General features: G+C 37.7%; 1 protein-coding gene across 1 annotated transcript; it reads right to left on the reverse strand.

The window, feature by feature from the left end:
• Window positions 1-3,163: 3,163 nt before the first annotated feature.
• Window positions 3,164-47,877, reverse strand: SLC5A12 (solute carrier family 5 member 12). The gene is made up of 15 exons (XM_007108524.2): window positions 47,539-47,877; window positions 40,715-40,780; window positions 39,449-39,500; window positions 36,760-36,827; window positions 32,726-32,880; window positions 32,465-32,605; window positions 27,278-27,407; window positions 25,783-25,871; window positions 21,015-21,127; window positions 16,509-16,576; window positions 11,401-11,487; window positions 8,737-8,903; window positions 7,788-7,891; window positions 4,683-4,810; window positions 3,164-3,316 (listed from the first exon to the last, which is right to left on the reverse strand). Exons 1-15 carry the CDS (start codon window positions 47,875-47,877, stop codon window positions 3,164-3,166), a joined length of 1,860 nt encoding a protein of 619 aa, XP_007108586.1.
• Window positions 47,878-72,089: the final 24,212 nt, after the last annotated feature.

Consider the following 72,089-nt stretch of genomic DNA (forward strand, 5'->3'; position numbering starts at 1 on the left):
CTTAAAATGAATACTGGAATGGATACCTTTTTCTTCATATACTGCAGACTAACAAGAGTTGAGTGTTCCATGCGGGTCAGTCACTGTGCTAACTACTTTAGAGGATTACCTCTGTAAATCCTCACAACAATCCTATTAAGTAGGGACAATTTTTGCTCCTTTTAATTTGTGAATAAACTAAAGTTCAAAAAGCCTTGCCCAAGATTACCAAGATAATTTTTGTTAGAGCTTACATTTGAACCTGAAGCCGTTTGACTCCAATCCCTCACCTCAGTCAATAAGCTGTACTCCTTGCTCCAAGTGGTGCAAAGAGAATGTCAGTCATCAAAACGAATTCATTCCAAATGAGTGAAAGAGGCATTGAGGCCATTCTGTTCCATTTTTACCCATATCTGTGAGTATGTTTAATAGATAGAGACTGGCATCAAGTTTGGCACATTTTAGGCCATCCTCGGAGCTCTTCATTCATTGCCCCCCTTATTGAAAATATCCCTGTTCACTCTGTGACAAAACCAACCACAAATTTAACCCATTTTTATGGCTTTGAACTTAGCTCTGTACAGACTTTGTACTGCACCTGAGGCCTTGACACAACTCTGAGCTACATCCCTAGGGAGGAGTGAGGGAGGAGAGGTGTGCTATGACTGACTGGGCAAATCTGTTGACTCTGCCCTTGTAGTTCCCGTCTGCTTCACTACACAGCAAATGTAGTTTCTACGCACTCTGGAAGATGGTTCCCCTGTGGATCCCCATCTGCTCTCTAGCTAAAATGTTAGATTTTGCATCTGTTCAATCAGGAAGAATCAAGCAGGATACCTATACTGACCTCTAAAAGCTCTGAAATGTGACCTCAGAATGCCATAGGTTCCATCACATGATATTTTTATAATAATATAGTACTCTTTTCCATGTGCAAGTCATTTTATGCTTTGATAACACTCCAGGTGAAAGAATTAGTGACTGAAAAAGAAAAAGGATCCAAAAAACTTTCTGGGAAAGTACTGAGTTAGTGAAATATCTGTAGGATAATTTGTGAGTAAAATATGTGAGAGAATTTGTGAGTAAAATGAAAAACTCTATGGTACATTTTGGTTTTGTGGAATTCCAAGTGAAAGTTGTATGCCAAATTTCATATAAATATGGCTACTATATATATATATAAATTTCATATATATTGCTACTATATATATAGTGCATATGCATATATACATATATATGGTATATATATATATAGCTACTGTTAATCTAACTCTTATCCTCAGGGTTTTTTTTTTCCTTCTCTATCATATTGACTAAGCCAATGAGGTTTGGCCCAGATTTCAACACTCACCTAATGTATTTCTTAAATTCTAATTGATAAAAATGTCCTAATTACTAAATCTTTTGGAAAGTAATTGCACTTCTCAATTTGCAAATACTTAGATCAATACCTTCATTAACTTGCTGGACCTCAAAAACGTTTTTAGAAATTCTTTTCCTTCTCATTTTCAGATATTTTCCCCAGTGTACTCCCTTTTCACTTCTTTCCTCCTATTTCAAAATGTATTTTTCTCATTTCTCTTGTAAACCACAGCCCAATTTTCTCTTCGTCTCCTATTATTTCCCCTCCTCTTTGAGACTGGAGAAGAGAAGGCAAGCAATGGACTGTGGCTTATAAACTCCAGCTATTTTTTTAATTCCTCTATTGATTGTTTTTCCCCTCTTTCTAGCTTCTCTCCGTATTAATAAACACCAGTTTCATAAAATTTTTCCCCTATCTCATTCTTCTTTTAAAGTTTTCTCCTCCTGGGTAACATTTAAACCACCCAGCCTTTGGGACTCCTTATCCCTGCCTATTTGGACCATTTCTTCTTACTTTGCTGACACATATTCTTTCTAGGCCTCTTGATCTTATCTGGCCACCAAAATAAATATCTGGCACCTGCGCTAATATACCTGACACTGAGACATTGGTTTGTTTCCTACTATCTTTCCTCTGATCTAGCCCAAATGGCACTGGTTCTTTTTTACCCTTTAGGGATTTTATTTCTTTGCTTCTTTCAAAAAGCTTTCACTGCCTCTCCATTTATTAATTCACTTCTTGATCTGTGGTCCCCTCTTACTCCAGAACTTTAACAATTATTTTCTAGAGTTCAACTACTAAGATCTTTACTTCTGTCACCTTAGCCTGATGGAATGCATTGAGCTTTCAGGTGTGAGCTGAACAAAAAGAGTAGAAATCCTGTGGACAAAGCCTTTGGCACCAAAGAAGACCCTAGGGCTACTGAAATCCCCTGTGGGCTGGTAAGCTATCTATCTGCAAGGTTCTTTTACACAATATTGTCCTAACAGCTTCCTATAGGATGTGCCTTTCCTCTTTACCCTGCCCTGGAGAAAGACTCCAGACTTCTTACTGAGCACAGACTGAATTTTTCATTGTAAGGTGATAGAAGGGAAGAAGAAATACTACACTAAAAACACAAAGGGAGCAGAGTATTTAGTTATAATTACTCCTACTTACCAAACATACCAGCCTCTCCTTTGCTGAGCAAAATTAATTTCAAGGCTTGGTCAGGACAGCTGTAATCACAAGAATGACTGGAAGAGGACTTAAAGGTGTGTGGGTGGGTTAGGGGGAGGGATCAAAAGCAGTTAAGTGTTCTAACTGCACCCGCAGGATGCAGGGATGTGACATGAGTTCACATATATGTGAAGGGGGGTGCTGGGGTGGATGCCATTCCCTTGTCTTATCAGCAGTAGCTGAGAAGCATTTAATATGTATCTCCCCTCCTGCAAACTCCAACATATTTGATGGTTAAAAAAAACTACAGAAAAACCCAACAAACAAACAAAATCCCTGAAGTTTATTATAACACAAAGCAAGGAGACTGATTCTTGCACTATGATGAAATCAAGCCCTAGTTTATTCAAAAAGGAAGTTGCCGGGGCACTTAACGCTTGGCTGTTTTTTCTCACCTGAAAGTGGGGTCTTCCAAAGAATAACCTTCAGAATATTCTGGGGAACAGTCATGTTATTTGTGGTCTTAAATAAGTGTAAATTCATATTAGACATCCCTGTCTTCTAGCAGGGGCAAGTACAGAAGTCTACTAACCAATGGGCGAGAAGTATGTGGGCTGTGTGATGTGTGTGTGTGTGTGTGTGTGTGTGTGTGTGTGTGTTGCCTTAGAAATGGGTAATCTTCTCTAAAGCCATGTTGTCATAGTTTTTGTCCTTGGGCTCATAGCCTGGAACATGGACCAGGCTTTCTCGCCTGAGGCCGTTTCGTAAGACAGATTCATCCCCTTGTTTCCAGGTACTGCCATTCTCAAGGTTTTCCTGAGGAAAACGGAAAGACACATATCAGTGGGATAGTCTTAATGTATTCCAAATCAAACTGAGGGAATCTTGCTTAGGCCTCTCCCTTTGGAAAAAAATGATAGATAAATATGAAAATAACTAAATGATAGATAAGCATGAAATAAATAATCCTCATGGCAAAACTATGAAACTCAGCTTTACTTCACATACACGTTATTATGGTGTTTTGGGGAAGGAAAGCAAATGACATTTTAGGAGTTGTGATAAGGGCGAAGAGTCTCACTCCTAAAGTACTGAAAGAGTAAAATATCTGAGTCTGAAAGAACAATAATAAGTCCTCACTAAAAAAGAAAGAAAATGTCTGCCTGTAATCAGGCTGAGAGGACAGAAACAGATAAGACCTGTTGCACCTCCAACAGGAAACAGTGCTTCTCCCAAGGTCTTGGAATTACCGGATGCCGTAATAACTCATTGAGTGATTGCTGCTCTTTAACCAGTGCTGCCCCAGGTGGCTTTATCTTCATTCCCACTTCTCTGACTTAGACCCTTCTCAGAATCTTTCAGTGGGAACCCGAACCTTACCCTCTTGTTGAGGGTGGCACTCCCTGGTTCCCCTGGGGTAGCCCTGTCCCCTTGCTGTATGAATCAAGTCAATAAGTCCAATTTGGTCTGATCACAGGCTGTTCCTGGTGGTCTTGGGCTGATATGACCTTAATCGTACTCAGACCGTGTCTCTAGACCTTAATAGCACTGGAACAATGTCCCTAGCCCTGTGTGGCCTAAACACAATTCTCAGCAGGATAAGGGGAGAGCTGGGAGGTTATGTGTATCCTGTCACTTCTCTACCTAAGAAGTTCCACCAATAAATCTTACTTTATATTTACACCTCATGGCACACTGGAGATGTTCATGTGTAGATCACGGTGCATGGTTTCCCCCCAGTTCACAGATAAAGCTGAAGTTCCAAAGAGGTTAAATAACTCACCCAAGGAAAATTAGACATGGAACCAGGATTAAACCGAGGGCTGACTCTAAAGCCCATGCTTTTCACCATTATACTAGATGTGCCCCCTCTTTTCTTCCTTTTCTATTATTAATTTTTAAAAATTTTCCTAGAATTTACCCTCACAGGGATTAAAGGGAATTTTGGAACTTGATCAGTTGCAATGACAATTCAGCCCAAAGGCACATTTACCTATCAACATAATTTACGTGCTTAAAAACTAGTTAGCTGAGGTAACTGAAGTGGAAACCCAGATTCTTTCAGGTTCTCATATCCACTGCCTTCCCTCCTTGCACCCAGCCTTGCAGATGGTTTAAATGGGCAGAAAGGGAATCCTTTTGAGCCAATTCACATTGTTCAGAAGCTCAAACATCAGCTCACCTGCTCTGTTCCACTGTCATGCTGAACACCACAAGAGCACAGTGTTTTGTATTTCTTGGACCAAAAGCAAAATAAATTGCAAACTGGTCTAATTAGCAGCGGTTGAATATCCTTGCCCTTTTGGTGACCTATTAACAAAAGGAAAAATGGGTAAGTTGTTGCATGCTTCCAGGAGTTTCTTTGATGATTGAAGCATTGTCCACTTGAGAAGCAGGTCACTTCTTAGCAAAAGGGTGAAAAGAGGCCTGATTGGTTAAAATACAGAAATTGGTAACTGCTCAAAAAAGTGAGAGTTTGCTTTTAAACGTCCACAAACTGTCAAGTCAGGCAAACTCACGGCTATAAACAAATAGAAACAACATATTTATTTTAAAATATTTATTCTGAAAAACCCTCCTAGTACCCTTTGTAGGCCAGCAGAGGAGATTGCAGGAATTATATAATTTCTTCCTTTAGGAAAGCTCTCAATTTTCCACCAAATCAGATCTATTAGAGGTCATCAGAATCAATATTAGTGAAATTAGGAAGATTATTTTTACAGTTTTTTCTTCCTTTCACGCCAGCATCCTGAACAAGGAATACCTTCATGTTCCCTCCAGCTACTCTGGACTTCCCTGTCATCTCCTTCCTTATCATTAAAACATACCTGTTCAATGTCCTATTCCTTCAACCCTGTTGTGGAACCAGAGTCTCTGGCCAGCAGAGCTTAAAATATTTACTGTCTAGCCTTTAACGTAAAAAGTTTACTAACCTCTGTGTTGGATCTATGATCTTGTCAGAGAAATGTTATAGATTACATTCTAAATTGTCAGGAATCATATATATGTGTACGGTAAACATATGGCCAGAGGGTCTTTTTTGCAATTACTCAACTTTACCTTTGTAGAGTGAAATCAGCCAGAGACAATAGTATATGAATGGGCATGACTGTGTTTCTATAAAACTTTATTTATAAAAAGAAGTAATGGGCCAGATGTGTTCTTAGTTTACTGACCCCCGACCTAAGAGATAAACTTAATGAATTGATAACTAAAGGTTTTATATCTGAGACCTGTAGCTGTACGATACATGAAGAAACAAATTGGGAAGGTTCACACAAGTACAAACTGTTGTGCAGTGGAAACCAGACTAGAATAAACCCACACAGTGTCCTCAGAGTGGGAGGTTTGGCCACCTGATAAACTGATGAAGATATTTGTTCTTGATTTAGGAAATGGTATTTTCATTTCACAAGGTTAACGAGATAAAGGAAAACAACTCTTAACTGCCCAGTAGAATTTTACCAGTAATAACAAAAACTTTAAAGTATATCTTGGGCCAAGATCACCTTTTAATAGCTGATGCAGAGAATCATTAATGATATAAACTATCTGGAGGTACTAATCAAAATAGACATAATTCTATTTTATGAGTAACATAAATAGCATATATTTGAAGTGCTAGATCATCTAGAAGAAGCAGAATTGAAATTATCACCTATTAAGACCAAGCAAGACAAATAGCAAGAACAAGACAATATATGACACACGATGAGCAGGCCCACAAAAGGCCTCTGGCTTCCCCACTGACCCTGTCCTGCAAACAGTTAACATTTTAAGACATTTTTAAAGATTCACTGGGTGTTATAGAAAGTTTATGAAAGCCCCTTTGTGACCAGACCTGAAGGTGTTCAGATAGAACTAGGGCCTCATTTGGAAGATAGGTACCAGGAGGCAAGGATCAAAACTATTTTCAAAGATTTGGTCAAGTGTCATAATTACCCTCTGATAAAGTGCTTCCTTTTGGTGTTAAGGATATTTCCCTAAGATTTTGGATATTTGTAGAAAAATAAAACACAAGGGTTGATACAAGTACAGTTGTTTGTGCTCAAGATGGAAAAGAAGTTTCCATCTAAATACAACATAATGGCTGCTGCATCAACACAAGAACATGTCAATTCCAACAAGCATCTAGGAAAATACCTAGAATTTATGATGCCCACAATACCTGCTTTGGAACCGGCAGCTAAAACTTTAGCTGTCTTCTAAAGGTGACTGACCACTCAACAGATAAGTCTAGGTGTATCCTACTAGGATCAAGGAAGCCTCCATGGTTGTTGGGGCACTGAGGCAAAAATCTAAGCACCATAAATAGACCACCTTTCATTTGAGCCCATTTTCCATAAAGAAAAATATTTGGGGAGTTGTTACTACATGAATGGCTGGGGTTACAAAATTTATGTTCTATTCCTTATCATAGCCAAGATTGGCTTAAATTTAAATGAAGAGCTGGTGATCTCTTGCCCAGAGTAATAAGGCATTGGAGCTTGCACATAGTGTTTCTAGTCACCAGGAATACTGCCATTCAGATTTTGTGTTAAGTAGGAATCTTGACTTCCCGTATAGCCTGTGACTATATAATGGTAGTGGAAAACTAGAATATCTTAATATTTGATTCAGCTAAACTGCATACTCCAAGGAGGCAGAGTAGATTACAGTGGGCCTATTTCATGCCATCCTCCCCCACCAATCCTTCATGATCTTTGGCATAAAAAGGACACCGAACCATCAGACGGACTATGGCTCAAGGTACAGGAAAGTCAACACTGGTGCCAGAAATGGCGTAGAGTGAAGCTGCTCACTGCAGAGCTCCTGGGCCTAGAGGAGTGGCCTCCGAAGGACACCATATGCAAAAGCAACAGTAAGACTCTCCTCTGCTTATCTAGTAGGTTAATAAAGGCTGACCCATGAGATAGTAAGGCATTTATGAGGAAAAAACTGAGATGAAGGGGAGAAGAACCACTCTTAATATTTAATTTTCTTACTGATATATTGCAAAGGATTTTTCCTACTCAGGCCCCTGAGGGCCATGTGTCTAAACATCTTTTTTTAATAATATATGGGGGCTATTTAAGAATACACTATACATATTAGTAATCACATGTACAATAATCAGGGGGATGCTTTTACATGTCAGTTTGGAGAAAGTAGATAATATCTCTTTGGGAAAAAGGGCTTTTTGTGGTGGACCCAAATTCAGACCCATAAGACAGCTGCCTAGTCCAGAAGTGTGTGAGACCAGCCCACGTCTTCCTAGGTCCCCAGAAGAGGAAGGCATGTAACCGACCTGTCGCAAAGCTGATGATTACTCCAGCAGCCATGCATCCCAGGCAGCCTACTGCACTGTAGTATAGGTAGGAGAGCGCATACCAGGTCTCAGCGATGGCAGGTCTGCAGAGAACAATGGCACATCATCAGTTCCGTGTGTGTGAAGTCATGATGCACAGTGACTTACAGGACAGCCGAGGGTTCATTTTAGGGACTGGCATCTCTCAAAACCCCCAAAGCTTAACTTTTTGTCACTTGATTATTTTTTTTTAAAAAACGACTGTAGACTAGTTGTACTTTATATTCCACTCAACCCAATCCATCTGTGAATTACAAGTCTTGCTACTGAACCACAATTGCAATGAGGGCTATGCCTTCCATTTCTTTTGCATTATTTATTCTTCAGACTTTTACAAGGCCCAGATTTAGTGCCAGAAATTGTGACAGACACTGGAGATTAAAGATGAGTAGGCCACGAAGTCTACATGTAGGAGATGGCAATCATAAAATAGGCTAGAACACCATGGTGGGAGAGGAACAAAGGATTTGGAAAATATTCAGAAAAAGTGTCAAACCCAGGCTGATATGTGAGATGATGCCTCAGCTTATTTTTTTTTAATGGTTAGTTTTAATCAATCAAAGAAGGCAGTTAGGGCTAGGATTTAGCATTCCAAGAAAAGAGGATAGAATAAGCACAGGCAGTAAGGAAGAAACAACATAGTGGACCTGAGAACTCAGACCTCCAATGAGCCCTCTTGCCAAGTTCACTCTCAGGCATCAGGATGCAGAGGGATGGATATTTACAGAAAGCTGGAGCCCCCAGACACTCTTCAATGCTGGGTACCACCCAGAGCGATTCTCATAGGGGAGCAAGATGGTCTCCTCAGACTTAGCACAGAAGAATGCACTTTTCTCTAACCTGGTGACCCTCTCTCTGGGACTTGATGCTATACTGAAGGTCAGCATACCTGCTGGACAGCAGTGGAGGCACTGATTCTGTCACATTTGATGGGACACACTGGTCAGTTGATAAAGGCAAAGGCCAGGTCTTGGAGGTTGGTGCAGGGTAAATTAAGGCCCCAATGGCCACCCAAAATGACAAGATGATCCCAGTCAGAAGGCCTCCTAAGGCACCCTTAATGAAGAAAAAAAAAGAAAAAAAAGTAATGAGAGATTTGACAAAGCCATTGAAAGAATAATGAGATGAGGAGTCTTGTGTCTCAGGAATTCTGGTTTTCTACCCCAGATCTTGGCCATATGTGCTAGAAACAGCCCACTTACAATGCTCGCCTTCAACCCCCACAATGTAGCTTTACTTAGGAATAAATGGTTCCTTAAATGAAGACATTGGAGGGTTTTACTGTGGTCATTATATGTAAAATTTCTAGCAGGAATTTTTTTTCTCCTTTTTGGTTCTTCCTCATCACTTAAACATCTGCTGAACCTCAGTTTCCAGTAGAAGAGTTTCAGAAATTCAGGAAAACCTCAGAAAATGGAGATGCTGGGGTCATTTTTCACTGACAGCCATTATAAGCTACTATATAGAAACTTTTACCCTCATAGCTCTTCCCAAGTAATTCTGCTCAAGTCCTCTGACTCCCAAGTTTGGAGTTTTTAGTTTGAGTCTAACTACTAGCAAGTATATTTACTAGTCCTGTCATTTAAGGGTCATACTTCTTGATAAAAAGTTAAAAGTCAATGAGTCATTTCTCCTGTAAAGGAAACAGAACAATCGAGCAGGGATCAGGACAACTGGAAACGAAAATTGGATGCTGTTGGTCTCTGCCAGATAGCTGAGCCTTCTCTGTGACAGAAAACAACTTGTTGGTTTCTCTATTTATTCAGAAAAAAAGACTCCTCAATTATAGCACCAGAATGTTCTGTTCATTATAGTTTGGGGGAAACTAAAGCAATGTGTATGATTTGAATACCTGGACCCTTGGTCTAGACCAGCAGTCTGCAACCTTCTTAACAGCCAGCTAAGGAGTATTTTAGGTTTTGTGGGCCATTCAGTGTCTGTCACAACTACCCAATACTGCCATCACAGCACAGAAACAGCCATAGACAGTATATATACATAGGAGAGTGGCTGTGTTCCAGTAACACTACTTGTGGTCACTGAAAGGTGAATTTCACATAATATATATGTGTCATGAAGTATTATTTTTCTTTTGATTTTTGACAACCATTTAAAAATGACTAAACCATTTTTATTTTGCAGGTCATCCAAAAACTGGAGATCAGCTAGATTTAGCTTGAGGGATATAGTGTGCTGGCCCCTGGCCTACCAGTAAAGGGTGAATGGACTTCAGTAGGAGAGTCAGCCCTCACTGATTTATAGTAGCTGCCTGGAGAGCCGTGCTGAGAAGGATTCTGAGGTTGCATCCACATTCTGTGGAAAGAGAGCCATGATTGATTAGTAGGATCAGCCATGGCTAACGACAAGGGGAGAGGTAACCCCAATTGGTATTACTTACTTTCCTCTATCTAGAACAAGGTGGTTTCCTGGATTAAATAGCAGGACTGTAACTTGCTAACATAGATAAATTAATGTTTAGAATGCACTAAGTTGTTATGTTGCTAGTTATTCGTTTTTTTTTTGTAGCTAGGAAATTACCTTTCCTTATATTATCGCCGCAAGAATAAAACTATCCCTGTCAACCTCAGTCTCCGAAAAGTTGATTAAAACAAAGTTTCTCCTAATAAGACTTCAAGGAAGCACTGCAAATTCCCAAATGTTTCACATCTATCCACTCTCTTTACCTATCTACACAAGATTTATCTAGAATAGAGGTCAATAAGGGTCAGGTAGCCACAGAGACATAAATAGGTATACCATGTGGCTTGGGCTTTATCAAGACTCCTATAGTATATTTTAAAATATGAAAAACTAACTAAATAAATAAAAATATGCATACAGTCAGGTTTCCTAGAGTCTAAAGACTTTCTAAAAAGATTTGCATGTAAGTGGATGAATGGCAATAAATGACAAATGGCAATTTTGCTAGATTGAAAAAATTATATTTTAAATATTTAAAAATATTACTACAGTACTATTTTTCCAAATAAATGTTCCTTTTGATTTATGTTTACTACACAGTCATCCAACCAACGTTTACTTAAAGGCAAACCACTAGCTTGTCAGCCAACAACACCAAGAAGATTCGGCTGTCAGAATATACCAGGCTGGTCTCCTCTCCCCTTCTTAAATTAGTTAATTAATTAAATTACTTATAATTTTGGGTAGCTAAATATAGAAAAGAAAATTTACGTTTTTAAAGTTTTCAAAATCATCTTTTAACTAAGCTATGTCTGATCTCAGTATCTATTTTATATTTCATTTTGTGGGCTCTTAATTTAGAGAAGACAATTTAAACCCTAAAGAATCAGGTTTGATGACATGACATATGGTATTTCAAGACCACTACTTTCTTGGCTTTCTGCTCCTAATACAGCTTCACTGAAGTCAGAGATTGGAAGGCTGGGGTTCTATTTAGTTCTGCTGTAGAAGGAAGCCCCCATTTTTTTCTGGCAAAGACAAATAGCATTTCCAAGGAGGACTGAGAGAAGGGAGAAAATGTCTGGGGCCCACTCTCAGCTGGGGAGTGTGAAGAGGGGTGTGAGAGACTTACCTTCCAGTTCACAAAAGGGAACAGGATTCCCAGAGAGAACAAGCCCAGCATCGGTCCTCCACACATGCCGTGGATGCTGAGGGCAGCCTGTGGATCAAAGCAGATCAGATCAACACTACACTCCCCTGAATCTGTGGCCCACCTAGGATTACCCCCTTTCTTGGACCTGAGATAAATTACAGTCCTAGTCCTGACTGTGCCACTCATTAATCATGTGCTTTCTGGAAATCATTTATCCATTCTGGGCTCATTAATAAGCACTGTGTATGTAAAACACCAAAAACGCCTACAAACATACGTGTGTGAGAGTGTGCACGTGTGTGTAAACAAACAGAGGCAATTTGGATTTGGTAGAATAAGTTTTCCCTCAAGCTGGAACTTATTGATTTGTTTATATTTTCTATCTTATCAAAAGCTTTTTAAATAATGTACCTAATAAATACATCTATAACTTACGTTGAATATCTCAGGTAGTTGATCCGGCTGTTCTAATTTAGTTTGAATAATTCTATAATTTTAATAATAACAATTGACTGTTACCCCACTCCTGTTATCCCACCAGAATACCTCAAGGATGTTGAAGCATTAAGTTGGGACATGATGGGCTGGACATTGGACATTCCATATCCTATATCCCATTTTTATGGGTCTATCTCCTTTGGATATAGAGAGAGTTTGGCAAATGCATTTCTATATCTCTTAACCTCTAAGTTATTGAACCCGGCGAACTGGTTAGGGGCTTTAATTAAGCTAGTTTTCTATCATCCTATAGCCTTGGGCCATGGCCTTGCAGAAGTCTTGAACATACACAGGCACTGACATGCCTGCAAGGAAGCATGTACACACATATGTGTGTGCGCGTGCGCGCAAACACACACACACACACACACACACACACACACACACACACACACACACACAAAGCTACTCTGCAATGTAGCCCCGTCTAGTTCTATCAATACAACTGCAGGGCTCTTAGATAAAGTGGCTGTGATAAGGAAGGATGCTCTAAAGATTTTATACATATTTCCTATTCGTCAGGCACACCTACGTGTCCTATGTGTCAGATAATAAAGATGAAATACCCTGGCACTCTAAATAAATGACTTCATTTCATCCCCACAATTACCCTGCTTAGTTGGTAGCACTAACTGGATTTTATAGATGAGAAATTTGGACTGAGAGAAAATATATTAAAAGTATACTCTCAGTTAGAATGTAGCAGAGATGAGATTTAAGAGTTTTAATCCAGGGTTGTCTGGCTCTGAAACCCACATTTTCTCTCCTAAGAGAAGTCCCACCTAAAAAAAATAAATAAATAAAAAATAAAGTCAAGAGCACAGACCACCATCATGGTCTCCTTTTTCTGTTTAAGGGGAAAAAATTCTTGAAAGAGTCCATCACTAAGAGAATATTGAGATTCAAATTTTGGCCCTGCCACACATAACACATAATTTGGTGAACCTTCAGTTATTAACTCAGATTCATTTTACTTCAGAGAGTCTTCTTTCTCTATAAAAAATAGAAATAGGACTAAGGGGCCTTCAAGTCCACTCCAGCTGCAATATAAATTCATTTATCCAGAAAAATGAGCTACAATGCACTGTTATGATTGTTTTTCCAGGATAATTTTTAGAGAAGTCAATGATACAGATTGATCTTTGACAAGATGGAGGCAAATAAGTTTAAAGTAGATACTTTTCCCTAACGTCAATACTTAATATTCTTGACATATTCTCTGCTGATTGATAGTATTAATTCATAGTTGCTGTGGTTGCTGAATTTGGAAGTTAATTTATTAGCTATTATATGGGAGAATCAATAAGTTAGGAAAAATGTTTATTTCCTCCTGTGGGAGAGAAAATGAACAATCTCTTACAAAGTCCTTAGCCAATATGCCCCAGGGGGGAAAAAGTCTTCACATGCTAGAAAGAGAAATAAATCAAAGAGTTTCTGGATTTGAAAAATATGTATTTCTGTAATGTACAAAACTAACCTCAATTTCTTATCTTTCTTTTTTTGTTGTCATTAAGCGTGTTTAATTGGAGGAAGACAGAGCTCATCTGACAACCTCCACCTCAGTGGCCAAATCTCACCTAAGCCCCTCCTGCCAGGAAAGGACAATGGCTCAGAAAGTGTGTTCTAGGACTGAGGTTGCCTTGCTGTGTCTTAGCTTTCTCAGATGTCAAGTGGGAATCAAAATACCTGCTTCCTGGGTTGTTTTTGTGTGCATGTATGAGAGTATTCAATGTGGAATCCAAAAGAAGCCTCTGAATAGTGCCTGGGCACTCTGGAGCACACGATAATTGGTCCCCCAAATATTATCTACTATTATAATCTTACCATTATCCTCTTACCTACCCTGTTAGTGAGCTCTCTGATTCTTGAGGTGGGCCATTTGATGGTTGGACTGTTTTGAGAGCTAGAAAGTACTTTTTTTATACTTAAAAAGAAGGAAGGAAGGAAGGAAGGAAGGAAGGAAAGAAGGAAGGAAAGAAAAAATAGGAAGGAGAGAGGGAGGGAAGGAAGGAAGGAAGACCACTCCCCCCAAATAAAAGAAAAAAAAAAGAAAGCACTTTCTTAAGTTGAGAAAAGAATACTCCTGGAGGTCATCGCAAGCCTTGGTAGAACTAGCTGAAGGTCAGTAGGATAACAGCATAATGGACAGAATGGCCTTTCCCGGAGGGAGCTCCGCAAGTCACTAGTTAACAGATCTTTGCTGCTGTTACCTCCTATCTCTTCTCCCCGCATTTGGTTCTGTGGTCACATATTTAAAGGGAAACAGCTTTCTTGCTAGGTCTTCCCAGAGCCTTCGATATGTTACTGTGTGCTGTGGATTTCTGAAAGGGGAATGCATTGTGCAGCATTTCCCAAAAGTCTTTGACTTTGGAAATTGTCACTCTTGAAGCATTTCCCAAGGTGAGGGTCTCTAGAACACACTTTGAAAATCCTAAACTAAAACACTGAAAGGGCCTTTGTTTAAGGAGCTGACATCTGCCCACCCCCAGCACCACCAACAAACACACGCCATGACTGTGTGTCTGTTTTGTGAACATGAAATTAAATCTGGCTCTATGCTGTATACCTATGGGATGTTTGGTTTCAGTCTTCCATATTCCCTGAATACATTATTGCATTACATTACACCTAGCAAAACTGTTTGGAAAATTAAATAGGGGGATTAAAGTCTTTCTGCACCTGTCAAGTCAGATGTGTTCGGAGAAATGAGGGGGCCATTTTAGACACAAATATCTCTCCTAGGAAACAACACATCAGTATTTTCATTGTCCCCTAAACTGTGTGAACACATTTTAACCAACGAAGAAAGTGAGCCTAGCATACTTATCTGAATAAGGACAAGTCAACGAGAGCATCACTCACAACTCCCTCTTCATTATAAGTTTTATGTGTTACACCAGTCTTGCAGGAGTCCTTATCTATTCCAGAGCCTTCATAACTCAATGGCAAACAAGATTAATATGCAAATAATTCTGGAAGGAAACAATTTAGTGATTCAAATCCTCACTAAATTGAACATGGTGATACTTTCTTAAGAGTAAATAATAATTAGATAAAGGGGAGAAAAGAAAGGGGCACAAAGCATTAGAGGCAACTTGGAAATGGGAGAAAATAAACCTAAAAAAATGCTGCAGAGGTCACTAAAGACAAACCTCATCAACCCACCAGTTCTGCTGCGTGGATGGGTCGATATCAAAGTGCTTCAAAAATTGTAAAGAGGGCTTCCCTGGTGGCGCAGTGGTTGAGAATCCGCCTGCTGATGCAGGGGACACGGGTTCGTGCCCCGATCCGGGAAGATCCCACATGCCGCAGAGCAGCTGGGCCCGTGAGCCATGGCTGCTGAGCCTGCGCGTCCGGAGCCTGTGCTCCGCAATGGGAGAGGCCACAACAGTGAGAGGCCCACGTACCACAAAAAAAAAAAAAAAAAAAAAAAAAAAAAAAAATTGTAAAGAAATCACCAAACATCTGTAATTTTAAAAAGTTCATACTTAGCAGAGAGGACATCAAGTTTTCAGCCCCACAACTTCTCTTATATAGAAAGTGAATTATCATGTCACTCATCTCCCCTAGACTTAGTTCCTTGAATTTGAAAAAGAAAATAATGGAACCTATGTAAGTAGTCATTGGAAGGATCAAGCAAGATACACTGCTCTGGGAACTAAAACACATTCTATAAAAGTCAGTGATGACTATTCACTCACTCTTGTTCATGTCTTCATTTAAGCAGCATTTACTGAAAACCTAATCCATGCCAAGAAAGTACACAAGATGTTCAAATTATACAATGACACAATGGGACAGAGAGGGTTGAAATAGAATCTGAAGATTGGTTTATCTAATGGTCCTTTGTGAGTTGGGCAATTTGGGAAGGGAAGAGGGGTGGCTCCAGAGACTTTGGTCGTAAACCTGGTTTAGCCACTAACCAGATGTGAGAAGCTGAGCAGGATACTTTCACTCTTTTCTGTAACCATCTACAAAATGAATGTTGAAACAGATTATCCTTGAGGCTCTTTCTAGTGCTGATATTTTACGGTACTGGGAGTTGGACGTATGGGAGACAGGTCAGCCTGGATAACAGGTAGGGGCGGGCCCATTTCCCAGCTCCACCACTCTTTCATTATGTGAATTTGGGGCAATTCTTCACCTCTCTATTTCTTAGTTTCTTCATCTGTAAAATTAGTACATTAATCATACTACCTCGTAGAGAAGTGACAAGGATGAGATGAGATAATACATTTGGGACGGTAGCTTGAACACAAGCATTCCATAAATGTCAATTGTAATTATTGTTTTTCCTGCTAAGATTATCATTCCTACTTTTATTTCAGGATCATACATTCTCAGATCTGGATTTCAAAAGGTTTTCTAATTTTATTACGGTGTACCTTGTCACTGAGTCTCATTACTAGTTTTTAAAAGTTTCCCCTCTTGAAAGAAATTTTGGTTGAAATTTTACATGTATGTGTAATTTGGACCTGGTATCGGAGAGTATGAGCATTTGGGATTTGGAGGAATAGGGAAAGTATTAGAAAAGAAGGTGGATAAAATGTTGCTACAAAATCAAATGTGTCTTTTTCCTCTTTCATTACCTGTACAACGCTCCCCAGGAGGGATGCAGCCACAGCCATGGAGGTACATATCACACCAAACAAGAGACCTGGAGGAAAGAAACTTCATGACTATCATCCAAGCTGGCTTTGAGGGATCCACTGAGCTCCTGCCCAGAGCCATCTCTCATGTAAGCCCTATCAGAAGGGGTCTCAGGAAGGACGGTCCACCCCGCTTAGCCATCACAAGCCCCAAGAGGGGCATTTAAGAGACTTTCTCCCAAAGAAATGCTTTCCTAGGTCAGGCAGAATGAGCTGGAATCCAGCCTTGAGGAGTCTTCTCTTCAAGATTTAAGAACGCTGTCCTGGTGACTTCTCTGGTGGTCCAGTGGTTGAGACTTTGCCTTCCACTGCAGGGGGTGTGCAGGTTCGATCCCTGGTCAGGGAGGTAAGATCTAACATGCCTCGCGGCCAATAAACCAAAATATAAAACAGAAGCAATGTTGTAACAAATTCAAGAAAGACTTTAAAAATGGTCCACATCCAAAAAATCGTTAAAAATAAAAGAAGAAGAAAGCTGTCCTGTGGAAGCAACATGAAAATGCAGAAAGGTCACTGGTCTACTAGGCTAATCCAGATTAAATTTGTGAGAATTAAATCCATTTTGATCATTCACCAATAATCAGCTGAAGAGGTTACTAACCTCTCTGGGATATTAATAGTTTTTCATCATTAAAATAGCTAAATAGCTATACAGTTTACCTCACAGATTTTGCCAATCTGGAAAATTTTTCTGGTCTTTTCATGCTTTATTCATACCTTCATTATGGCCCTCAGTATACTGTATAATGATTTCTTTGTTTACATGGCTATGTTGGAGCACCATAAGGGCCATCAGGGTACCACGCTCTGCAGCATCTTGCACAGGGTGCCTCCAGCATCATAGGATCTCGCTGGATGAATCAACATATCCATCTTAGTAATCTTTTAAAGGTGATGTCTTCTTTCAAACCATCTTTTTAAAAATAATTGTTTTTATACATCTTTGTTTAAAAACTATCTTAAAAGTCATTCAATTCCCATTACAATCCATAGACTAAATGAGGGAGGGTGAGAGACAAGGTGCTAGAGATGGATTTAGACAGACACACAGTGACAGAAATAGAGAAAATGATTTTTCTCATTCTGTTTGAAATTCTCTCTCAGCTAAATATTTGGCTCAGTTCCCAATGTCACCATTAATGCAATTTTATTGAGTACTGACCATATGTCAAGCACTTTACTAAATGCCAGTGCTATAAATGCCACTGCCCCAGAGATCTCACGTTTTAGGAAGGGACTACACATAAATAAATTAATTTATCCAACAGTGCCTGTTGCATAGCAAGTACTATGTGCTTGCCATTATTATTATTATTATCATTATTATCATCATCATCATCATTTCAGATTTAGTACATGATATCTCTAAAATTTATTATCAGGAATTCACTTTTAAGATGAAATCAGGATAGCGAATTTTAATGCTATATTTTCCGACTTCTCAATAAAACACAGAAAAATAAGGAAACTCACACAACACTAAAATCCAAGTTTGATCAATAAACACCTTTCAGAATTCTAAAATTGTTCCCATTATATTTAAAGATGATAGATTAGAAACAATGTTTGCCCTCATTCTGTTTCACTTCATGAATAAGCAGAACTCCACCTGACTGAAGAAAATAACAAAAGTGTCTTTTCTCTGCTACCGATTACCCTCTTGCTGGGCCAACAGTTATCTGTTTCAAATGGGATTCTAGGCAACCACCCCTCAATCCAAGGATTCTACTTTTTTGTGCTGACTAGAGAATTGATTCAGTCCCCCTCTCCCCCATATCGTTACACTTCCACCAGATTGCAATCAATAGCAACCTGCAAGGCAGCGAGTTTAGGGGAAATTGGTGGGGTTCCATGGAGACCTGGAGTGTACGGATCCACAGACAAAGCAGTAAATGTGTGGGGAGGCGGTAGAGAAAGCACCACAGTTGCAGCAAATACTATGGATTTTCCAAGTGCTACGTCAGCTCAAAGGATCAGACAATAAACCATGGGCATAAGAGAAATTTCTACCCAGCATATTCATGAATATATGCTAAAAATTGGGAATTGCACCAGGAGTGATGCCAATCCACCTGCTATTAGCTGTAACTCATTATGCAAAATAGTGAAAAAATTAAGACAATTCAGCTGTCCAGTTAGCAAACATTCGGTCAGCACCAATCTCTCCTTGTTCAAGCATAAGGAAAAAGAAAAAAAAGAAATATGGGATCCATGCCAAAATGTTACTAAACAAAGAAATGAATAATTAACCTGAAAACTCAAATACAGAATATGTTTTCTGGAAATACTTAAGAACCAGAAAAAAAAGTATTTAGAAACTGGCAATTTCAATATGATGCAAAACACATAGATTCAATGACACAATAAGTGCAGCTCAAGAGAAAGCAAATGATATGAAAACACAAGGTAGGGTGCAACACCCATAAGTTTAGATGAAGGTGAATCCAGGTGTGATAAGGAAGAACTCTAAGGAAATTAAAAATTATAATAGTTGACCAAGCACTTCCACACCTAGGTATTTACCAAAGAGAAATGAAAACATGGATGTATCTCAACAATATTATGCTGAGTGAAAGGAGTCCTTACAAAAAAGAGTGGTACTGTGTGATTCAATTTATATGAAATTCTAGAAGAGGTAAAACTGATCTATGATGAAAAATACCAGAATAGTAGCTGCCCCTAGAGGGAAGTGAGAGTAGGAATTGACCAGAATAACCAAGAGAACTTTCCAGGGTGATGGTAATGATTTATATCTTTAGTGATTGGGTTACACAGGTGTACAGATTTTTCAAAACTCAGCAAATGTATACTTAACATTTGTCCAATTCATTGTGGGTAGATTTTACATTTAAAAAACTTTAACCAATTATTGAATTCTAGTTAATAATATGCTAAAATAATTAGGGGAAGTGTACTGATGTCTGCAATTTATTTTTAAGTGTATCAAATATATGATGCATTAATGGATGGATAGAGAGCTAGATAGATTTGTGAAAAAGCAAGTTTAATAAAACATTAATGGAGAATCTTGGTGGTATATATACAGGAGATCATGGTAAATGTCTTTAAACTTTTCTGTATGATTGAATTTTTATAGTAAAATGTGAGAAACAAAACACAACAGCAGAATTCAAATCATTATTATTAAGAAATTTACTTTGTGGCGAACTTAAAAGTAACATTCAGAAAAAACCTGAGCCCTTCAAGCATGCAGAGGAAAAGGACAAAGTTATGAAAATAAGAGAAAAAATGAAGAATATGGAGAACACAAACCCCAAATTAGGAGAGCATTTAAGAATAAGGATATGATAAAACTATCAATATTTGTAGGCAATAACCACACTTATTAGAAAATCAATTAAAATTTTGAGAATCAACAAGAGTTGTGCCAATGGCCAAATATGTGCTTTACAAAACAAACAAACAAAAACAAAAAGCTATAGCATTTCCACGTTGATAGTAAACAGTTTAGAAGATATTATGGGGAAAATATTCCATTCATAATATCAATGAAAGAAGTAGAAGGAGGAGGAGGAGGAAAAGGGAGGAGGGGGAGAAGCAGAGGATGAAGACATGAGGATAATTCATATCTAAGAGAGAAAATATGATGCTAAATGGAAAATGCTATTGCTAGATGGAAAGCTTATAAAGATGTTAATTATTTCCAAATATGTTTTTCAGTTTAATGCAATTCCGTTGAGATGGGGGTGTGTGTGTGTGTGTGTGTGCAACTAGATAACATGCAGTGAATTATTTTAAACTTAATCTGAAAGAATAAATAAACATGAACAGCCCCAAATTTGTTTTTGCAAAAAAAGAAAAAAAACAGTCGCAACACTAAAAATTTCTACCTAAAAGTGACAAGAGCTGCTCTAACAGATATTTTAAATAAAACACTGCAAAGCTATAATATAAAACAAGATGGTATTAGTTCTGCAATTGATAAATAATTTAATTTAATGAAAATAAGTATATAATATTAAACATAGCCTTATAGATAAAATAATTTTATATTGCAAATTATTACTACTAAAACTATTAGAAACCAATGAAGAATATTTGGTAATAAGGGACTCTTTAGAAAAGAATTTGGCTTTATTAGATCAGCTGACTGGCGATAGTGAGCAGAACATCTTCCTCTGTGGAGAGACTAAATAGTATCAATACATGGCATAATCAAGAGGTGTTGCTGTGATGAATCTAGGGTGTAGGATGAACACAGAAGAATGTCGAATGTAAGGTTGGTAAAAGCTAAGCTAACTGGTCATTCTTTCCTAGTACCCTCCTGGTATCTCTCGAAGTATAAGAATTGACATGTGAGGTTCCTCATGTATCTTCACATGCTCTTGTGCCTGTCAGAGTGCCCTGAATAGCATGTGCAGGATTTGACACGTACCACACGTTCATTTCATGATATGGAATAGAAGATCCACCGGCTGTACCTACATAAGCCTTTACTCATCCAGGTGCTCAGCTTGTCGGAGAGATGGGGAAAACAGCTCTTGACAAAATCCTCAAACGTCACTGTCGCTAAGGCATTGATGCTGGCAGCCACGGTGCTACCGGGAGACAAAAGTGAGAACATAGTCCAAGGTAAATAAAGCTGACCGGCCTGCCCTGGTGTCCAGGGCAAATAGACAAGGCAGGGCTCTAGAAAAAGACAGAGACAGACATATGTCCTTATTCTGGAACTTCAGGGGAACTACATGACCTGTCTACTCACTCTTCCAAGCTGCTTCTGTGCTTAATACTCTTTGATGTCTTCCTCTAACTCCAGTGAAGAAGTTAGGCTTTCATGCTGGAACTCTCACTGATTTCCCTAACAAGACGTTAAATGAGTTAGCGTGCAGTAGCAGAGAGATTTTGTGTGTGTGCGTGTGCGTGTGCGTGTGCGTGTGCGTGTGTGTGTGAAGGTTAAACTTGAGGCAGAAAGTACTATCTTAATCCAGGAATCAGTACAATATGCCATTCATTCATTCATTCACTCATTCATTCATACCATTTATGCATCTGTTCATTCTGAGTACTAGGCATACAATGGTGAACCAGAAAGACATAGAGCTTACACTCTACTTGGCGACATAGACATTTAACAATCAATTATACAATTGACTACAATTGTTATGAAGAAAAATAACAAAGCTATGAAATCATGTCTTTCAGAGGCCTAAACCCATATGAAGTTAGGATATTCTTCCCTATGGAAGTGATGGTTAAGATAGGCACTGAAAGGACCCATGCAAATTCAGAAAAAGATGTTTTAGAACAAAGGGAAAATTACAAGTAAAGGCCTACAGGTGGAAAACTTGTTTTGTTCAACAGCAGGAAGCCCCAGTGTGACTAGCATGCAATTAATAAGGGAGAAAGAGGCAAAGATAAGACTAGGAAGCAGGCAAAGACCAAAAGCACATAAAAGCTCTGATATTCTCTCTCTGACTTTCCAATCAGAGTTCAGTCTTATAGCCCTAAAACTCGCTTAGTGGACAGACAACCCAAGAAGTTGGAGTTTTCTTTGCAGAATAGCATGAAAGCTTATTAAATTCCAAATCTAGGCTGGGAATATTTTAGCTAGTAGAATAGATGTTCCCTATAAGACTCCTCTTCTATCTGTAGATCCATGCGAGTCAAATAAGGAAAGGAGATGATCAAATAAAATAAACTTCCATGCTCCCAACATATATGGCTCAAAATCCATCATTTGAAAGTTTCAAACATTAGGGTTAACCCTTGAATCCACTGGGAGGGAGGGAACAAAAAGCTGATTTTGGCCCAGAGGGAGCAGATTTGTAGAACCTTTGCTGGGTTGCTTTTGAGGTCAGATGTATTATCCATATGTCAATTTCTCAGATTCTAAAACTGTTACAAGATGGTGAAAATCATTTTTTTTTTTTCCTATCGCTCAACCACCATCTCTTTACTCCTCCTCCCACTCTTGTCTTTCCCTTTCCCTAACCCAACACCCTCCTTAATGTTATAGTAATAGTAATCTCTCTATAATATGTACTGTCCAGTGTCTCTTTCTTGGAATTTTCGAACTTGAGATCAAAAGAATCAACCATTCTCTTATGGGGGAATTAATCTGTTGACAGCTATATTTCTCCATTCTGGAGTCAGCTTTAAGAAAAATAAATAAAGCTCTGTAGGGAGGGACAAAATGAAAGCTAGCGTGTCACCCTACTGTGTTTGATCCTCTGGTGTTCATCGTTTCTGTCCTTAGTTTCCTTGAGATGATTTTATATTACTGATGCAAAATCCTACAAAGAGTATTAGTAAAAATAATGCAGCAGAACACTAAGTTAAAATTATACCATAAGCAATTTAAAGTCATTATATGAATTAAGAGATGTTGCTATTTTTGAAATGTCAACATATTAATATTAATATGCCAAAAGCTAAAAAAGAAAAAAATACTCATTTCAAAAATGCCAATAGTTTACCAAAATTCAATATTTCTCCCTGATAAAAATATTTCTTAAAGTAGAATAAATATATGCATTTTTGTTCTTTTTATGATTTTATTAGTTTTATATAAATATTTTAAAATGTAAATAAATAATATAGTTTAAACCAAAACCTGAAATCATATTTAATGGTAAAATCCAAGAACAATTCCCTTTAAAGTGCATAACAGGGACTTCCCTGGTGGTGCAGTGGTTAAGAATCCTGCCTGCCAATGCAGGGGACATAGGTTCGAGCCCTGGTCTGGGAAGATCCCACATGCCGAGGAGGAACGAAGCCTGTGTGCCACAATTACTGAAGCCCGTGAGCCTAGAGCCCCTGTCCCACAAGAGAAGCCACTGCAGTGAGAAGCCCACGCACCGCAAGGAAGAGTAGCCCCTGCTTGCCGCAACTAGAGAAAGCCCGCACGCAGAAACGAAGACCCAACACAGCCAAAAGTAATTAAGTAAATTTATTAAAAAATAAAATAGAAAGATAAAGTGCATAACAAAACAAGGATTTCTGTAATCCCTCAATTTTTTATCATTGTTCTCAAAGCATAATTACATGAGTGAACATAGAAGTATAACTATTAGAAAAGAAGAGAACTCAAAAGTATTTGCAGGTATTATGATTTGAGTACACCCAAGTTCTATAGAATTAACTGAAAATAATTAGGAAAAATCTGATATCAAAGGAAATTCTGTAAAAGGAATGTAATGAATAAATACTAACCTAACATATTTTAAATCAAACTTTAAAGCTTAGTCATTAAATTTATTAGTACTGTCATAACTGTACACAAATAGATCAAAGGAATGTAAAAGAAAATCCAGGAAAAGTTCCAAATATATAAAAGAATGTAGGATGTGATAAAAGTAGCATTTCAAGTCAGTGGTGAAAATGTGGCTTTTTACTAAAAAATAATGGGACAACTGTCTACTAACTTAGAAGGAAAATAAGTCAGGAACTCCACTTCATTTCTTATACCCCATGTATAGTCTAGATGATTTAATAATTTTAACATTTAATAAGGCCATAGACTAGAATGATATCTGGATGATTATTTATAAACATGGAATGGAGAAGCCCTCATAAGAATGATATAAACCTAGAAGCCATAATGTAAAAGGATTGATTAATATGAAATAGAAGCTCAACATACTCAAAAATACTATTACTAAAGCAAATATACATAGAACAGATGAGAAAAATGAGACATATGTCAATAAGCTATTTTCCTATATATATAAGGAAGAAAGCTCAAAAGAAAAAAATAGCAGGGAATATGAATTGGCATTTTACAGAAAAAGAACTACAAACGGCCAGTGAAAGTATGGAAAGGTAGCCAACCCCACTTCTGATCAAGGGAATATGTATCATACTAAGTGAAGTAAGTGAGAGAGAGAAAGACAAATACCGTATGATATCTGATATCACTTCCATGTGGAATCTAAAAACGTGATACTGTCTTAATGTTTTAGTCCATTGCTCTCAACACCCTTGCCCCCATTCTCCAAGTCACTATCATGTCCAACCTGGATTAAGGCAAAAGCCTCCTGTATAGTCACCCACTTTCACCACTCTTGCTTCTGTAATAGCCACTTCCCTCCACAAAGAAGACTGTGTCTTCAGATGTATGACATCATCAAACCTCCTTGCTTCAAACCTTCCTATTTAATATGAAATGCAAGCTCTTTATTCTTTCATAAAGGTTCTTCCTGATCTGATGCCTGCTTGCCTCTTTAGGCTCCTCCCCATCTGCTGTCCTCCCCGTTCCTTATGCTTCAACTCTTCTCTTGGATCCTGAACTATTCTATACAGATTATCTCCTTGGAGCTTTGGTATTTGCCCTCCCCGCTGCCTGTAAAAGTTTCTGCCTGTGATCTTCACAGAGCTGGCTTCTCCACACACTTTAGATCTCAACACAAATGTCATATACTTAAATAGGAGTTCACTAAAGACCCTATCAAAAACAAAGTCCCCAAACCTAACCTCTCTCTAGGCTATCACTCTGTCATTTCCTTTATACTATTTGTCATTGTCAAACAATATCTTGTCTTTTTTGTTGTCATTTAGTTATATATTGTCCGTCTTCCACGTCTACCAGAATGAAAACTCTATATCAGGGCAATACTTATGCTAGTCTTGTTCCCTGAAGTATCCCCACTGTCACCAGCTGTGCCTGGCATAATATAAACCTTCTAAAATATTTGTTAGAATAAATCTGTGAAAAATTTTGTATTTAGAATAATGTCTACATTTTGGATATGGATGTTCTTAGCTGCCTGAGTGTTATTGAAGATAGAGAGAATGAATTGCAAAGGACAAATCTCTAAGAATGTATTGCAGCTGAATGAGAAATGCCAGCAGAGAGAGCTGCCTTGTGTGCAGGTGACGCGAAATCATGGGGGCAGTTGGCATCAGACAAGGTTAAGAAAATAAACAGAGAGATCTAGTGCAAAGGCAGACCTAGGTTTACATACCACCTCTGTAGTTTACTGTCTCACCATGGGTAAGTTATCTACCTTGCTAAATCTTAGTTTCCTTATTTGTAAGCTGATGATAATGAGTCGTTTCGGCCTCATATTATGTGTGACAACTAATGAACAAATACATATAAGGCATTCAGCGGGGTAGCTGACACACAGTGAATACTCAGTAATACTGATAATGAATACCACCATTACCCTTGTCATCCTTGTTGCCTTGATCTCACCATCCTCACCATCATCATTATCAGAACATTATTGCCAAGTGTAGTCAATACACTAACCTCAGAGTTCCACTGAAGGCACAAGCCACAAAAAGTCCTGGAAGTCCTGGCATGGTGGCAAATAACTCCATGACGAAGTATGGCATCAGCTGAAGAGGAGGCAAAACAAGATGGGATTAGTGGTTTCATCAGCAGTGTCTGAAATGTGGGACTGTATTGTAGCTTTTTAGCAAAAGGAGGTGGGAAATAAAAGAAAAAAAATAAAGTAACAATAAAGGAATTTGCCTGGACTTTCGCTGTTAAATACTAACAAATGAGGTTATGATCAATCCAATTCCATGGACCTGAGGTGCAGCTGTAGGGGAGGGGAAGGGATAGGAAGGGGACAGTCATATAAGGAAAATGTTGGATGAACTTTAAAATATTCAGGAACTTTTAACTTTTTTTAAATTTGCAATGTGTGCTATTTTCTTGCCTGTTTACCCTTAATGTTAGAAACTAAATCCTAAAAACAAATGCTTAAAACAGGTCTTCGGGGAGTCTAGGTATTATGGTTCTACTCTGGAGCCAGATCTGTGGGAGAGGAGCAGCCACAGGACACAGTGGGACAGTTGTATACGTAGGGGGAGAGGATAGAGACGATAGCTCCTCCTGAGAATATTCTCCGTGAATGGAGTTTTTAAGGATGGACCAAGAGATTGTCATACTGAGTAAAATAAGTCAGACAGAGAAAGATAAATATCATATGATGCCACTTATATGTGGAATCTTAAAATAATGGTACAAATGAACCTATTTACAAAACAGAAATAGAGTCACAGATGTAGAAAACAAACTTATGATCACCGGAGGGAAAGGAAGAGGAGGGATAAATTGGGAGATTTGGACTGACATATACACACTACTATGTATAAAATAGATAACAAATAGGAACCTACTGTATAGCACAGGGAACTCAATACTCTGTAATGACCTATATCAGAATAGAATCTAAAAAAGAGTGGATATATGTGTATGTATAACTGATTCGCTTTGCTGTACAGCTGAAACTAACACAACAGTGTAAATCAACTGTACTCCAATAAAAATTAATTTTAAAAAAGCATGTTTAATGTAATATATTGGGGTGATATTGTTTAAGCCATAATGAGAAGACATGAGCAGAAAAGAAGCATTGTAGAAACAAGGGTCATTTTGTTCAATCTGAGATTAAAGCATCATTAATCAACCTTGTGATGGATATAAAAAAAGAATTGAATGGTGGCATTAAAAACCAAAGCTATAGGTTCAAGTCCTCTTCCACTCTCCCCAGCCCTGCCCTGGCCCCAGTCCTTGCCTTCAAGGACAAGGTAAGATACCTTCTTCTTACATGTTCACTCCCCAGTATTAGAACCTGATCTGTGATAATATCATTCAAGAGGAGAGGAAAGAAATCAAGTCTTTGGGGTTTGGGAAATACCTAGAGGTCCAGGTAGAAAAAGAGAAAGGCTCAGCATTGATGGCCAGAAACACACTCATTTCATCTGTTCCCCACTGGCCCCAAGGGAGCACATACCTGGTCTGGTGCTGAGATGATACCAGAAGTCCAAGGATCACAGTCTTTGAAGTGGGAGTACATGATTAAGCCAGAGAAGACAGCACATGCCAGAATGACCCAGAGGCCCAACAAGTTGAAATACAAGGCTCTAGAAAATAACACATGGATCTACTGGTAGACTCTATGTCATATTACAGTGTGGTGAGGGCATTACCAAAGACTCAAGGCAAAATTTTGGGGGCCTTCCTGCTATAAAATAAAATTCTATAGCCTTCAAGAATGTATATATTTTGATATCAAGTCACTGTTATATACCTGAAACTAATACAAGTCGATTATATTTCAATTTTTAAAAAATCATTACTTTTTATACTTTTGCATTTTTCTGTTTGGGCATGTTACATTTTTAGACTGATTATGAAATTTGAACAAGGTAGATTTTTGATGGGTTTGCTTTTGAAATAGCTTTTCTGAAAAGTTGCAATGTGTAGTGTGAGGTCTATTTCCTTGGGTGAAATTTCACGTATCAATCACTCATATTATATAACTTCAAGTAATTTCCCCCCACTCAATTCATGGAACTGTCAAAAAGCCAACTTACATTTTAACATCTTTTATTCCAGAGGAATGATGAGATAAATGTAGAAATAGACACATTTTGGAAATATTCGCTTTGGAGATTAAATCAGATGAAGTTTAAAGTTCAATTTTTTAAAAGGCAATAGAAGGTATGAAAGACCTAAAGTCATTTTCCCCACATTTTTTGGAGCAATTCTTTTTATTCTACAGCAATTCTTTTTATTCTATAACATTCTGCTTAACTTCAGTTTGAGTGCATTTGTAGTATCCTATGGTTATTTTGTATTCATACTGTTCTTTGAAAGCCAAAATATTACACATCTTCTAAATCTCAGGGAAAACTTGAAAGTCGGCTGGCCTCACACTGGATCAGTGAGAGAACAAACAATCTTGCTCTGGAGAGAGTTTCAAGCGGCAGGGTGCCCAAAGAGCAACAGGAGGCCTTTCCTGGGATTCAGCCATTGTTTGAAGGGATTCAGATGCACTCACATTCAAATGTAAGGACACATATTCATTTCAAAGCCCCCTAAAACCCCTGCTGTACAGGTGTACCTGACTTTCAGAAAACCCTTAAATCAAAGTATTCTTTTATGAAGCAAATATATTAAATAATCAACCCATTTGGAAATTTTTATTTTAATTATTTACATTAGGAAAGGGTATTATCTCTGAAATTCCTTCCTTGGGATTATTCCAACCAGATTTATCTTTGAGTTTTAGTTGTTTGTTTGCTTTTGTTTCAAAAAGGTTGATTTAGACATAGCCTTTGGAGAATACATTTGATACATAAAATGGTCAATATCTGCAGACTGAATTAGCTATACTCTTACTTCTGCCATTTAGACAAATTCTATTCAAACTTTTCTTAGGCCATATCCTGGATAGGCCTCTTTACCTGAAAGGTCACTCCCTGCTCTCTCATCAGATTCTATTTATAGCATTTATCCTTATCTGAAATTGTATAATACATTTATTTGTTTATTATCTGTTTCCCCCACTTGAACACACACAGGGCTTTGTCCCCAGAGCACACAATAGTGCTGGCACATAGCAGACATAAATTATTTTATTTTTGTTAAAAGTGATTAAATGAATAAATGAAAGATAGAAATTCTTTACAATATGTTTATACTCTTTACATCATTTCTTTTTTGAAAAGAGCATTGGACCTGGAGTCAGAAGACTTTATCCTTAACAACTGTGTGACTTCAGACAAGTCACCAAGACTCTGAGCCAGTTAAATCCTTGGTAAAAAGAATGTAACATACCTGCCTTACTTCTTGTTATAGGACTAATATGAGGATTGAATGAGTTATACCCCATAAAAATATATGGAGGTTATACAGCCATATGTAGGTTATATAGCCATTATTCAAAACAATTTTTAAAACTCACCAGTCAACTATGGGAAATGAGAAATCAGTGGCAAAATTGTATAATAGAATGTTAAAGCCCTTGTATTTGAACTTATTTTTTTTCTTTAGAGATAGACTTTAATTCTCTACAGGGCTAATTCTCCTGTTTGCAACTTAAGCCACTTCATCGATTCATTCAGAAAATATTTATGAAGCATCACTATGTACCAGGTTCTTCTGGGTACTGAGGACATAGCAGTGAGCAACCCAGAGCCCACCCTCATGAAGATGATATTCTGGGATTAGAAGCAGGTAATAATCACCAAAATGAAATAAATAAACAAGGTGAATTTAGATGCAATAAAAGATATAAAGAAAATAAACAAAGGCAAAGAGAATGGAACATAAGTGACTGGATGTGGATGTGCTCATCTCAGCCGGGACATGAGACGGTGATGGGAAGGGACCTGGTAACCTGCACCAGCTTCTCCTGCGTCACAGCATCATCTTCTACTTGCAGTCCTGAAACGTAAACTGAAGTCTAGAAACCAAAGCGTCCAAAGCAGCTTCCAGGGAGCACGTCTAAAATGACTTGGTAAGTGATACTATTCCTAAGTGTGAAGAAGATCTGCCTTAAGATGAAGCTGTCTTTAGTGAGTAATCAGCATTCTGGCCATGCAATTAAATGCATCTATAATGGGTCACTTCTGGTTTTAACCTATGGCCACATTCAGTATGAACTTTATGGATGTATTTTCACCTACCTATGATGCAGAGATTTTTCTAAAACCTGATGGAATGTCCTAATTACATCAGGCTCTCAGATAATTGAGCAGAAGTGATGCACGTAATCAACATTCTATAGAGCCTCCTAGATAAGAGTCTGTTGGCAGCTGGCTCTGAGTGGCCCCCAGTTGCCCTGGAAGTGCCCTTGAGGCTCCAGTTGCGTGACAAATGAAAGGTGCCACTAGATCCCCACTATAGCAATCTCCCCTCCAGCTGTGTGCACTTCAACCATACTGACCATTTGGACTGATTTCTCACTCCTGAATTGTATCAACTAAATCAACTAAGATTTTTACAGGGAAGTCTTTTCTAAAGACAGTTTTTTTTTTTTCATCTTTCCTTATTCTAACAAAATTCCCATCATAGCTCTGGTCCTTCCACGGGAGTGGGGATGGGTGGAACCAGGAATGGCAGTCCTAAATGCTTAGGAAATTATATATATTTCTTCCTTCGTGAGTATCTCTCCTTTTCTGACAGTTTTCTTAATTTTTTTTTTTTTGTTGTTGCGGTACGCGGGCCTCTCACTGCTGTGGCCTCTCCCGCAACACCTTTGCTCCCAATCAGACTGATTGGTGGCCTTCTGTGGAGCTGGTTAGGCACCCCAAGCCTCCACTAAATTCTGCAGCCTATTCTTGATAACAAAGAAACAGAATTTTTTTTCTTTTTTTTGCTGTACGCGGGCGTCTCACTGCTGTGGCCTCTCCCGTTGCGGAGCACAGGCTCCGGACGCGCAGGCTCAGCGGCCATGGCTCACGGGCCCAGCCGCTCCGCGGCACGTGGGATCTTCCCCGACCGGGGCACGAACCCGTGTCCCCTGCATCGGCAGCCGGACTCTCAAACACTGCACCACCAGGGAAGCCACTCTGACAGTTTTTATACCCGTCAAATACTAATGTAACAAATTCCAAGAAACTATTATGAATGGGTTGCTTAGTTTAAACCAATCCACTAAACGAGATTTAAAGATACACAAGCACAAGTACACATGCCGGAATATACATATATACACTCCTACACATGCACACACACACATAAATTCTTATGTATATATGTATCCATTGATATGCTTACACATTCACACATTGAAGCATGACCTTCTTGAAGCATTACTTTGTTCAATAAGTAATCAATATTTAATAAGCACAAAGTACTATTCTTGGCCTCTTGAAAAAATGATGAAAAAAATACATTTCCTAACTTTTAGGTACTATTACAATAATAAGGAGAAATTAGGCATGTTCACAACAATAAATAGGATAACACAAGCACATAAGATTTAAAAAACCCCTTGATTTAACAGAGAATTATTATTTATTTCGCCTAAAGATTCTTCCCTTATCAGATATCATCAACTCTAATTTATTTTAATGCAGAATTTTAAATGAATTCTAATTTTAAGTGAATTTTAAGATAAAAATTATATTTGATCCTAAATACATTTTTAGTAATTCAACTATTTGAGAAAGTGATGATCACATGTGTAGAGAGTTTAATATTATTTATTGTAATAGGATATGAATATGTTCCCAGTGAATTGATAGAACAGTAGATAATGCTTTCACTTCTTCCTTCTGAGGGTATGTGAACTATGTAAGTAATATATTCCCTTTTGAAATTCAAGTTACAACATGTTTAACCATATCCAGTCAATTTTATCTTTTATTCTGTCTAAATAAGAAACTATGCATTGAAAGTATTTTATGATCAGTTGTGGAAATATTCATAGTGACTGTTTCTCACTCCAAGAAAAGTTAACGACATTCTGACAAGTCTGCAGAGGCTGGAAACTTGGGTAGCAGCAATGAGGATGAAATGCCTATTTTCAATGAAATTCTAGCTTATTTCTGCCAGTTTTACAAAAAAAAAAAAAAAAAAAAAAGTGCATAACTTCCTTTGGTCTCCATTCTAGAAGGTGGGAGGAATTGCATGGTTTTAAAAAGCCTTAAGTTGTGACTCTGTGGACTCCTTCAGAGTAAGCAGATCTGGTAAAACTGGTGACTGGCTATCCGGGCAGGAGTTGGAGCAGCTGAAGCCCCGTTACGACTTGCTTCATTACCTTGGGTTTTCTTCTTTTAACCTCTCCTTGGAAACTTTTACAGTACATCCATCAAAATAAAAATAGTAATTGAAGAGAACACATGCTGGATGGAAATAGTGATGAGGACCATCTCATCAGAGAAACTGTAAGTAAGAAATATGTGCTCCTTATTTCTGCATTGCTTCCCACAGCACCTAATTTAACCCAGTAATTTCTCAGTAAATGAAAGCAGCAAATGACGGTGAGCAAAGGCAGACAGAAAGATCTAAGTTCAAATCCCAGCACTGCCACTTCCTGTGGGAAGGGAATAGTAATGCCTGCCTCAAAAAATTGTTGAAAGGGTTAAACGAATCTTTGTTTCTTTCTCTCTTTTACACACTCACACAAACACATTTGAAGCATATAAAGGGTGGAGAAAAAACATTGACATGTTCATTAATAACTCACAGCTTGGCATGTTTTTCTGTTTTGCAAGAGATGCATCGCTGGATGGTCGACTGATTAACTCCATAGATTCCAAGCCATGTAAAAGTTCCTCCCACTGAGATTGTCCAAAAAGTGTGCCTCCTGAGAGGATCTACATCAAAGCTATGAGGCAGAGAGAAGTGAGTGAACAAATACATTCCTTTGATGCCCAAATATTATTTTAGGTGATGAGGTCATATGGCTAAATCTTTATAAAACAAGAAAAAGTAGCATTGGACATACTCAAATATATTTAGTCGAGATCCATTTGCTGATTGCTCTAATACATTGTGTAATCCACCAGCATCGGCTGATCCTCGAATGAGAACTGTTAAGAAGCCCACAGTCATGACAACCATCTGAAATGCATCGGTCCACACCACTGCTTTTAATCCTCCCTGAAATGAAGAGAATGGATGTGAGTTCTTAAAAATGAAGGCTCAACTCTTCCATTTCTGCACAGCCTCTCTGCTAATGCATCTTTCTTTCTCCCTTTCTTCCCCCTTCTCTCTTTCTTTCTTTCTTTCTTTCTTTCTTTCTTTCTTTCTTTCTTTCTTTCTTTCTTTCTTTCTTTCTTTCTTTCTTTCTTTCTTTCTTTCTTTCTTTCTTTCTTTCTTTCTTTCTTTCTTTCTTTCTTTCTTTCTTTCTTTCTTTCTTTCTTTCTTTCTTTCTTTCTTTCTTTCTTTCTTTCTTTCTTTCTTTCTTTCTTTCTTTCTTTCTTTCTTTCTTTCTTTCTTTCTTTCTTTCTTTCTTTCTTTCTTTCTTTCTTTCTTTCTTTCTTTCTTTCTTTCATCACTGAGCACCTTTTGTGTGCCAGGTTTATTGAGGATGATCACCTGGGTCTGGCTTGTACAATTTGAGATTTATTTTTTTGTAAATTTAGTGCAGTGAATAAATTTGGGGAAACTGAGATGGTAGGCTACTGAAAAAGAAAAAAAGAACTAGGAAGGAATGATAGATTCCAGACACTCATGGAGAATGGTGTTTTAAGAGCTAGAGGATGGTCAAATAATGAAGTGAGCAAACCAGAGTGTCAGGAGGGTGAATCTAACAGTAGATCTCAGGAGACGGTGATTCGGCAATAGGTTAGAGCAGTGGTTATCAAACCTGGATCCTTTTTAGAGTCACTTGGGGAATTTGAAAACAAACAAAAAAACCAATGTCTGAGCCCCATCCCCAGGAATTCGGAATAAATTGAGGTCTGGGCTGGGACCCAGTTCTAAGTGTTTTTACAGCTCCCCAGGTGATTCCAATGTACAATTCTAGTTGGGACTATGTGAGCAAGAAGAAAGGAGGAAAGAAAGAGGCTGCTGGAGAATCCCTTAGGAACATGGCAAAGGTGCCATGAGCAAATTAGGAAAGATTAAATGAAGTGATATATTTTAAAAGTACTTTGAAAATGAATAAGCACTATGTGAATGAAAGGATGTGGTATTTTTAACATTGAAAAATAGAATTATCCCCGGTTACTCCCCCAGGGTGTCAAGAACTTCTGTGAAAAGATGACAGGCTTCATCTTTATTTTGAGAATAAAGAAGACACTAGCTTTGTCTCATCATTTCTCGTGTAGTTAAAATTAAAATGCAATTTAAAAATAGACATAAAAGTCCCTTCCACATGCATTGTGTTTCTATATTCTGTTCAATTTCCAATTTGAGAAATATTCAATCTCTTACTTCTACCTTCCAAGAGTGGTATTTTGATTTTCTTTAAAGTCATTAAGACTTCTAAACTCAAATCACAATATCAGATTTTAGTGATATGAAGACCAAATATCAAAGACCTCAGTTTTCAGAGACTACTTGGCATGGGTTATATGCATAAACCTGAACTTGAGCTAGACCTGGGGCAAGAGAACAAACCACTTCATCACCACTTTAACAAATGTGCTTCAAAAGGCAGATTACTATAGCTACCATGAAAACTTCTCTGATTCTATGACTCTTTCATACAGCAAGAGACACACATGCCCACACATCACTCATCTACAATCCTGACTGTGCCTTGAGTGTCACTTAGGTATTTTAATCAGTCTGTTGTTTTGGTTCTACTGTTTACCTCCCTAGATTACAAACTCTTGGATGGCAGGAATCATTTCTTTCTTTTTTTTTTTTTTTTTTTTTTAAATCTCTTCCACTGGTTATCTTAGCTAGGCTACACATCCACAGGATTAACAGAGTAAAGAAACTGCTCTATGAGCAAAAATGAGCCACCAGTTTGGTGAGACATTGCAGCCTGTGGCCCAGCAAGAGATAGGAGATGAAACAGGTGTGGTGAGAAGAGGTTAGATGGGTGGATTGACTCACAGACTGAAAGATTTCCAACACTAGGTTAAGAAGCTTACACTTTATCCTGTGAACAATGGGAAGCAAGAAGAGAATTAGGTCAGTGGCATGAAGAGATGGATGTTTTAAGAAGATTAAGTTAACAGAGGATGCAGGATGGAGGGAAACACTGAAATCAATTAAGAGGTAGTACATTTAGCTTATTTTTGTTTATTGTGATTATTAAAGTATCCAAACTTGTTTCTGACATCTTTTTGGTTTCTATTTGTTCTACTTTTTCTGTATTTTTTTCTTCTCTTGCTTAAATCAATTGCAGTTTTGTTTTGCTTTGTTTTAATTCCCTTTTTCTACTCTGTTTTATTTAAATGAGTCCCCTTGAAATTTTGCCATGAATTTTTCATTTAGAGTCTAAATTTTAAAAATGTCTTAATCCCCAACAATTCAAGGATTAAAAAATCTTTAAGTCTAATTACTCTCTTCCTGATTTACATGCTATTGATGTCCAAATGAAAGTTACTCTTTTTCTTAATCGCAAAATTACATATAATAGTAATCATTATTATTATATTTATAATATTATATACTATATTATTTGATACTATATAAATTATACCATACTATAAAATTATTGTTGTTTTCATTAAGCACTGGAAATTGTTTGACTAGACTTACTAAAGGTTTACTATTTTATTTTCTTATCATTACTTCTTCCATCAAAAACTGGATAATTTTCCTTCTTCCCACGGTATTTCCTCTAGGTTTTTCTCAGGGGAAGATATGTTAGAGGTAATTTCTCTCAGTTCTTGACAGTCAGTTTCTGAAAGATAGTTTTGCTAAATACACAATTATAACTGACAATTGTTTTCCTTCAGTGCTTTGAAGATATTATTCCACTGTTTCTGGCTTCCATTACTGTTGCTAAGCAATGCATCTAGTTATCCTCCTATGGGCAGTTACTACAGAGCCACTAATCTGTCACATACGGCCAGGCATGTAAGGAAGAGGAGACTATTTTTAATTTAGGTAGGAGGAGTATGTCTGGAATAGAATTATGGTAGTGAGAATGGAATGGGAAAAAAAATAAGATAAAACTGTAGTGCAAAGAAATGGTGGGATTTGCAAGTATGAAAAGAGAGAGAAGAGCATTTTTAAATTGTATGTTATCATGATATATGTTAAAAGAGGAAGTGATATGCACACAAGGCCAAAATACATGGATGGTGCTATATGATAATATATCAATTACTTTATTTTTCTCTGTAAAGGAGGAAGGAGAATCCAACTATCTGGGGACCATTGCCATATTCTTAACTGGTTACTTAAAGCCTCCATATATGGTACCAATGACTCAGAAGAATACAGATTTCTATTGCAGGGCGTGGCAAATAATAGGTGCTCAATGAATGTTTGTTGAATTAAACCAATACTAACAATTATATAAATATAATTGCCAATACCACCTAGGTTCCTTGGTTAAAACTGACCATGTGTAAGACCAAATGTTAAATGTAATCCAAACTTATCCACCTATAAGAGACAAAAACAAGTTGTGGAATCCTCAAGTTTACAAAATACCAGCCATCCTTGATCGTTCATTCATGCATTTTGTATTTCTCAACCAGTAGACAGTGAAGTATAAATGCTACCTATGGTTTATAACCACTGTTAATGAGCACATTTTTTATTTCTCAGTAGTTGCATAGGGTCACCTACACTCCAAACATGGAGATATTTCTGTCATTAAATCTTCTCTTAGCCATGGCTTTCTCAAATGAGCCCAGAGCCCAAATTCTATTAATGGTTGGTACTGAAAAGAATTTTAAACAAAACAACGTCACCTTTCTCTGGAAACTGTGACAGATAAGCCAGCATATTTCTATTTAATTGTGGAATAGCAATTTCTGCTATACTTAGATGCCCTGTAGTTGGAAATTAGCCCTTATCCCATATTAGGATATAATGCTAAATACTTTTTCACAGCTAGATACATACCAGGGTACAGTAGAATGTGCAAACAATTCCTGTTGCAAACACAGAGCCCCAGAGATCAAACCCAGTCACTATGAAAGAAGAAAACATATTGAAAGAAGTTTCTCTAAGGAAAGTAAAAGAACAAACTTTATGAGGAAAAAGTCACAATATTTTTGTCTGTGTTCTTTGTGCGCAAATGGAAATCAAATTAGAGTTGTCTCATTAAATTTTCTCACCTCTGATAAAGATTATTTTATTACATTATTATACCTCAACCCAGTCCATAATTTTCATGTAATTTTAAAAGCCAAATTATTCCTCTTAAGATTCTGGAGCTTCCAATCTCTGCACCAATTGTTTGTTTGTTTGTTTTTCTTAACAAAGTTAGTCTGAGTACTTTGAAACCAACTAAACATTGACCATGAATACATATTTCTCATTATAAGCACATAGCACAATTAAATTGAATACTGAGGACTTCTAATATTACAGGTATTATTATGAAATTTCTTTCACTTTTGTTTCTTCTTCCTTTTTTTCCCTAGGATTCTATTCTTTCAAAAGAGTCAAGTATAAATCTTAAAATAATTACTACAAGCACATTTTACTCATGTATTCAGAGTATCTACTTCATGAGATTACTGAGAAAGGACCATATATTATAGATGACCTTATTTAGTGGTTGTGTATATACCATACAAAATTGTCAAACTTATGGTTACCAAAGGGGAAAGGGAAGGAGTAGGGATAAGTTAGTAGTATGGGATTACTGAAACACACTACTATACGTACCTCACACTGGTCAGAATGGCCATCATAAAAAAATCTACAAAAGTAAATGCTGGAGGGCTTCCCTGATGGCGCGGTGGTTGAGAGTCCGCCTGCCGATGCAGGGGACGCGGGGTCGTGCCCTGGTCCGGGAAGATCCCACATGCCGCGGAGTGGCTAGGCCCGTGAGCCATGGCCCTTGAGCCTGTGCTCCGCAACGGGAGAGGTCACAACAGTGAGAGGCCCGCGTACCGCCAGAAAAAAAAAAAAATGCTGGAGAGGGTGTGGAGAAAGGGGAACCCTCTTGCACTGTTGGTGGGAATGTAAATTGATACAACCACTATGGAGAACAGTATGGAGGTTCCTTAAAAAACTAAAAATAGAATTACCATATGACCCAGCAATCCCACTACCGGGCATATACCCTGAGAAAATCATAATTCAAAAAGACACATGGACCCCAATGTTCATTGCAGCACTATTTGCAATAGCCAGGTCATGGAAGCAACCTAAATGCCCATAGACAGATGAATGGTTAAAGAAGATGTGGTACATATACACAATGGAATATTACCCAGCCATAGAAAGGAATGAAATTGGGTCATTTGTAGAGATGTGGATGGACCTAGAGACTGTCATACTGAATGAAGTAAGTCAGAAAGAGAAAAACAAATATCGTAGGTTAGCGCATATATTTGGAATCTAGAAGAAAAGTACGATGAACCGGTTTGCAAGGCAGAAATAGAGACACAGATGTAGAGAACAAACGTATGGATACCAAGGGGAGAGAGCGGGGATGGGGGTGGCAGTGGTGGGATGAATTGGGAGATTGAGATTGACATGTATACACTAATATGTGTAAAATAGATAACTAATAAGAACCTGCTGTATAAAAAATAAATAAATAAAATTAAAAAGAAAAAAGACACATGTATCCCAGTGTTCAGTGCAGCACTATTTACAATAGCCAGGACATGGAAACAACCTGAATATCCAATGACAGACAAATGGATAAAGAAGATGTGGTACATATACAGAATGGAATATTACTCAGCCATAAAAAGAATGAAATTGGGTCAATTGTAGAGATGTGGTTGGACCTAGAGTCTGTCATACAGAGTTAAGTAAGTCAGAAAGAGAAAAACAAATATTGTATATTAACACATATATGTGGAATCTAGAAAAATGGTACAGATGAACCTATTTGCAAGGCAGGAATAGAGACGCAGATGTAGAGAACAGACATGTGAACATGGGGGCGGGGAAGGGGAGGGTGGAATGAATTGGGAGATTAGGATTTACATACATACACTACCATGTGTAGAATAGGCAGCTAGTAGGAACCTGCTGTATAGCACAGGGAGATCAGCTCGGTGCTCTGTGGTGACCTAGATGGGTGGGATTGGGGTGGTGGGGGAGGGAGGTTCAACAGGGAGGGGATATATGTATACTTATTGCTGATTCACTTCATTGTACAGCAGAAACTAACACAATATTGTAAAGCAACTATACTCCAATAGAAAAAAAAGATAAACAACAAAGATTTACTGTATAGCACAAGGAACTATATTCAATATCTTGTAATAACTTATAATGGAAAATAATTTGGAAAAATATATATACAACTGAATAACTTTGATGTACAATCTAACAAAACATACTGTAAATCAACCATACTTCAAAAAGAATTGCCATAACTTCAGTGATTAGAAAACAAATAATCAAATTGGGTGTTTGGAACCATGTGGATAAAATCAAGTAACTAGTTATTTGCATTATTTTCAGTGTTCAGTTTATAGAGCTTTATGTTGTGACAACTACAGTAATTCAAGCACCCTAACCACAGGAATGTCTCCTCAACAAGATGTTGTGTGTATATTTCTCAAGGTGACATGGTATGTATAAAAATGGTGGACAGTACAAGAGAGTGTCGCTAGCTCACCTTGATTGAGGGCCAGAGCAGGGGCATACACCACCACTCCTGTGTAGAGAATCTGGTGGAGAGACAAGAATCAGATGAACAGTGAGAAAAGTGACACAGAAAGGAAGGCTGTCTAAGAAATTCCTTATGACCTTAGAGCTACATTTCCTTAAACTTCTTCATCAAACACTTCAATCCCATACACTCTTGTTTTGAAATCCTTGGCTACTGTAACTAATTTGCAGAAGGGATAATAAGCATGAGATGGAGGAAGAGTGTTGGACTTTTAAGATGGCTGCATATGTTGAGATTTTGTGGCTAGATCTGGTATATTTCTGAAGGATATGAAAATAGGGTTCAAGTTAAGTTTTTAATTCACCCTTCCACTACCCCATCATACACATATCACCATGACACAAACACATTTTAGCAATTTGAAATATAAATTTTAGAGTGGAGCTGGAAATAATCTGTGATTAGAGCACCATGCAGGGAAAACTACCAACATGGGTGATCTTCAAAGGGGGTATATCTTCAAGCTCCCAGAACTGCAGTCACTACACCGATGGAAGTGGGTGGAGTCCCATTTAGTTTTAAATGAAATTTCACCATTTAGAGATCTATGCAGGGTTTTAAAAGGCAAATATCTATGGTTAAGGAGCAGTGTTTCCCTCCTTTTCTTGTTCTTAAATCCTTCAGTCAGTGAGTGGGCGTTTTGATTAAGAAAAGAGAAGGTAGTTTATCTTCTAGCAGAAAGTTCTTGGTGAGTCACGGGAAATGCATTGAGGGTGTCCCACAGGCAAGTGTGGGGCAGCAAGAGGGCACCCTAGAACCCAGGAGAGGAGTCCAAATGGGGAATGTGGGAATATTGGTTTGAGAGTATAGTCTTAAACAGATTTTCAGCAAAATGGGTATTTCTGGTTCAACATAGTTTACTAGTAAAAAAACAAAACAAAACAGAATTAGTTACCAGATCATTTCATATCAAAAGCAACTTGAACAGGTTAAATAAGAGTTCAAAATAAATTTAAGGAAAAGCTTTTTTTCCCTTGGTGGTTTATTTTATATATATATATTTGTTTGTCATTATTTGTACAGATATATGGGGTCTATGAAATGTGGAAATACCTTGATATAATCACTTGTCTTGAAAGAGCTATCCTTAGAAGAAAGTAGTTTCTTCTTAGTGTTGAATCTTTCTTTTAATTGTGTTAATTGCCCCCTGAAATAAACAAACCCATACTTGTCACTCCCCAATCCACCTCTGCAGCAACCCTTACCCCTTACCGTCTGCAAAATGTAGATGGCTGTGGCTGCATAGCGAACTGGTTTGTTGAATCGTAGTTGTAAGTACTAGAAAGAACAGAGAGAAGGACATGCAAAGAATCAGCAAGTTTTATGTAAGGGCTGCTAGGAAGGTTTTCTGTTTTCTTGGTATTTCTCTGAGTTTAGTGCTTAGTTTATAACACGATTTTACGCTATCTGTACTTGGGAGAAAGGGAAACAAATTTGGATTATTTAAAGTCAAAGATATAGTAAAACTCAATTTTTGCTCAAGCTTCCCTTGATGGTCAGAGAAGATAAATGTTTTTTTATTTTTAAATTGTTATTGCTTCAATAAAAACCAGATTTTCTGGCTCATTATTTAGGGCTCTTCCTAGTGGATATGCTAAAGCCATTATTTCCTTTTATATCCCCACTATCCCCAGATTCAGCTCAGGCCTTCCTTTCCTCTTTCCCAGATCAGTGCAGTAGCCCCCTAACTGACCTCTCTAATTCCAAGCCTTGCCCACTCATTCCACCAACCACACACCTGCTGCACTGATTCTCTTAAAGCAGAACTCTGGTCATGTCATGCTTTTCCTCAAACGTTCCAGTGATTCTCTATCATTGACAAAACAAAATGCACATCCCAGTCTTGACATTCTAAACCGTCTGCTGTCTGATCCACACCCTTCCTGTCTTAGCTCACAACACTAACCTTCACATGATTTATTCTCCACATAAAATCATTATGTATTATTCAACCAGCATGCTTTGTACTCTGCAGATTTGTCCTTTGTGTAGGCAGATTTTCAGTGTGAGAGAGCCTCCCTCTCTCCAAATTCACCAATTCTTAGAGAATGGACTTGAGGATATGGGGAGGGGGAAGGGTAAGCTGTGACAAAGTGAGAGAGTGGCATGGACATATATACACTACCAAACGTAGAATAGGTAGCTAATGGGAAGCAGCCGCATAGCACAGGGAGATCAGCTCGGTGCTTTGTGACCACCTAGAGGGGTGGGATAGGGAGGGTGGGAAGGAGGGAGATTCAAGAGGGAAGAGATATGGGAACATATGTATATGTATAGCTGATTCACTTTGTTATAAAGCAGAAACTAACACACCATTGTAAATCAATTATACTCCAATAAAGATGTTAAAAAAAAAAAAAAGATAGCCCAATTGCCATTCCTATTCCTACTCATACGTTCTCCTTTGAGCATTTAGGGCAACTATATTAAACTTCTTTCATATGTAATAACACTTGATCATCTGCTGCCTTGTATTTTAGTGTTGGATTCACATATTTTACTGTATTTGTTTCCTATGGCTACTGTAACAAAATATCACAAATTTGGTGGCTTAACGCAACAGAAATATGTTCTCTTACAGTTCTGGAAGCCAGGAGTTCAAAATCAATTTCACTGGGCCAAAATCAAAGTGTTGGCAGGGCTCTGCTCCCTCTGGAGGTCTTAGGGAAGAATTTACTTCTTGCTTCTTTGGAGTTTTTGGTGGCTGCAGGCAGTCCTTTAGCTTTTAGCTTTATCACTCTAATCTCTGCCTCTTTGGTCACACTGCCTTTTCTTCTGTCTGTCAAATCTCTTTCTGCCTCCCTCATATAAATGTGATCGTACTTAAGACCTACCTGGTTAAACCAGGATAATCTCTCCATCTCAATATCCTTAATTTAATCAACTTTGCAAAGATCTCTTTTTCTAAACCATATAAGGTAACAGTCACAGGTTCCTGGGATTAGAACATTTATTATGATTTTTAGAGGGAGGGGGATGCATTTTTCAGCCTACCACACTTACTTTCCCTGGTACATGTAAACAGGGTCTTATTTTATTCATTTTATCTTCATCTTTCATGTATTCATTCATTTAACAAATATTTATTACTTGCCCTCTATATGGCATTCTGATATACAATGATCGCAAATATTATATAGTTCATGTCACAAAGGATTTTACAGATTAGAGGAGACCATTAACAAATTTATACTAAAGTAAAGTTACAGTGATGGTATGTACTAAAAGAAAAGCTACAGGGAGTTGTGAACACAGTAAACAGATGGATCTGATTTACTGTTGGAGGTCAAGAAAGGTATTCTTGAACAAGTATTCTAGAAGGCACAAGTATTTGTCTTCCAGTGCATGATAAACATGTACTGAATGAACAAAATAAATGTTAAAAGTAGCAAATGACTTGAGGACTAAATATCCTGGTGGTAGTTCTTGGTAGTAATTTCTAATTGGTAGTAGTTCTTTCTTATCTAATTTAAGAAAAATCATTTTGATTAAACCAGGAGTTTACTGATGTGTCCTTTTCCTCGAAATGATACATAAGTAAGTGTTGATTGATGGCTTAAGGTGGAACCTTCTTTGAAACCCTAGAAAAGACTCCTCTTGACAGAGTTGTCACTCAGTTTCACACTAATCCACATCTCCCAATTTACTGCTCAACCCTTCCCCCAAGGAAAGAACCACCTTATTTTCAGACCATCTTTCCTCAGACAACACATTCAGTACACTGTGAGTCAGGTGATAATCTAGTGGATGTATGACTGAGGGCACCAGGTATGAGGAAAATATTTTTAAAGAAGTAAGGAAGTCACTGAGAGAGGAACTGAAAGTCTCAGCTATCATAGGATAAAAAACAGTGCAAAACTTTTAAGCTGAAGACAACATGGGTTCAAATCACATGTCCTTGGAAAGATTAGTTTATTGCACTAAACGATGGCCACCTCTTTCTAAAATTGGCATTTGTAAGCTCTAATGGTATAGTGTACCATAATGTCAAGTGCAGGGACAGGAATATAGTGGGATCTTAGTGACTGTAGTAGTCATTGTGGGTGTGACCCCTGGAGCTTATTGGCACTCTCTGTCCCAGTACATGTTGATAGCATCTAACTGTACCGTGATTTTCTGCTTGAGTGCTTTATCTCACCCCTTGCACAGGGTGGACTAGAAGTGCTTGGGGGTGTTATCATTGGCTTTCAGGCAATGACAAAAGGAAGTTGGACTAAAAAATCCCAGTTATTTTCATTTCAAGAAAACCAACCCTGATATGTGATCTGTACTGTCCCCCAGAAATCCCCAGTGAGATAGAACCTCAGTTGCTCACAATAACAACCTGCTCAAAAACATACCTTTTATTGGCTTCCTTTTTTTCCATGTCTTACTTGCCACTTACCAATGCTTAATAAAATCATTTCCCCCCAAAATGAATTGCATTCAACTCCCTGTCTCAGGATTTGCTTCTGGGGGAACACAACTTAAGACAGTGATATTTCTACCAAATATGATTCAAGTGGAGACTGCAAAATTGCTTGTGTAATGAGCTGTGTCTTCTGGTTGACAGGGATTCTTTTCCCATCACATGAAGAGCCCAGGATAGCCTACTAGAGGATGAGACCAAGTGTAGTATGCTACAAGCTGTCCCATCTGAGTTCCCCTAGACCAACGAGCCACTAACCAACCCACTAGCTGATGGCAGTTACAGAGATGGCCCCAAGTAAGACCAGAAGAACCTTACTGTCTTACTAGACTCTCTTGAGCTTAGGTCAGATTATTGATCCACAAAATTGTGAGCAGGTAAAATTGTTGGTTTAAGAAAGTTATTTGGGGATGGTATGTTACACAGCAATAGATAACTGATATAAAATGTGGTATCAGAAGTGGAGAAATGTTGCAAAACCCAAACTATGTGATATTGGCTTTGGGACTGTTTGGCATATGACGTCTAGGAAAGCAAAGGGGAAATTGTTCCTGAAAAATGGAAAGGTAGTGAGAAAATTGCTATAGGAATCTGCAAAAGTCATTGGTTTTAACATCTCAGTTTAGTTCCTCTAAATTCAATCAATTCAGTCAAACTAGAGAGACAGTATTAAGAAAAATATATATGAAAAAAAAAAGAACTAGATCAGAAGTAAGACATCTTGAATTCTAGTTTGAGCTTTGCCACTATCTCACTTTGTAATCTAAGCCTCTGGTCTCTCATCCATGAAATAAGAGACTATTCGAACTGCATATTTCTCCATCTGAAAGACTGTATTCACTCACTCACGTATCCAGTGATCATTCTGGATCAGTGTATAGCTTTAACTAGTAAAAGTAAAAATGGAAGTTCAGCAGAAAATTTGCATGCTTTGTGCTTGCTTTTAAAAATAGCACAGGTAACATTTACCATCATGTTCGATTATTTTCAAAACCCCAAACCTGACATAGCCACACTATTTTCCAACTCAGGAAATAAGTCCACTTTTCATGTTGGTTCAAGTATCATGGAGCCATCCTTGACTCCTTTCTGTCTCACTCCCCACATGCAATTCATAAAAGAATCCTGGCACCTCCTCCCCCCATTTCAAAATTTCACTTGCATCATCCCCTCTGTCTCTATGCTAATACCATCATTCTTGCCTAGATTACAGCAATAGCTTCCTAACTAGACCCCCTGCTTCAGCAGTAAAAACCTTATAATTAGTCTCAACATACAGCTAGAGTAATACTCTTAAAATACAAATCACATTACAGCACTCTCCTGCCCAAACAGTGCAATGACCCATCTCACTGAGAGTAAAAACCAATCCTTATAATGATCTAAAAAATCCTCATAACATTGGTTTAGACCCTATCACACTCTAAATATCCATTTTACAACAAATATTTTGTCATTTTATTTACTATACTGAAATAATACTCAATAATGATATCTTATAACTACACATCTAATTTCTCAAATTTTAAATATAATTACTAAAATGTCACAAATGTAATTTAAAGGAGAACTAAAAGGAAAGCAATTTACAGGAAAAAAAAGTGTATAATCTATGCTTAGAAAACACTATGGAAGAAGTAGTAGCCTGGGCATTATAATGAAAAAGTCTGGATTAGAGAGAAGTAAGTAGTTCAGAAACTATTTAGTTTAAGAAGTCCAAGAAAAATGAGAAAGCAGGTAGACATCAGCTCACAAGGTAGTGTTAAGGGTAAATAATAACATGCTGGATCTATTAATGTTTGATAAGAGAAAGAAGAAAATAACTCTAAGTGAAGTGGAGACAACATGATGAGACCAATTATAAACTGTCCAAGTGGAGATAATGAAAATGTATGATATTGCAAATGAGCTGAGCCTAATTTATAACTTGAGGGTGAGAACAGTTCCTTATGCTTTGACACGGGAGAGGATAGTGACAAAGTAGCACAGATGGCATAGATTAGTCTTGAAATCCCCCTGTATATCAAAGCATTTAAATCAGTTGGCTATTGCCAATCCCAAAACTCAATGGCTTAAAAACCAAGGACTTAATATTTCTCACAATTTTTAGGATTGGCTGGGTGATTCCTCTACTTGATTCTCCAGGGCTGCCATGGGTCTGCAATCAATGGGAAGGTCAGCTGGGGGAGAAAATCCAAGATGGCATCACTCACATGTCTGGTGATTGGTGTTGGCTGCTGGCCAGTATGCTTCTGTTCTTCTCTACTTGTTCACTCATCCTCCAGAAGTTGGAACAACTAGACCCACCTCCTGACATAGCTATATCAGGACAACATTCCAAGAAGGCAAAGGCAGAAGCTATAAGCCTCATGAGACTTAAGCTCCCAATTCACACATCACTTCTGCCACATGCTATTGGCCAAAGCAAGTCACAAGGCCATCCCAGATTCAAGAGGTTGGGAAATAGACTCTACCCTTTCAGTTTTTACTACTTTAAAAGACCCTGGTAAGAATATCTATGGCTAGGTAGCAGAAAATGGATGATGAACAAATAAACATAAATTCAAGGTTCTATACAGAGATTGGTAGAAATTTGGGGACTGTAACAACAACAAGAACAATAATGATAAATAATATAAAACTCTTCCAGGGCATTTACAACTTTCCAGGCTCTGTTGAAAGTATTTGCATATAATAACTCATTTACTCCTCACAGACATTCTTTAAGATAGGTAGTTTTATTATTCTCATTTTACATGTGTGAAAATCAGGTACAGAGAAGTAAGTCATTTTCCCAAAGTCTTACAGCTAGTTAAGCAGCAGAGCTAGTATTCAAAGCCAGTAGCCTGAGTTTAAAGTTCATAACTTTTAACTCCTATGCCACACTGCTAATTCTTATAAAGAAAGAGGCAGTCCCAAAATATGTACTTTACACAATCTGAATTTCTTCTTATTAAGGTACTACAATTTAAAAAATATGTAAAGGGCAAAGGTAAATGGTAAATTAAATTCAATGAAATGCTTATATGTCCTCTATCTGTACTGTCTCAAATCTCCTCAGTTATATATTTGCAATTGTTTTAATGTAGTAACTGAACTGTTTTACTAAAACTGTACCATCCACTGTACAATCTTGACTAAGTCATCTATCTGTATCTGTTTTCTTAGCTGAAAAGAGACAATACACAATGTTCTTCATGCTTTTCAGAATACTGATGTTAATAATAATACAAGTAATAACATCAGCTTTCCTTCATTGAGAATCTCCTACAAGTTAAGCTGTATAGTAGATGTTTACCTACAGGTTCTCATTTAATCATTGAAGTAGACTCATGGGCTTGACTTTGTTATTTCTGTTCTACAGATGGAAGGTGTAGGTGTCTGTAGATGTCTTTGGTTACAAGTGTATCTGTATCCAAAGCTTAAGCTTTCCCTAATAACACTGCAATATTTTTTCCCATGATGTATAATTGCCCTGAAAATAAGTGAGTGTTTTTCAACTATCATGTGTTATTATCAAGACAATGTGTATCACTAGAGAAAAAAGCAAGAATAACAAAACATGTTCAAGTGGAGAGGAAACAGTGACTACCTCCCAAAGTGAAGATGAAGGAAGTAGTTGTCTTACCTCATATGTGCTGGTGATGCCAGATCTGTAGAACACAGGGAGAAAGAGCTCTGATGTGAAGATGATCACAAATGCATACGCAATGAAGAAGACGATGAAGGATGCCCCAAAGCGGTAGACCTCGGCCGGGGTCCCCAGGACAGTGACAGCGGACATAAAGCTGGCTGTCAGAGACAATGCCACGGGGCCAAAGGTCATTTGCCGTCCCCCAACCAGAAACTCCCTTGAAGTTGCCTTTTTTCTCTCCCTAATGGCAAAGAACACCCCAATTCCAGAGGAAATGACAAAGAGGGCTGCAAAGACTACATAATCCCAGACTTCAAAGTTCTTCACCTCCATGCTGGGAAGTATGGCACCAGAGAGTTGCTCTCAACCTGGTTTCAGGGAGAAGTTCTTTCCAAAAGCAAAGCTCAGTAGAGTAGATGCTTTTCCAGGAGAGGAGACTGTGGTTGTGTGAAGAGAATGATGACCAGAGGCACTTGTGTAGCACTTCGGAAACCAAGTTGTACTCAGGGAAGATCTCAGAAGTTGACGACAAAGAGGGATCTGGTATTGGTACCAACAGATGAGAACTTGAAATCTGACCCTGGCCTGGAGCTGTCTTTTCCTCTGCTAAAGCATATGCCACAGAGAAGGAATTCAGATGTGTTCCGAAATTAATAACCACCGGAGGTGGAATGGACTTGCCAGATAACATGCTCTTTAATCTCCTAGATTTTTTTAAACTTAAGGTTAAACATTACTGGGAACCATAGAAGTGACACAAGTTCACCACCTCAGCATTTTTAATGAGTGAAACAGAATCTCTAAAATGCCAACACAACTATCATCTGTATTTTCCTTCCGAGTAAGGGAGGGTGAAGGTGTGTACCTGCAACTCCATGAGACGGTGGGTGTGGGGGAAAAGGAGTAAAGAACGAGGGATCAGGAGACCTTTGCTCAAGTTGGTGCAAACTTAAGTGAGCTGTGATATTGCTGATGAAATATTTAACCCCTCGGAGCTTCATCTGAAACATGGAATAATAACACCTCAGAGGGTTATGATGAGTCTTTAAGTGTCTCTGACTTTCTGACCCACTTTTTTCTGATCAATAATTAACTATTATGTGTGCTTATAGTGAAGCACCCTGGAACATAATAGAGTAGACTCTCTTTTGACTCTAGGCTTCAGAAAATAAATTTACCAACAGTTAATAAATCATTTGTAGTCCTCAGTTTTATCTTTTCTGTCTCTCCTTCATTTTGACCCATTCACAACTCTTGTACACAGAGGTTAAGTTTTAGTTAAGACCAGGACAAATGAGAGAAAGAAGGTAAGAATCCAGTTATAGATTCTTTTTCTTATGTGCCTTAAAGTTATTTTTATTATTCCTCTTTTTTATTTTTTTAATTTTACATTGGAGTATAGTCGATTAACAATGTTGTGTTAGTTTCAGGTGTACAGCAAAGTGATCCAGTTATACATATACATATACATGTAGCTACTCTTTTGCAAATTCCTTTCCCATTTAGGTTATTACAGAATACTGAGCAGAATTCCCTGTGCTATACAGTAGGTCCTTGTTGGTTATTATGCAAAATATAGCAGTGTGTACATGTCAATCCCACACTCCCTATCTATCCCTCCCCCCAGCCTTCCCCACTGGTACCCATAAGTTCATTCTCTAAGTCTTTGAGTCTGTTTCTGTTTTGTACAGCAAAGGAAACCATAAACAAAACAAAAAGACAACCCACAGAATGGGATAAAATATTTGCAAATGATGCAACCGACAAGGGATTAGTCTCCAAAATTTACAAAGAGCTCGTGAGCTCAATATAAAAAAAAAAAAAAAACCACAACCCAATCAAAAAAATGGACAGAAGACCTAAATAGACATTTCTCCAAAGAAGACATACAGATGGCCCAGAGGCACATGAAAATATGCTCAACATCATTAATTATTGGAGAAATGCAAATCAAAACTAAATGAGATATCACCTCACACTGGTCAGAATGGCAATCATCAAAAAAATCTACAAACGATAAATGCTAGAGAGGGTGTGGAGACAAGGGAAGCCTCCTACACTGTTTGTGGGAATGTAAATTGGTATAGCCACTATGGAGAGCAGTATGGAAGTTCCTTAAGAAGTAAAAATGGAACTACCATATGATACAGCAATCCCACTCCTGAGCATATATCTGCAGAAAAACATGGTTTGAAAGGATACACACACCCCAATGTACATTGCAGCGCTGTTTACAATAGCCAAGACATGGAGGCAACCTAAATGTCCATTGATAGGTGAATGGATAAAGAAGATGCAGTACATATATGCAATGGAATATTACTCAGCCATTAAAAAGAATGAAATCATGCCATTTGCAGCTACATGGATGGACCTGGAGATTATCATACTAAGTGAAGTAAGTCAGACAGAGAAAGACAAATTATTATATGATATCGCTTACATGTGGAATTTTTTAAAAAATGATACAAATGAACTTATTTACAAAATAGTTATGGATTCTTGATTCTGCTCCTATTAGACTCTGTTTATTGCTCTGAAGTACCCCCAGCAAGCCTCTGGAGAACAATTTCTCTACATCACTCATGCTTCTCCTGCCTTCTCAAAGGTCTTCCCCAATACCATCCCTACAAAACCAGTATGTTCCACAAGATCTAGTTCATGTCTACCTTGCTCTGTGGAGCCTTCCCTGACTCACATCTCCTGCTTTCCTCTCCCCCAACTCCTGTAGGAAGCAGGCTCCCTTGGTACTCACTTTTTACTCTGAGAATAACCTCAACTATTTTAAAGAATCTCTATGTGTATGTCTGTATGAGTCAGTCAGCAGTTGTAGATGACAAACTCATTGAAGGCAGAGGCACAAGGCCTGGTCCAGAGTGCCCAGTATGTAGTTGTTATGTAGCTATACATAGTTAGCTATTGTAGATAGTAAGGAACTCATCCAAAAAGCAAAAGAAGAAAACAAAAATTATCCATAATGTCCAAGGCCAGAAATATTTCCTATCAAACAGAGGAAACTTTAATTTTGTTTTTGACATCTGAGTAACTGAATGAATCTTCGATTATTTGTTAAGTTTGGGTACTGTCTGCACTCCCTACTTTGATCCATGGATTTGAATTTGACCACACAAAGCTTTGAAGGCTGAAATATGCTTTTAGTTGTAAATAAATGTGCAAAAATTCTGCCAGGAGTTGTCTGTGTCCTGTTGTTTAAATTCCTCCTCTAAGTTTACACAGTTGATATAATCAGGGTTAATGGGAAAAGTAGGTCTTTAATATTTTGTCTTAACCTTGGTTTTTACTAATTTGTACTGTGGGGTATTCTAATTATATAACAGATTTTTATTTGTTAACAGTCTCAGCAGAAAATCAGAGCTCCAGCTTTCAGAAGCTTGACTATTTTATGCTTTAATATTAACATCACTTAAGTGTTAATGTTCAATCCACAAGGCATGTGGACAACTTGTACAAGTCTGGTGAATATTAATTCAAAACACTATTATTACATCAATGAAGTCCCGAGGTTAAATACTAGAAGCTTGTAAGTGAAGAGTTGATGAGTACTGCTGATTCAATTAACCTTCATCAAGAAACAGTATTATCTACATGGCTTCCACTGGTCTTGGACTTCAAAACAGTGTGGAAGCAGAGTGGCTAATGGTTCGGGATGTGAACCTCATGCCTCTCACAGTAAAGTATTCCTTGCTTCCAACATTTTGCTGATTATAAGGCACAGCATTAATGTACTAATTTAATTCTCAGTTATTTTCTATTTCTTTACACTTTCTCCCTTTGGTAGTATCCAGTGTCTTCAAACTCTGTCTATCCCATTGAAACTCACTCTATACAAGGTTCATGCTGATTATAAAGCATAACACCCATTTATTCATAACTTTTCAGGGAAAACAAAAAGCCAACACATTCAATGGCTACGTAAGTTAGAAAGTACATCCCTATGTCAGAAATACTAACATGGGAGGAGAACAAAGGAAAATGTGCTTCTTGGAGAAATCTCAGTATCTCCTGCACCCTCTTGCAGGGGCCTCCAAGGCCACCACCTCTACTTTATTCCTTTAGTGTAAAGCTGGGACCCTTGTTAGAATGTAAACACCATCACCTGCCACACACATACTCACACACACACACACACACACACACGCGTGCGCGCGCACACACACACTACCTTAACACGGCCCAGCTACTCAATTACCCTCTTGCCTAATAGGTTAGGTTTGTATTTGAGATCATTAGTAGTCTCTGTAGTGTAAAATAGTTCTGCACTTGGCATAGAGTATTTATAATGGAAAAGAGGAAAACAGTTGGACATTGAATGCTACCAAGGTAAGAGTGGGGGGAAGGATAAAGAACTGGAAGGATAGGGAATCCAGGGAAAAGAACCACTGTTGCAATATTCCTAATAGCAGGCTATGCACACCATGTTTACGTTGGCCTAGGACAGAAAGGAGAAAAATAGGACAGGACTTGTCCATTTTGAGATTGCGTTATCACTATATTACCTTTTCATGGCAGTTATTTTGTTTTGTTTTGAATTTGGACAGGGAAGTGGCATGATCAGAACTGTGCCTCAGATAGATTAATTCATTCTAATAATTTTACATGATGAATGAATTTTTTAACCCAGTGGACATTATTAAGGGTGACTCAAAGAACTCCCCACATGGTAAGTAAGCTGCTTGAATCAGGTTGTGAAAGCAGTCCTCCCCATAAAGTTCTTCTCTCAATGATCATGCCTATCAAACCAACCCCTAGGAGACAAACTAGTGTGCCAAGCTACAGTTAAACAGAAATTATCACGCTTTTTTTTTCAAACTGCAAAGGGACTGCACCCATTTTTCTCTTCCAAGGGAAATTGAATAATTCCTATCCTGAGGAAGATAATTCTATATAATTAATACAGAGACTGATGAAGAAGGGACCACATCCAAGAATTTATCATGAAAAAGGAAAACTACAAATCCAGAGTTTCTGCTCCTCCTTTGAGCAGCAGACATGGCCTGGAGCTCTGTTGTAGAAGTCTCTTGATTAGCTGGTATTTTTATGAATATAGAAATGTTAGGTTTGAGGAGAAAGTGAAGAAGCAAAAACTCTTCCTGCAAATTAATTAATTTTTTTTTCTTCTTTTATCCTTAGGAATGATGTTAGAGACATGCCATAGGAATAAAGACAAGGAAATGGTAAACAAATGTGGATGGAGGCAGGGACATTTCTCAAAACTAGTGAGACTGTCTCAGTATAAGGGAGAGCCAAAGGGATTTTAACAATGGAAATCATTAATATTAAACGTTAAATTTATTCTAGCTTTGTTGAGATATAATAACATATAATATGTGTAAGTTTAAGGTGTACAACATGATGATTTGATGAACTTATATACTGCAAAATTGTTATCACAGTAGGATTCCGTAACATCTCCATCACTCCACATAATTACCCCTTTTTGGTGAAGGGAAGGGTGAGAATATTTAAGATCTACTCTCTTAGCAACTGTCCAATATATAATACAATATTATTAACTATAGTCACCATACTGTCCATTAGACCCCCAAATAAATGTTAAGTTTTAGCCATGTTGTGCTGGAGAGTAGTTCCCGTCTTTTCTCCTAACCTTTAGGGAAAACCTCCTATATCACTGGTATTGTATTGATGTTTTATCATTTAATTAAAGGAAAAAAAATCTGTGTTCATCTTTGATCTCAAAATGGGTCAGGATGACAGAATATTAGTGAAGAAAGAGAGACACGAAGGAGATTGAGAACCCGGAAGAAACAAAAATTGGAGAAAGAGCTCCTGAGAGCTTTATGATCTTTGAGGTTAAGTGGGGAAGACCACTTGGTATTCTATCAGAGTCAGGATATGGAGATTTCTTTCTTGTCTTTCTTTTCTTCGCACCCTTCTCCCTCTCTCCTCCCTTACTTCCTCCCTCCCTTCCTCCCTCCCTACCTCTTCCTTCCTTCCTTCCTCCCTTCCTTCCTTCCTTCCTTCCTTCCTTCCTTCCTTCCTTCCTTCCTTCCTTCCTTCCTCTCTTTCACTCTTTCTTCCTTTCTCTTTCTTTCTTTTCCCCCTTCCTTCCTTCCTTTCCTTCTTTTTTTTTTTCTTCCAAATATTAAAGAGAGGAGTGATCTGAAAAGGCTGGAAAATTTAGGGCACCCAAGTGTTGACATTTGAATTTCATTCACTTACTCTCACTAGAAAAATGTTTGTTTCCCAAGCCCTGGTGAGATATAGTGGAAAACATCCTTTATCTGCAACAAGGACCAAATTTCTTTCTCCACCTTCTCACTAAACAATCATGTGATTTTTGGACACATTACTGGTTCTGAGCTACCACATTTGAAAATGGTATATCATGTTAATAATTAGATAATTAGATTAATTTAAGTAACTAAATTACCTTTTCAAGACTGCTCAAATGTCACCTTCCTTGACCAAACAACATATTTAAATTGCAAACAACCACATTCTAAATCTCTACTCTCTTCATTCTCCATAAAATGTATCTCCTACTAATATACCATACAATATTTTAAACGTTAACATCTCCCCACTAGAATATAAGCTCCATAAAGGGCTCTATTTTGTTCTCTGAGGTACTCTTAGTACCTAGAAGTTTCTGTCCCATAGTAGACACTCAACAAATTAAATTATATGACTTCTAGGGGTTTCTTTCATCTTTATAAACTATGATTAAATCTTGTTTTACTGAGAAAAAGGAAAACTAAAAGAAAATTTTCCAAGATATTTTTTAAAAAGCTGAAATATTTATCTACTCCAAACACATTTTCCCATCTAAATAAAAACTGAAATTTATATTTCATTCTATTAGAGTCTCAGAATTCATTATAGCTAAATCTGACAGTAGTTAAAACTTTATTCATTCATTCTACATACACTTAACAAATTTGAAAAATGGTGATTTGCAAGTTTAAGAGGCAAATTTCAGAGTCCAGCAGAGAACATCATTTAATATTAAAACAGACTAATGACACCACACATCTACAATAAACAAGTAGAACACTTAAAGTGAATGTCTAGTTGGGAGGGTAATTGAGCGTGAGGCTCAAGGTCCTTTGTTAAACATCCTTAGATACCAAGCAACCCCTCCATTTTAGAATGGCAAAGGGGAAAACCACCAGCATGATCTACTATGAGCTTGATTTTGTTAAATAAGCATAAAAGGAAGGAATTTCTTGTTTGTTTCAGGCTTCTGACCATTAAAATAGAACTTTTGAATAAGTTTCAAAAGGCGACAGAACGTACTATGTGTCTGACACTTTCATATACATATCGTTTTGGTCCCTATACAGCTATAAAAATCTGTTAAAATGAGTGTCAATAGTCCCATCTTGCAAATGGAAGAAAATGCACATAGAAGTGCTTTGTCCAAATCAAGATCAAGTTCACACAGTCACTAAGCGGTGGTTTTAGCCTCAAGTCTAATTCTAGGTGACTAAAATCTATGCTCTTTGTACTGAGTGTGTCTTACAAAGACAATTTCTACTTACTCATTTTCCAGCTTTGATGGGGAGACTTTTCAAAAGTAATAGAGAAAAATTTGGGGTTATCTATCCTGTCAACCTGAACATGGATAATCAACACATCTCCAGCACAACAGAGAAGTAATAATCAAGGCTCCTTGTATTGATCCTGTGATATTGTCACATCCTCAAGTATCTTATAAATAAACAAATAACATTTCAATTAAATTCAAGCAAAATTTAATGTTGAGTGATTTTTTTAATTCAGATTCTTTGGAAATATACTCAGACATACAGTATAGTTAGCAAGCTCAGAGGCAATTTTATCAGTTACCATGGAAACTCTTTAGTCCCTCATTTCCTATCAATTCCAACGGTCCTCATGCTATCCCTGCTATCACTAGGCACCACCATGAATGAATGACTTTCGTATATTTCTTAAACGGAAATTAACTGGTTATGTTTCATCACTAAGAACATACAAATAAATATGTCCCAGCCTCAAAGGCAACGTCAAAAGAAAATTTCGCAAAATGTATAGTACAATGGTAATTACAATGTATAGCTTTCCAATAGGGACTTGTTTGAAGCCATGATTTGGGTGATTATGTTCTCAAGTGTTTAGTGACAAATAAAAGACGCTGTTTTCCTCTTTAATAAGAAATCAAGATGGTAATAACGGAGGTCCATCCACACTGGTCACAGGTCATTCCCTCTTCTTCAAGTGTTGAGTTTCTCAGTGATATTTTTGTGTGCCTTCTGGAATTCTATTTCTAGGAAATAATTCTTAGAAATTTTATTCTAATTCTATACCTTTTAATTTATTCTAAGACTTGCTTTCCTTACTCGGTAAGTTCCCAGGTCCTGGATGGTATTTTATTTTGGTTCATGATACATGGAAAATTCGTCATAAAAAGAACTCCACTTAGAATTCAGTTTTTCAGTTTTCTAAAATTTCAATTTTTAGAAATTGTTTAAATTAATTATAAAATATTCTTCTTACATTAAAAGCAGAAAGAAATGAATGCAAATCTCATCTCAGTAATCTACCAACCTTATGACCTTGGGAAAGTTGTTTTATGTCTTTCATTCTTCAGCATGAAACTCAGGATAATGCCAAAGCACACACAGGGGAATAAGCTGGTGCAATTTGCCAGCACGGCTTTCTGCAGGAGGTCAGTGGGCATACCTGTGCAAGTTCCATGTAAAGATTTTTAGCTGGTCCTCCCTTGCTGGGGACCTTGAATTTATTTTATTTATATCTCTTTTTTTTCTTGAAGCTTACTCTTGGTGGCCTTGCTTATGGTTTGGGGGTGAATTTAACAGTCAAGTGATTGACACATACTTAAGTGTATCAAGTGAAAGTGTATAAGTGATAGCTCTTATTCTTAATAATGAAGACTGGAGAATTTGAGTCACAGCTAGGCTCAAATTTTTCTTCAGGTATTTATTAATTTTATCACCTTAACAAGTTATTTCATTTCTTTGATAACTCCTCATCTTTAACATAGAAATAAGACCCTTTACATTGTATTGTTTTCTGTATTAAAGATGTATGTCAACTACCTTATGCAGCATTGGGCATTTTAGGAACTTCAGAAATGATATCTATCCATTACCTCTATGATTGACAGCTGTCACATTTCAGCATTTGCACCAGGAACTTCCGATACTATCCTGGGAAGAGCAAAGCCTAGACAAATAACAGGAGCTACCATACTATCACTCATAAATATTTATTCCCCAACCAGAGGGACAGAAGTCATATTTCTGATTTGCAGTTCCCTTGGCTTTTGCTCTATTCTTTGTCTTCAATGTCTAGATTATGGAAATTTTCTCAATTTCATTGCACTGATGATTTTCATCATTTTGTACCTTTTGTAACACTTTCTTCTTTCTTTTCAAATGAGCACTTTGTCAATCCTAATCCCCCAATCCATCTCATCCTCCCCTTCCCCACCCCCATGTCCACATGTCTGTTCTCTATGTCTGCGTCTCTATTCCTGCTCTACAAATAGGTTCATCTGTACCATTTTTCTAGATTCCACATATATGCGTTAATATACGATATTTGTTTTTCTCTTTCTGACTTACTTCACGCTGTATGACAGACTCTAGGTCCATCCACATCTCTACAAATGACCCAATTTCATTCCTTTTTATGGCTGAGTAGTATTCCATTGTATATATGTACCACATCTTCTTTATCCATTCATCTGTTGTTGGACATTCAGGTTGTTTCCATATCCTGGCTATTGTAAATAGTGCTACAATGAACACTGGGATACATGTGTCTTTTTGAATTATGGTTTTCTCAGGGTACATGCTCAGTAGTGGGATTGCTGGGTCATATGGTAGTTTGATTTTTAGTCTTTTAAGGAACCTCTGTACTGTTCTCCACAGTGGCTGTATCAATTAGGATTGACATATATACACTACCATGTGTAAAATAAATAGCTAGTGGGAACCTGCTGTATAGCACAGGGAGCTCAGCTTGGTGCTCTGTGATGCCCAGATGGGTGGGATTGGGGGGACGGGTGGGAGGGAGGTCCAGGAGGGAGGGGATATATGTATACGTATAGCTGATTCACTTAGTTGTACAACAGAAACTAACACAATATTTTTAAGCAACTATATGCCAATAACAAAATAAATTTTAAAAAATGAGCTCTTTGTACCTTGGGATGAGAATCTCCTTATGGACGTGCTAAAAATTTTAGCTCAGCTGAAATCTGTCAGGCAAGCCTGCAGCTGACTTTGTTTGCGATGCTGTAGGCATTTGCAGCCATTATGCTTTTAAGTAATTTCTTGTCATTTCTATACATTAGAAAAACAAGTGTATGGCCCATTTTTCAAATGTTTTAAGCTTTCCCAAGTCAACATTATTTCAGTTCCCCCATGAAGCAAAAACGTTATGGGATATCATAACAGCTAGAACTTAGGGAAAAATGTATAAGAAAGCACATTTGCAAATGATCTTGCTGTGCACTATATTTTTAAATTGTAGAGGATTAGAAAGAAAGGTTTCTGGAAAAACGTTTACAGTATCAGTGCCTTCATGGGACAAACATGAGTTGAAGGAGCTAATTTATGCTTGTTTTCAAATATATCTATGCATGGGAATGCATATACGGATGAGATTTTAATATGTGTTTACCTGCTGCATTTCAAGTTCAAAATCCCACTTCTTGTCCCGCCAAGTAAAATTATTAGACTTTGCTTGAGGCCTTTGAGGTCTGTCTGGAATTGCTGAGGTTTTTCTAATGGGAAAGCATGGGTTAGTAGCAAAAATCATCAACTGGGAAAGATATACTGTGACATTTTAAATCATAAGCACTTTTGATAGCAATTTTAGAAAAATATATTGCAAGCCAAATAAATGCACAATTTTTATTTTTAAGAATTCATCACCAGCATAAATTAAAAGGCTGTGTATAGTATCCCTGAGGAAGGAGGGTTAGGGTGGAGTGGGGAGGGCGCACTTAATCCTAGATGCTGAGGATGTCACCAAGTGAGCTATTCACCATTTTCAGTGTTTTTAAAAATATCAGATCAAAGCAATTTGGGATTTGAAGTGAAAGGAACTGAGTTTAAGCCAAGCTCTGTTGCTAATCTGCAGTGTGATCTTGAGTAAAACAAACAAGCAAACACATTTAAAAAGGCACCTTTGTTAAAATGAAGATGATACTACTTACCTCAAAGGGCTGTTGTGAGGTTTCTGTACTATTATGCATTATAAACTGTAAAAGCATTACACAAGGATGCTGGCATAGGCAGTCAGGGGGAGACAGGGAGAATAATAGAGTCTTGTGCTTAGATATCAAATGGAACTGAATTGCATTTTGCTATAGTTTGCTATATTATTTACTAACTATACAACTTAGTCTGATTACTTAACCTCTCTTGAGTTTCCTCTTTGGTAAAACAAGAATACCTTGCAAGGTATTTATGAACAACAGAAGAGATCACCTAAATCAGGGCCTACTACACAGTAATTTATCTATACACATTAGGTGCTTTCTTTTTTTTTTTTTTTTTTTTTAACAATGGGGGTGTGAACACAGGAATCAGTGTAGTAAAATAAGCACATGTTGAGTGCAAGCTATGTGAAATGGTTAAAGCTTAGTGCTGAGGAAGCATGCAAGGGCAAAAGAAGTCTGGTTCATGGTCCCAGGAAAGCTATTATCTAGTAGGAGTGTGAAGATGAAAAGATAAGATATATAAAGACATGATGTAATTTATGATTCATCATCTTAATCAAGAACACTGACAGTGAAAAGGGTGCTATGATACTGGGGCAGAGATTGCTGTTGTAAGCAAACCAAAACCTATGGCCACCTTCTCTACAGGGCATATGTCAGGCACTGGGAAGGGATAATAAATTCAGCTGACTTTCTCCAATTGCCTCAGAGCAAGTTTTAGGCCAGTGATATTTTGTTTCTGATCACAGGAAGATCCAGAATGTTCTGGTTTCCAGCCCCCACATTCTGGCAGTGTCTCCACTGGGTAAATGCTTGAGATCCAGAAGGGGCACATCCTCCAACGTCTTGTGAAAAAACATGCTCCAAAACAGGATTCTCACTGCAGTGGAGGAAAACCTACGCACTGCAGCTGATTTGCTTTGATGCCCTGATTTCTGCCACTAAGCCTGACTTCTTAATATGTCTATTTTTAGTCACCACGGAATGAAAATGCACCTAATGTCCTTGGGATTAAAGTTAACCTCACCGTCAAGAGAGGAAAAGCAGAGAGCAAGTAGAACTCACAGTACTGCTATTAAAAACATTTTTGCTTGATTTTGTCTTTGTGTTAAATCGAGAAGCTTCTATATAATTTATGTATAAGAATCAACTGAATAAACAAACAAAAGAATCAACTGACACTGTTCCTACTCAAAAGGAACAATTCTATTTTTAGGGATGGTGGCTCTGGCTGTCCATTTATTGTATGCCTTACATTCTGTTTCCCTAAGAGAGGCCTTATACTTGCTTAAAGGAGTCTGGTTTTGAGTAACAACCTGAACTTGCAAATCTGAATTAAATCCAAAAATGGGGGGGAAGCTTTTAAAAACCAGTGAGTGACCTTGTCAGGCAGAAGTAAATATTTTTAAGAAGACAGGTTATCATGGTGGACAGCTCATGACTTTGATCAAATCTGGATTCTTTCCCAAGTTCTGCTCTACACTATAGCTTTGAAGAAAGTTCTGAAAACTGAGACTTATTGTCCTCAGCTGTGAAATGAGTATAACACTATGAAAGACAGTCATTTGGATTAAATAAGATAATGCTTGTAAAGTAGTTAAGATGATTAATACAGTACTAGGCCTACAGGTGGGGTAACTCAATAAATGGTCTTACTGCTTAGGATATAAAGTTTATAAATATGCATCTTATAAGAAAATCTTACTTCACTAAAAATTTTAATACTTTTACTTAGCAATTTGCACAGTACCAAGACAATTTTCCCTTCAGTTAAAGATTTATTTTTGGACTTTGGCTTTTGTTAATAATTGTTTTATCTAGTAAAAAGATGTTGCTGCCTAGCTATACCAAAGGTCACCGATCACAAGCAGAAGACATAAATTTAGCTGTGACTTCATAAATTGTAAAGTTTCTTTGCAGGGAATAGTCATTGAGTGTGAAGGAAAAGTATCAATATTACTTGTGAGAATAAAAAAGACATCCTCAACAATTTTTAGAATCTGAATCATCTTGGATAAAACATTTCCATAAATTGATTTCACATCCCATCTTTCCAGGGAATCAAAGGCTCATTGAGGGGGCATACTATGCAATCTTGTTCCCAAGTCCAGCCCATGGGAAAGAGCTTACAGGAGGGAAAAGAGAAAAAAAGAAATGTACCTTTACTATGTGCTGATCAAAGGGCTACACACTGCATGACAAACCCAAATATCATCTGAGGTCCCCTTGCTTCTTGAGATGGAATCTTAATTTTCTTAGAGCCCCACTAATTAAACTACCTATGAATACCAGGAGACATCTGTACAATTTTGTTAATTCTCAGGAACCCATCTTTTCTATGGTCATCTGTACCTCCAGTGAGAACATAAGACTAGATAAAGGAGAGCTTGGGGAACCTGGGGAAACCTCTGTTAGGTAACACCTTGGCCAGGACTCCAGGGAATGGTGCAGATTTACTGCTAGGATGGTTCCTAGAAGATCAAAAAAAGTAATGGCCCGTGATGAAAGAAGTTGAGGTCTGCATCGCCAAGGCAGATGGTGGAGAAAGGATAAAATGGCTCAGGACCCCTATCTAATCATAATAAAAATATCAGTCAAATGTAAATTGAGAAACATTCTATAAAACAAGTATGCCTCAAATCTGTCAAGGTTACCAGAAACAAAGAAAGTCTGAGAAACTGTCACTGCCTAGAGGAGGCTAAATAAAAGATGACATAATGTCATGGAATATTCTGGATGAGATCCTACAACAGAAAAAGAACATTAGGTAAAAATCAAGAAAATCCAAATAAAGTATGGACTTTAGTTAATAAAAATGTATTAATAATAGTTTATTAGTTGTGACAATTGTAGCATCGTAGTGTGAGAAATTAATAATAGGGGAAACTGGTTGGGGGATATATGAGAACTTTGTGCTACCTTTGTACCTTTTCTGTATACCTAAAATTAAAAGTTTATTCAGAGAGAAAGAGGCTCGGGTAAGTGAGCAAGCTGGACAGGTATACTACAGGCAGCCGGAAGGCTCAGCAGAGGATTAGGCTTCACCAGAGGGGCCCTGAGGCAAAGAAGCTAGATGTCAGCCTTAACTGCCAGAAACTAAGATGTCACAATTGTTATAACAAATGACAAGGCCAGAGTGGCAGTCAAGGGGGCTTAAATCAGTGAGAATTATGGACATGTAAATAGAGGATAGTGCCTCTAAGGGTAATGATACCTGGAGATCTGAGGAATCAGCATGTTCCCTAAAGTCTGAATTACTGTGAGTCCCCTGGGTTCATTAACTCACCTGGTAGTCACTTCCTTAGTCCATGAATGTGTACTTGTGACTGACATCCTTGGCTATTGGAGTATCCACCACACTAAGTCCCTTGGCCTATGGGGTAATTACCAGCACAGTAAGGAAAACAAGTGGAAACCTCTGAAACTTCATCCCAAGCCTGGCCAAAATAATAAATTTAAAGCAATATCACATCCCAGAGGAGATGACAGAGAGATTAAAACATTACAAGATTTAAGGAAAGCAGGAGTGAGAGTCATTCTCCTAGTTCTATTTCATTTGTTAGACTGAGCTCCTATAAAAACCAAATGGATGCTGGAGAATGGTGTAGACGATCACAAGCTCAACCAAGGAGTGGCTACAACCAGGGTTACTATGGCAAACAAGATATTTCTGTGACAGTAGATTGATATAGTATGACTTTGGGTACATGGCATGTGACCATTAGTTTGGTGAATGTATTCCTTTCAATCCCGTCACAATTGGGGATCAGAAACAGTTGACACTCACAGTAAAGAGATGGCAATATATTTACAATTTTAACCCAGAGTTACGTTAACTCTCCTTTTCTTTGTCATAATATAGTAAAGAGATTTGGGCTTTTCTGACATCCTGCAAAATATGACACTGATCTAGTATATCATTGACATCACATTCATCAACTAGAATAAGAAGGAGGTGACTCACATGCAAAAGCCTTTGAGACATAAGTGCTACATAGGCACGTAGATCAACCTTAAGAATATTTAGAGACCTGCCACTATCGTGAAACATTTTGGGGAGCCAGAGGTCAGAGATGTGTCAGGACATTTCTTTAAAGTAAAAGACAAATTATGAATCTTGCATCCTCTTCCACAAAGAAATCTAATTCCTGGAAATCTCTTTTGTTCTGGAGGTAACCCATTTCACAACTAGGCATACTGCTCTGACCCATATATTGCATGCCATGAAAGAATGTCAGCATTGACTGGGAACCAGAGAAATAAAGATCTAAGCTGCAGTGTAAGTGGGCCTGCCACTTGGGTCACATGATCTGGCAGAATCTATGATTTTGGAGATGTCATTGGTGGAAAAAGATGTACTAAAGAATTTGTGTCAGACCCCTGTGAGAGAATCAACGTGTAGACTCCTGGGTCCTGAACCCTGGTAGAGACAGAAATGTTGGATATTTTTGGAACTTCTCATCATGAACTGGATGGATGGACCAAGTCATAAAGCCAGGCAGTAGTTCCAACTGAAATCCATTAGAAGACAGAACTATTTTTTATTCAGGATTGAGTATAGGCAGAACCAAGTTTGGTTTAAGGATCGGACAACTGGGTATGTAATGGAAAACAAAAATGGACAGTGGCTGCAATACAGCCTCCCTTAGGGTAGCCTCTGAAGTAGCACTGTTACTCAAATAGATCTATAAGCCACTTGGTGGCAAGTTGATTATTTTGGGCCCCTTCCATCTGGGAAAGTGATTCATTCTCAGAGAGTGGGCATTTAATCCAAATGTGGGTTTTTCTTTTCTGTCCACAGAACATCAGACAGCACCACCCAAAATGGGAATACTGCTTTCTCTTCTTGATTCGCACTCATAAACTTGCACTAGGGCTTTTAACGTGGAGCAGACTTTACTAAAGCTTTGGGAAGATGAAGGTGGGAGGGTTGTTTACATAACCACATGCAAACAACTTGAAACTGAATACCATCCATCCCTTTTCTTAAAAGGGTTTTGTTTTGTTTTGTTTTCTGCCATTTTACACTTTGGTTAGTCATCTTCTCTCTTCTTTTCTTTCTTCCTCTCTCTTTCTTCTGAGGAGCAAAATCCATCAACCAACTAATCAAATAAAAATTCTCCCATTTTCTTCTTCAGAGTAATTCAGTTCTGTACAGTTCCAACCGACTAACTCAGTTCTGAGCCTCCCTTTGACCAATAAAAAAGGTAAAGAAAGCTTTGAATGACTATTGTAAGAACCCAATCCTTGTCTGCTGTGGAGCAGGGTGTTTGATCTTTCAGATAGAGATATAATAAAGTCCATGTTGATGATGCTGTAAACAAAACCTTTGAACTCTATATCTTAGGAAATATAAACTAATATAAAATTTAGTTATATGCTACTCTGATTCCAGATTTAGGTGCAGGCAGTATCTATTTTTCCTAAAAGATAACTTTGCAAAATCTGAGCATAAACTTATTTTAGGGAGGACAAAATCAAATATGTTTTAAAATATGTTTTAAATCACTCAGAGAAGAAAACCCATGGTTGGGTTTTGGAAGACCTGGTTCAAGTTCCACTAATTAGCCTGTGCTTTAGTTTCAGCTACAGAATGAAAGTGCATATAATAATAATGCTTGCCCTTCCTTCCTCAAGACATTGATATGACACCTAAATGATAAAATTAATTTGATAATGTGAAACAGTGTAGAATCATTTGAGTTTGCTAAATTAGATTTGAATAAGAGTTCCATCATCAGAGACATTATTATATATCTGCACACATACATATGAACATCTTATATGTATATATAGACTCTATATTCAAAATTGTTGGGAGTGATGGTGTTTTGGAGTCAGTAGTTCTAGACAACAGATTGGCAAACTATGTCCCTCAGGCCAAATTCAACCCTTGTTTTATTTTCTTGTCATTATAAATAAAATGTTACTGGAACACAGCCCTGCCCTCTCATTTACTATCTTTTTTTTAACCTCTTTTTAATTGCATTTTATTTTTTATCTTTTTAATTTAATTTTATTTATTTTTATACAGCAGGGTCTTATTAGTTATCTATTGTATACATATTAGTATATACATGTCAATCCCAATCCCTCAGTCCATCCCACCCCCACCCCCACCCCGCTTTCCCCCCTTGGTGTCCATACGTTTGTTCTCTACATCTGTGTCTCAATTTCTGCCTTGCAAACCAGTTCATCTGTACCATTTTTCTAGATTCCACATGTATGCTGGGAGGTAAACTTTCCTCTGAAGATAAGGAGACCATGGAAAAAGCTGTAGAAGAAAAGATTGTGTGACTGGAAAGTCACCAAAATGCTGACATCGAAGATTTCAAAGCTAAAATGAAGGAGCTAGAAGAAATTGTTCAGTCAATTATCAGCAAACACTATGGAAGTGAAGGCCCTCCGCCAACCAGTGATGAGGAAACAGCAGACAAAGATGAGTTGTAGACACTGCACTGCTAGGGCTGTAATATTGTAAATAACTGGACTCAGGAACTTTTGTTAGGAGAAAATTGAGAGAACTTAAGTCTCGAATGTAATTGGAATCTTCACCTTGGAGTGGAGTTGAAAATGCTATAGCCCAAGTGGCTGTTTACTGCTTTTCATTAGCAGTTGCTCACAAGTCTTGGGGTGGGGGGGCAAGGAGGAATTGGCTACCATAAAATTGGGTAAAAAAGCTGGGTTAGGATGTGTGTTCGCCTTGAAAATGTTCTATTTAACAATTGGGTCATGATATTTGTTTTTCTCTTTCTGACTTACTTCACTCTGTATGACAGTCTCTAGGTCCATCCATGTCTCTACAAATAACCCAATTTCGTTCCTTTTTATGGCTGAGTATTATTCCATTGTATATATGTACCACATCTTCTTTATCCATTCATTTCTCTATGGGCATTTAGGTTGCTTCCATGATCTGGCTATTGTAAATAGTGCTACAGTGAACATTAGGATGCATGTGTCTTTTTGAATTATGGTTTTCTCTGGGTATAATCCCAGTAGTGGGATTACTGGGTCATATGGTAATTCTAGTTTTAGTTTTTTAAGGAACCTCCATACTGTTCTCCATAGTGGCTGTATCAATTTACATTCCCACCAACAGTGCAAGAGGGTTCCCATTTCTCCACACCCTCTCAAGCATCTGTTGTTTGTAGATTTTCTGAGGATGCCCATTCTAACCTGTGTGAGGTGATACCTCATTGTAGTTTTGATTTGAATTTCTCTAATAATTAGCGGTGTTGAGCAGCTTTTCATGTGCCTCTTGGCCATCTGTATGTCTTCTTTGGAGAAATGTCTATTTAAGTCTTCCACCCACATTTTGATTGGGTTGTTTGGTTTTAAAATATTGAGCTGCATGTCCTGTTTATATATTTTGGAGATTTAATCCTTTTTCTGTTGATTCATGTGCATATATTTTCTCCCATTCTGAGATTTGTCTTTTCATCTTGTTTATAGTTTCCTTTGCTGTGCAAAAGCTTTTATGTTTCATTAGGTCCCATTTGTTTATTTTTGCTTTTATTTCCATTTCTCTGGGAAGTGGGTCAAAAAAGATCTTGCTATGATTTATGTCAAAGAGTGTTCTTCCTATGTTTTCCTGTAAGAGTTTTATAGTGTCCAGTCTTACATTTAGGTCTTTAATCCATTTTGAGTTTACTTTTGGGTATGGTGTTAGGAAGTGTTCTAATTTCATTCTTTTCCATGTAGCTGTCCAGTTTACCCAGCACCACTTATTGAAGAGACTGTCTTTTCACCATTGTATATCTTTGCCTCCTTTGTCATAGATTAGTTGACCAGAGGTGCATGTGTTTATCTCTGGGCTTTCTATCTTGTTCCATTGATTTATATTTCTGTTTTTATTCCAGTACCATATTGTCTTGATTACTATAACTTTGTAGTATAGTCTGAAGTCAGGGAGTCTGATTCCTCCAGCTCCGTTTATTTCCCTCAAGTTTGCTTTGGCTATTCGGGGTCTTTTGTGTCTCCATACAAATTTTAAGATTTTTTTGTTCTAGTTCTGTAAAAAGTGCCATTGGTAATTTGATAGGGATTGCACTGAATCTGTAGATTGCTTTGGGTAGGACAGTCATTTTCACAATATTGATTCTTCCAATCCAAGAACATGGTATATCTCTCTATCTGTTTGTGTCATCTTTGATTTTTTTCATCAGCGTCTTATAGTTTTCTGAATACAGGTTTTTTGCCTCCTTAAGTAGGCTTATTCCTAGGTATTTTATTCTTTTGGTTGCAGGGTTAAAGGGATTGTTTCCTTAATTTCTCTTTCTGATCTTTCATTGTTAATTTATAGTAATGCAAGAGATTTCTGTGCATTAATTTTGTATCCTGCAACTTTACCAGTTTCATTGACTAGCTCTAGTAGTTTTCTGGTGGCATATTGGGATTATCTATGTATAGTATCATGTCATCTGTAAACAGTGACAGTTTAACTACTTCTTCTCCAATTTGTATTCCTTTTATTTCTTTTTCTTCTCTGAATGGCATAGCTAAGACTTCTGAAACTGTGTTAAATAATAGTGGCGAGAGTGGACATCCTTGTCTTGTTCCTGATCTTAGAGGAAATGCTTTCAGTTTTTCACCATTGAGAATGATGTTTGCTATGGGTTTGTCATATATGGCCTTTATTAGGTTGAGGTAGGTTCCCTCTTTGCCCACTTTCTGGAGAGTTTGTGTCATAAATGGGGGTTGAATTTTGTCAAAAGCTTTTTCTGCATCTATTGAGATGATCATATGGTTTTTATTCCTTAATTTGTTAATGTGGTGTATCACATTGATTGATTTGGTATATTGAAGAATCCTTGCATCCCTGAGATAAATCACACTTGATCATGGTGTATGATCCTTTTAATGTGTTGTTGGATTCTGTTTGCTAGTATTTTGTTGAGTATTTTTGCATCTATATTCATCAGTGATATTGGTCTGTAATGTTCTTTTTTTGTAGTATCTTTGTCTGGTTTTGGTATCAGGATGATGGTGGCCTTGTAGAATGTAGTTGGGAGTATTCCTTCCTCTGAAATTTTTTGGAAGAGTTTGAGAAGGATGGGTGTTAGCTCTTCTCTGAATGCTTGATAGAATTCACCTGTGTAGCCATCTGACCCTGGACTTTTGTTTGTTGGAAGATTTTTAATCACAGTTTCAATTTCATTACTTGTGATTGGTCTGTTTCTATTTTCTTTCTTCCTGGTTCAGTCTTGGAATGTTATCCCTTTCTAAGAATTTGTCCGTTTCTTCCAGGTTTTCCATTTTATTGGCATAGAGTTCCTTGTAGTAGTCTCTTATGATGCTTTGTATTTCTGTGGTGTCCATTGTAATCTCTCCTTTTTCATTTCTAATTTTATTGATTTGAGTCCTCTCCCTCTTTTTTTGATGAATCTGGCTAAAGGTTTATCAATTTTGTTTATCTTCTCAAAGAACAAGCTTTTACTTTTATTGATCTTTGCTATTGTTTTCTTTGTTTCTATTTCATTTATTTCTGCTCTGATTTTATGATATCTTTCCTTCTACTAACTTTGGGTTCTCTTTTTTCTTCTTTTTCTAGCTCCTTTAGGAGTAGTGTTTGATTGTTTATTTGAGATTTTTCTTGTTCCTTGCGGTAGGATTGTATTGCTATAAAATTCCCTCTTAGAACTGCTTTAGCTACATCCCAGAGGTTTTGCATCCTTGTATTTTATTGTCATTCGTCTCTAGGTATTTTGTGATTTCCTCTTTATCAGTGATCTCTTGGTTATTTAATAATGTATTGTTTAGCCTCCATGTGTTTGTGTTTTTTACATTTTTTTCCCAGTAAATTGTTTCTAATCTCATAGTGTTGTGGTCGGAAAAGAGGCTTGATATGATTTTAGTTTTCTTAAATTTACCAAGGCTTGATTTGTGATCCAAGATGAGATCTACCATGGAGAATGTTCAGTTTGCACTTGAGAAGAAAGTGTAATCTGTTGTTTTCAGATCAAATGTCCTATAAATATCAACTAAATCTATCTGGTCTATTGTGTCATTTAAAGCCTGTGTTTCCTTATTAATTTTCTGTCTCGATGATCTGTCCATTGGTGTAAGTGAGGTGTTAAAGTCCCCCACTATTATTGTGTTACTGTTGATTTCCTTTTTTGTAGCTGTTAGCATTTGCCTTATGTATTGATATGTGTTCCTATGTTGGGTGCATAAATATTTAGAATTGTTATATCTTCTTCTTGGGTTGATCCCTTTATCATTATATTGTGTCCTTCCTCATCTCTTATAACATTCTTTATTTTAAAGTCTATTTTATCTGATATGAGTATTGCTACTCCAGCTTTCTTTTGACTTCCATTTGCATGGAATTATTTTTTCCATCCCCTCACTTTCAGTCTGTATGTGTCTCTAGGTCTGAAGTGGGTATCTTGTAAACAGCATACATATGGGTCTTGTTTTTGTATCCATTCAGCAAGCCTGTGTCATTTGGTTGGAGCATTTAATCCATTCACATTAAAGTAATTATCGATATGTATGTTCCTATTACTATTTTATTAATTGTTTTGGTTTGTTTTTGTAGGTCCTTTTCTTCACTCTTGTTTCCTACTTAGAGAAGTTCCTTTAGCATTTATTGTAGAGCTGGTTTGGTGGTGCTGAATTCTCTTAGCTTTTGCTTGTCTGTAAAGCTTTTGATTTCTCCGTCGATCACTTTAAATATATCATGCCACTCCCTTCTGGCTCGTAGAGTTTCTGCTGAGAAATCAGTTGTTAACCTTATGGGAGTTCCCTTGTATGTTATTTGTCGTTTTTCACTTGTTGCTTTTAATAATTTTTCTTTGTCTTTAATTTTTGTCAATTTGATTACTATGTGTCTCGGTGTGTTTCTCCTTGGGTTTATCCTGCCTGGGACTCTCTGCACTTCGTGGACCTGGGTGTCTATTTCCTTTCCCAAGTTAGGGAAGTTTTCAACTACAATCTCTTCAAATATTTTCTCCGGTCTTTTCTCTCTCTCTTCTCCTTCTGTGACCCCTATAATGCGAATGTTGGTGAGTGTAATGTTGTCACAGATGTCTCTTAGGCTGTCTTCATTTCTTTTCATTCTTTTTTCTTTATTCTGTTCCACAGCAGTGAATTCCACCAGTCTGTCTTCCAGGTCACTTATCCATTCTTCAGCCTCAGTTTTTCTGCTGTTGTTTCCTTCTAGTGTATTTTTCATTTCAGTTATTGTATTGTTCATCTCTGTTTGTTTGTTCTTTAATTCTTCTAGATCTTTGTTAAACATTTCTTGCATCTTCTTGATCTTTGCCTCCATTCTTTTTCCGAGGTCCTGGGTCATCTTCACTATCATTATTCTGAATTATTTTTCTGGATGATTGCCTATCTCCACTTCATTTAATTGTTTTTCTGGTGTTTTATCTTGTTCCTTCATCTGGTACATAGTCCTCTGCCTTTTCATTTTGTCTGTCTTTCTGTGAATGTGGTTTTTGTTCCACAGGCTGCAGGATTGTAGTTCCTCTTGCTTCTGCTGTCTGCCCTCTGGTGGATGAGGCTATCTAAGAGGCTTGCGTAAGCTTTCTGATGGGAGGGACTGGTGGTGGGTAGAGTTGGGTGTTTCTCTGGTGAGTAGAGCTCAGCAAAACTTCAAGCCTCTTGTCTGCTGATGGGTGGGGCTGAGATGCCTCCCTGTTGGTTGTTTGGCCTGAGGCTAACCAGCACTGGAGGCTACAGGTTCTTTGGTGGGGCTAATGATGGCCTCCAGGAGGGCTCATGCCAAGCAGTATTTCCCTGAATTTCTGCTGCCAGTGTGTCCTTGTCCCTGCGGTGATCCACATCCAACCCCTGCCTATGCCGGACACCCTCCAACACTATCAGGTAGGTCTGGTTCAGTCTCCTGTGAGGTCATTGCTCCTTTCCCCTCGGTCCTGATGCACACACTACTTTGTGTATGCCTTCCAAGCGTGGAGTCTCTGTTTTTCCTGGTCCTGTCAAAGTCCTGCAATCAAATCCCACTAGCCTTTAAAGTCTGATTCTCTGGGAATTCCTCCTCCCATTACCAGACTCCCAGGTTGGGAAGCCTGATGTGGGGCTCAGAACCTTCACTAGAGTGGGTGGACTTCTGTGGTATAAGTGTTCTCCAGTTTGTGAGTCACCCACCCAGCATTAATGAGGATTTGATTTTATTGTGGTTGTGCCCCTTGTACCATTTCATATGGCTTCTCCTTTGTCTTTGGATGTGGGGCACCTTTTTTGGTTTGTTCCAGTGTCTTCCTGTCAATGATTGTTCAGCATTTATTTGTGATTCCAGTTCTCTCACAAGAGGGAGTAGGTGCACATCCTTCTACTCCGCCATCTTGAAGCAGTCCTCACCACTCATTTACTAGTGTCTGTGGTTGCTTTCCTACTACAATGACAGAATTCTTTAGTGCAACAGAGACTTTATGGGCCACAAACCTAAAATATTTCCTGTTTGTTCATTTACAGAAAAAGTTTGCCAACTCCTGCTCTAGATACTAGAAAAATATATTTACCTGCTGTGGTCTAGTCTGCATTGTGAAGTGGAGACTCATGCCATTTTCCAGATCATTCAAGCCCCAAACAAATTCTTTTCATTATGTCATTATTTTGGATGGAAGAGTTTGAAGGTCTGAGTGAGCCAGACAATTGCTCATTTCTCCAATTTACTTCTGCTGCTCATAATTCATTGGACTAGGTAATTTTCAAATATTTTTACAAGTCTGTCTCTTTCCAGATCTCTCTCAGAAATTATAGAAAGTACAAGGAATAATTCTTCCCCACTCTGCTTCCTACTTAACAGCAAATATATGCTGTGAAATCATGACAAGATAAAAATGTATACCTATCCCACCATCACACATTTATTTATAAGATGACTTCCTCCTTTGGCAGTGAATGTGCCTATTAACAAAAGTATAAGAACATGCTTTAGAGCTCAAACATGAATGAGGGCATTAGTCAGCAAAGAAGTATAGTGAATCCATCCCCTGTTCGTGCTTTACAAAAAGTAGTTAGTGTTAGTTGTTTCTTTATCCAGTAGGTTTTAACTTGATGTAAAGATTTTGGGGCCATTATAGAAGAAAGGAAGTTTACATTTTACAAGTAATTTGAAGTTATGTAATTCATTGATTTCAGACTTCATTAAAAAATAACTTTTGGGCTTCCCTGGTGGCACAGTGGTTGAGAATCCGCCTGCTGATGCAGGGGATGTGGGTTCGTGCCCCGGCCCGGGAAGATCCCACATGCCGCGGAGCGGCTGGGCCCATGAGCCATGGCCGCTGAGCCTGTGCGTCCGGGGCCTGTGCTCCACAACGGGAGAGGCCACAGCAGTGAGAGGCCCGCGTATCACAAAAAAATAATAATAATAACT

The sequence above is a fragment of the Physeter macrocephalus genome, chromosome 16 (assembly GCF_002837175.3).
Source record: "Physeter macrocephalus isolate SW-GA chromosome 16, ASM283717v5, whole genome shotgun sequence".
NCBI classification, from domain to species: Eukaryota; Metazoa; Chordata; class Mammalia; order Artiodactyla; family Physeteridae; genus Physeter; species Physeter macrocephalus.

Bases quoted from the DNA above. Each gene is read 5' to 3' on its own strand.
- SLC5A12 (XM_007108524.2), bottom strand. From the start codon at position 47,877: ATGGAGGTGAAGAACTTTGAAGTCTGGGATTATGTAGTCTTTGCAGCC. The intron at 32,606-32,725 runs GTATGTCCAATG...TCTGCCTCATAG, and splicing joins TCTCGACTAAATATATTTGA to CTTTGATGTAGATCCTCTCA. The intron at 8,904-11,400 runs GTAAGTCTCTCA...TTCTTCATTAAG, and splicing joins TCCCTTTTGTGAACTGGAAG to GGTGCCTTAGGAGGCCTTCT.